General features: G+C 38.2%; 6 protein-coding genes and 1 pseudogene across 7 annotated transcripts; 3 read left to right on the top strand and 4 right to left on the bottom strand.

Annotated features, from left to right (window-relative positions):
• Positions 1-9,762: 9,762 nt before the first annotated feature.
• On the bottom strand, positions 9,763-12,848 carry LOC113337496. Of its 2 annotated transcripts, none has more exons than XM_026583161.1 (6): positions 12,713-12,848; positions 12,491-12,622; positions 12,231-12,390; positions 11,706-12,082; positions 11,229-11,577; positions 9,763-11,016 (listed from the first exon to the last, which is right to left on the bottom strand). In XM_026583161.1, exons 3-6 carry the CDS (start codon positions 12,336-12,338, stop codon positions 9,940-9,942), a joined length of 1,911 nt encoding a protein of 636 aa, XP_026438946.1. In that variant the 5' UTR covers positions 12,339-12,390; positions 12,491-12,622; positions 12,713-12,848; the 3' UTR covers positions 9,763-9,939. The 2 variants fall into 2 exon arrangements, with proteins under 2 accessions (XP_026438946.1, XP_026438945.1); XM_026583160.1 differs by having other exon boundaries at positions 12,231-12,349.
• A 523-nt stretch (positions 12,849-13,371) lies between these two features.
• LOC113337540 lies at positions 13,372-14,150 on the bottom strand. The gene is made up of 2 exons (XM_026583202.1): positions 14,079-14,150; positions 13,372-13,986 (listed from the first exon to the last, which is right to left on the bottom strand). Exons 1-2 carry the CDS (start codon positions 14,148-14,150, stop codon positions 13,372-13,374), a joined length of 687 nt encoding a protein of 228 aa, XP_026438987.1.
• A 24,490-nt stretch (positions 14,151-38,640) lies between these two features.
• On the bottom strand, positions 38,641-39,901 carry LOC113337538 (protein MAINTENANCE OF MERISTEMS-like). Its single transcript, XM_026583201.1, has 2 exons — positions 39,488-39,901; positions 38,641-39,324 (listed from the first exon to the last, which is right to left on the bottom strand). Exons 1-2 carry the CDS (start codon positions 39,899-39,901, stop codon positions 38,641-38,643), a joined length of 1,098 nt encoding a protein of 365 aa, XP_026438986.1.
• A 5,692-nt stretch (positions 39,902-45,593) lies between these two features.
• Positions 45,594-50,398, top strand: LOC113337572 (annotated as a pseudogene).
• An 8,334-nt stretch (positions 50,399-58,732) lies between these two features.
• LOC113337505 lies at positions 58,733-60,885 on the bottom strand. The gene is made up of 2 exons (XM_026583176.1): positions 60,209-60,885; positions 58,733-60,108 (listed from the first exon to the last, which is right to left on the bottom strand). The coding sequence occupies exons 1-2, from the start codon at positions 60,669-60,671 to the stop codon at positions 60,071-60,073; spliced, it is 501 nt and encodes a 166-aa protein (XP_026438961.1). The 5' UTR covers positions 60,672-60,885; the 3' UTR covers positions 58,733-60,070.
• Positions 60,886-63,818: 2,933 nt separating this feature from the next.
• Positions 63,819-64,487, top strand: LOC113337537 (dehydration-responsive element-binding protein 1D-like). Its single transcript, XM_026583200.1, has one exon. It carries the CDS (start codon positions 63,819-63,821, stop codon positions 64,485-64,487), a length of 669 nt encoding a protein of 222 aa, XP_026438985.1.
• A 1,263-nt stretch (positions 64,488-65,750) lies between these two features.
• Positions 65,751-66,425, top strand: LOC113337536. Its single transcript, XM_026583199.1, has one exon. It carries the CDS (start codon positions 65,751-65,753, stop codon positions 66,423-66,425), a length of 675 nt encoding a protein of 224 aa, XP_026438984.1.
• The last annotated feature ends 5,664 nt before the right edge of the window (positions 66,426-72,089 follow it).

The following is a 72,089-nucleotide window of genomic DNA, read 5'->3' as shown; positions in this document are numbered from 1 at the left end:
AATTCTGTGAGGGCGGGTCCCACCCTCCCCACTGACATCACGGTTCTTGGGTGTAGTTTAGGACACGGTTTGTCCAGAATTACTCATGATAAATGTTGAGGGGTGATTTTTATCTTGGTTCTACCCGTCCTAACTACACCAAGTGACCTCAGCTTTCTAGGAATATTAAGAGAGAGAGTTGTCCTTACATTGTACCTTGTCTTTTCTTATATAGACTTTCCAAAAGCCCCTTCCTTTTATGACATCATGCCACATGTCTTAAACCTCCTTAATTACTACTAATGTCATTCTTCCCCTAATATAACCTCCTTCTTATTCAATAATCTCTTCCTTATCCTTTCCACTTCATGGGTATTTTTTCATTTGGACTTGGGCTTAGTCCCCATGTCTCACGTTAGGTTTGCCATCCCTCTCGGGGGCACCCTAAACCCGTTAAGGGATATTATTTTTCATGTATCAACATTAGTCCCCTGACTATTAGGTCAATTGTTAGATGACCCGATAGTCACAGAATTTATCGAACGTCCTCCCTTCTTTGTAGGATGTCGGGGTGAGGGCCCCCCTTCCTCTTTATTGACTCCATGACCATGGGAGACGCTTGATCTATTTTCATCGTGCAAAACTCTCTTTCTTTTTTCAGTTAATGCCGGTTACCATTCCTTCTGTATAACCGCCACGTTCAGGCTTTGAAGCCCTCTATATATAGACCTGTTAGTTTGTTTTCTCTCATATTTCTTCTTCTCCCTCCCTCTCGAATATACACATATACTCTCCATGTCTAATAGTTCTACCAGCAGTTCATCTGAAAATCTACCGAGTCCGTAGGAGCCATGAGTAGGGGTTATGAGGAGACCAATTACTCGGAGCAAGATGAAATTCTCCTACCTTCTCCAGCGGATGGCAGGTCATATATGATCGCGGAGGTCACTAGCGGACCCGATCTGAAGCGCGCGCTAAGGCCGAGGGAGATCCGTGGAGGTAAACGCGTTTTTCTTCTTGACGACATCTTGGACATCCCTCGCCTTTTGAACCCTCCTGTATTTACTTATCCTTCCGCTCCTAGATGGCTTATGCAAACCGAGTCAGAGACTATGAATGCTTTTGCTTTTAAGATGGTGTCACGGATGGCCATTCATTGCGGTGATTACGACCTTCCCGTTATCGATATCCGCTCCAGGTCAAAAACCCATCCGGTATGGCCACACTGGTCATCTTACATACGTTCCAATCCTGGTCACGCGGACACCCTTCGTAAGGCAGGTATTGAAGAAGCCATAAATTCGTCTCTTAAACGGGAGGTAAAGAGATGTAGGCGCGACATACTAAGGCTTTTCTCTCGCTGGGTTGTTCATGTTCACACTATTTTTACGGCGTGGGGGAAAGCAACCATCGTTCTGGAGGATGTGGTCGCCCTTATAGGATTACCAATCCACGACAGTCACTCGTATGACGAGGCGGCTGTTTATGGAGCGTTGGACGATGAAGACAAAACGTTGTGCACCTACCTGTTAAATTCTAAAGACGCTTCCCAGCATGAATTGGTACGGAAGGATCAAAAGCCATCAAAACAGGGCAAGGAAAAGAAGGTTGCTGGTGAGTGCAAAGAGCGGGCATCATCGTCCGTCGCGAAGGGGAAGACCAAATGGGTTGAGAAAAGAAGACTCCTTCAACGCGCCCAATCGGCGAGCGGCTGTTGTCTAGTTCTATTCGTGCATACGAAGCAATTCATGGCTCATCGGCTCCTTCAGCAAAGGCTGGTCCTGAGTGGGTTGCCAAGAACAACCGACGCGCTTCCTTCCCTCTTTGGCTCAAGTATTGGGCTCCGCGGTTAGTAGATGTTAAAGTTCTTTCCCCCGAGTGAAAAGAGAAGAATCCTCGTGGAGAATTGGTCGATTTCATCCTGTTTTGGATTTGTCATGATGTATTCGAGTACAGTCCCCAGGATACCATTAAGAGTGAGATCGTTCCAATGGTGGTGTTGCTGTCTCGCTGTGTTTCTTTCCCACTTGCACCGATGTTCTTAGGTGGTTTGTATCACCATCTATATTTGTTTTGTCGAGACCTTCAGACGCTAGATTCATCTCACAAGATTGAGAGTTACATCCCATCTTCTTTTATGATAACGTGGTCTTGGGAGCACGTCCCCCCATACGCACCTGATCCTAATGAACTAGCGGTTCACCGCGAGGAAGATGTTAGACAAGATGATGACTCGGTTAAGAAGGTTCCAGTTGTTTATGGATACCCACAGATGGCTCTTTGGAATCTCAAGGGGAAAACTCCCAAGGGCGATATTGCCAAGCATTTCGATGTGGCTAAAGATTTCGAACTATTCCCTTATCAAGATGGTCGATCGGGCCCATCTCATTATGACTTCACTGCGTATTTCGACACAGAGCTAGACTCGTCGAAGCTTTTGGCGGAGGCGGATTTTGATTCATCAATGGCCGTGTTGCCTGGCTATCTTCCTGGATTCCATGCTGGCAAGTTTATCGCCATGTCTTACAACCTCGATCGTGCAGCTCGACAAGTTAGGTTTGATCAGGGAGTCCCTAGTAGGTTCTCTCCGCAAGAAAGCTCTGATATTGGGGATATCATCGCCAGTTTAGATCGTTTCGTCTTCAAGGGGCCATTACGACTGTCTGATCGAGGGATCAATTTTTCGTTCAAGCAACCTGTCTTCGCGCGTCCTTTGGAAGTTACTGAAAGAGCTCATGAGTATCATGATTTCTTACGTCCTAGGGCTTTGAATTTTCTTTTGCGTGAAGCGTCTCCTCCTCGTGACCTCTCTGCTCAAGACCTCCGAGTGCTTTATGCGTCCGTCCGGATCAAACTTGATGATGTCATAGCCGTTGCGCACCGTCTCGTTCCAGCTAATAAAGGTCTCCCTTTGGAGCCTGTGGTGACTTCTTGGGCTCCTCTTGAGGGTCTTGAGCCCATACAGTCGAAGAAGGGATCGAAGTCGTTTTCCGATCGTAAGCCTCCGCGGGTAGATGTGTCAAGGCCACCTGCTAATCCTCTGACTACACAGGTACTTGTTGTTCTCTTCGTTCTTCATTCGTCTATTATTTATCGTCGCCACCTTTTCTCTTTGATAAAATGGATAACGAGGGTTGCTTTCTCAGGAAGCTCCTCATTCCAATCGCGTGGGGTGGAAGCCCTTTTCTTATGTAATGGAAGAGTACTTGAACATGCCTGAAAGTGATTAGACTGAGAGGAGCCTCGCAAAGAAGGCCAGGCGAGAAGCAGCTAAGTTGCCTGCTCCACGCCCTTGTTCTTCAGCTAACGTCTCACCCTTACAACCCCAACAGGGTCGTCTGAGGAGCGCGTCACAACCCCCTAGGAGCGTGAGTAACAGTCCTACTTCCTCGTTTGTAGACCAGTTGAGGGACCTTGGGGTCAGTCTTCCCCAAGGGCTCTGGTTGGGTATCTCCGCGCCTTCATCTATCTTCAGTTCATCCTCTTCGGGATGAAACTGTCCGTGTTATGGGAGAACTTTCGGTGTCCCCTAGTGTCTCGCTACGATCAATGAGCCCGTCTGGGTCCAGTCGGTCAGTTTTTGGTGGGTCTTCATCCTAAGTGGCACCGACCGTTGATGATCCTGCAGGTAATCTCCTATTTAATACGTGTCTTCGTTTTCATCATTATTCTTTCCTTTTACTTTCCCACTCCCCTCTCTCCTATTTCTTTTATAAATCTAAGTTGTTTATCGCAATGATGGTCATCTCTCATTTTTCAGGTTCTACTAGTGACTCTGAGTCGTCTTCTAGTTCTTCCGCGTCTAGCCCTACTGGTATCTCGCCCGGTTTGTCGATTCCTGAGGTTAGTACCCTGTCCCTGTCCCTCTCTCTCTTTTTTTTTTTTTTGTTTCCGTTCGTTTGTTTGCTAAAGTTACATCATCGGTGCCAGGTGATAGGTGTCTAAAACACCTAATTTTATATCTAGTATTTATACTTTCTTTGCTATCATTCTTGTGAATTGCATCTCTTATGTTTAGTTTTGAGTTATTAGGTGCGACGGAGTCCTTGGGAGCAAACGAAGGAGAAAACGTCAATTTGAAGCGAAAACGAAAAAAAGGATCAATTCCCATGCGATATTTGGAACAGGCTAATGTTGTGCAAGAAGGAGCGAAGGATGAATTGTGGTAGTGTGAAACTGACAGGCAAATGACAACTGGGTAGCCCTTATCTGGAGAGTGGGTGTCTTGAGTAATTTTAATCATTATTAAGCCCTAAAAACAAGAGAAGTGTTTTTCTCTTCTCAATCATTTCCGTCTACAATTCAGAGACGAGAGAAAGAAAATAAGCAGCTGCTGCTGTTACCACCGAGAGATCAGATCGTGAGAGATTGAGAGAGAAAATCAAGAACAGAGAGAGTTATAATGATCCTGATGCTGCCAAGAACGAGAAAGAAGGAGTTGATGATTAAATTGAGAATTACAGACTAGGGTTTGATTCAGATTCAATTGACAGAGAAGATGTGATGAAATTCAGAGATAAGAAGAAGGAATAAGAGATGGGTTTCGTTCAATTTCGTGTTGGTAAAGCATCTGTTGCTGCAATTGATTCTTAAACAACACAGAGAAAGATTGAAGTTGTTGTTGAATCGAACAATGGGAGAAGTAATTTGTTCTGCTGATTTCCAAGGGGATGTTCAAGGAATTGGACATGAAGAGAATCAGTTGTTGTCACCTAGTTTGGGTTTTATTGTGATTCAGGAGAGAATTGGTGTTGATGAAGGAGATCAAGGCAGTATCAGTTTTCTGAAGTATGAGTTAGGGAGATTAAGGAGATTCAGGTGTTGTTGAGTTGAATTGAGTAGAAATAGAAGATGAACTGATGCCATCAGCTGTGAGCTTGAGATGAGAGGCAGCAGCTAGTTATGGATCGATTGAGTTAATGGGTCTGTGGAATTGGTGTTGGTTTTGCTGCAGTGAAGTAGCCAGAGAACATGGAGTGTAATTGGAGTTTCTGGTGTAGGAACTGGAGCTGAACACGGCAGCTGGTTGTGATGTTGCAAGTGCTAGAAGTGTTGAGCCACAGATGTATGATTACAGGGCAATGGTTGCAGCTGATGGTGGAGCACTGGCTGGTGGTAATGAAGCTGCTTTAGATGAATGTTAGCTTTACAGGTTGGTGGTTGCTGGCATTTGAGCAATGGTGGTGTTAACTGTTGCAGGCAGTGAAGCTAGCACTGATTGTTACAGATGGCTAGAGAGTTAAGGAATGTGCAGGTTTGCTGGGGGTTGAAGTTGGAGGTGCATATGCAGTTGGATTACTTCTACAGAAGTTGACTTAAGCGTGACGGAATTTGCAGCTGAAGTTGGAATGGCTGAACCTGGTGTCTGTGATGAGAAATTGCATTTGTGAAGCTAATGAGGATCTGGTACTGTTGAATTTGGAGTTGAAGTTGTTGACTTGCAGGGGGCAAATGGAAAGTTGAGGTGTTGTTGTTGCTTTGATGGTGCTGGTATTGAACTGCAGATGGAGTTCCGAAGAATATGGAACATGGGTTTTGACTGAAGTGATGGCTGGAAGAATGTTGCAGGGATGATGGTGGCTGTGTAGAGCTGGAGGTTATTGCAGTTGCAAGGCAGAAGCTGTGATGATGTTGGTTCAGGTGGTGGTACTGTTAATTATGGGGTGAATCTGCAGGTGCAGTGGCAGTGGCAGTGTAATGATGCAGGTGGAGTTGAAGCTTAATTATGTGCAGGATTGAATGGAGTTAACTGGGTCTCTAGTGCTGAAATGGAAATGATGTTAGTGAGCTGAACTGAGTTGCAGGTTGAATCTTTGTTGCAGTTGCGCCATACATGGGAGTTCCAGTTTTGTTTGTGCAGCTGAGCTAAGGGGTTGAGTCTGGCAATGCAGTGGAAGTATGGCTCGAATGGTATTTTTGATACAATGAATGGCGGAGTGAGATAATGGTTGCAGGTGTGTGTGCTTGAATACATGAACTGCAGGAACTGGAATTGGTGGTTCGTTGTTAGCTTGGTGTTGAATAGATGAATGCTAGGATCAATGCAGGGAAGGAGAGTGAATTGTGCCGTTTACTGGTGTAGGCAAAAAGGATGAATTAGCTTGTCATTTTAACATAAATGACAAGTTAACTGATATGTTATGGGCTGAGTTAATGGGCTAACATCTGATGGGCTGTACAGGCAAATGGTTTTGGCCGAGCTTATTTGGTCTTGACCTAAACTTGGAACTTGGAGGAACAAACCAGGAGGCACAATCCTATCACTAACATTGCACCATAAATTAACATACCCATCCTCAGCAATGGCCTTATCCCACATCTCATACCAATGTGAATCATTAACCATATATTCTGATTTATCATTACCAATCCAAATCACCTCAACCTTCTTAATTGGTGCTAACTTAAAAGAAGCATGAACTTATCATAAAATGCCTTCAACCCACCAGAATTAACATCCGCATTATCAAAATACTGAACCTTATTTGTCCAAAACCATTCTACCCTAAAATTCCTAGTTGGGTACTTCACATACTTCCTGCACAAAATTGATTGACAATGATTACCATTCAGAAACATATAATCAAACCCTAACACAAATTTTATGAAGAAAATACCAAATCCCAATTTTCAGAAATTTAGGGTTTATCAGTAAAGAATCAAAATTCAGAAAATTAAGGTTTCTGAATCGAGTTGCTAATCTACAAAAGCATTATAACGAGGAAGGGTATTTACCTGGTGATGTTTGTAAACATCTTGATGGCGAATGAACACTGATTATCTTCACAGTTCGATAACTCTTCACAGTTTGATAACTGACGCTTCACAACTCTGTGAACTCGTATTTCGCTTCAGAACTCTAGTAGATCGAGATGAAGAGGAAAAGATATTGAAGAAATATGTGAAGAAACAGATCGATCTGTAACTGCTTCATGGGATCGCCATCATCTTCTCCATTTCTTCAGAGAAGAAGCTATCGAACTGAGGCGACAAGAAATGCGGTGGGAAATGGTAGCACAATCGTATTTGTGCTAGGGTTTTCTTTGGTTTTGATCCAACGTACCACATTTTTAAGAGATTTGTTAACTGATCCCACACGTTCAAATGCCACGGTTTAGGGGTATTTAGGTAACTTAACGGTCCGACAAACGCCTGACACGTGACATAACTCCGCCGTTACATGTCTAGTGATCGTTTTGCTAATACTTTGTAACAGTATGACCGATATGTAAACTGGAATAGCAAAGTGTGACTGTTTTTGTAAATATCTTTTTTTAATCTTGTAGCTGTGCAAGCACCTCTACCACCAACAGATGATTGGGATGTGATATCATCTAATAGTAGATTTAACCATGGTTATGGTTTCCAATTTAACTGTATCTTCCGTATTTTTCTAGATATTTCGTATATTTTATTTGTTCACCTGCCTATGAGCCTATCTATCCTCATTCTCTCCTTATTTTGGGCGCCAAAATCCCATCTATCAAACGGTGATGTAAGACTTTTCTTATAGAACAACGAATTTCATACAACACCCACTACAAGAAAATCTAGAGTCATTTACAGAATGGTCATACTTTTTGTAGTTGGGTCACAAAATGGTCACACTTTTGTTATTCGTTGACAGAAGAGTCATACTTCCATCCGATTTAACACTTTTGAATAAAACAGTGTTATCTTTTTCTAAAATACCCTTCTTCAATATACCCTTTCCATTTAACTAATTAGTTGAAGTGGTGGTGATGAAGCGGTGGCAGTGGTGGTGGAAGCTTAAAAACCATCACTAAACCTCAAAGGGTAAGCGGTGAACCCTTTGGGTGAATGCGGTGTAACAAACCTGAATGCGGTGTAACGAACCTGAATGTGGTATAACGATCCTGAATGCGATGTAACGGTGTGTAAATGGCGTCACCACCACTTACAAATAACACCACCATCAAAACAATTACAATGAAGGCAAAATTTAAAATTGTGTATGGAGGGATAAGTAGGGAGGACACGTAGGTAATTTGGTTAACATATTTAACTGTGAGTCATCACTTAACTCTCATTTTAACAGAAGTGTGACCATTTTGTTAATAGTTTGTAACAGTATGATGGTTTTGTGAATCGGGTCCTAATACTAGGACTGTTTTGTACATTTTCTGAAAATCTACCTATTGCTACGTCATATATTGTCACACCTTCAATATAGGTGTTGCAAAAGCAAATTTCTAGTCACACTACTTTTCTTGTAAAGCTAAAAGCTATAATTTATTGCTGCAAAATGAAAATTTTTCCACACAACTGTAGCGACACTATGAAACGAGTGTGGCAAAAAAATATAATCTCTTGTTGCAGCAATAAAGAGTGGATGCAGCAATATACTTGTTGCTACATAAGTTATCGCAACATTAGTAGGGGTTTATGCCATAACCATTGGGTGCTACAATAGGTTAAGTTTCTTGTAGTGACCATGGTGGGTTTAATATTTTCACTGTCAGTTAGGATGTTCGTGAAACAATATGGAAAGTAAAACGCTATTGTGTTGGTCTACTTAACTGGCATTGTTGAGACTATTAGTCTCACATTATCTGGCAATTTAAGATCCTGTAGTTTATAATCCTTAGAGCCTCTCCACTCATTGCCAATTGATTTTGAATTGGATGCCCGTATTCTTACATGGTATCAAAACAGGTTATTTGTGTCGAGTCATTTGACCGCCCTTTTACTCTGCGTCACCCGATTTATTGTCCACGTGTTAGAGCCAACGAGGCTACACGTGAGGGGATGTGTTGAGATTATTAATCCCATATTGTCTGGGTTATCTAAGATTTTGCGGTCTATAATCCTTTGGGCCTCTCCACTCATTGCCAATTGGTTTTGAGTTGGATGCCCATATTCTAACATGGTATCAGAGCAGGCTATTTTGCGACGAGTCATTGACCGCGCCTTTACTCCGCGTCACCCGAATTATTGTCCACGTGTTAAACCCAACGAGGCTACACGTGAGGGGGCGTGTTGAGACTATTAGTCCCACATTATCTGGGAAATTTAAGATCCTGCAGTTTATAATCCTTAGGGCCTCTCAGCTCATTGCCAATTGGTTTTGAGTTGGATGCCCGTATTCTTACTGGCATCTCTACATTTACATTCCAATCTTTCATTATTCATGAAATATAATTATACCATGAGTAATTTGATTTTCATTTTATTTTTATGTTGTTAAAACTCTTACTCTTATGCATGAATTCTATCAGAAAAACTCTTATGCATGAATTGTTAAAATAATCATAAGTTGACGAACTGAATGTATAAGAGTGAACATATTTGTATTGTTGTTTTTGCTCCTTCGTGCAAAGTTCTAGCTAACATTTCTATATCGGTTGCATATGTTGGAAAGTTTAATCAAGTGAGATGAGATATGTAGAGGAGAAGAATAAAAGCTATGAGATTGGAGAAAACTAAAACATAGAGTACACTGTAATGGTCTGATGTACCCTTTTATCAAATTCCTCGGTCTTCCTACCTTATATAGTTAGATATCAGATTTGTGTGATCATTTTAATTTACCTGGAGAAAAGGTTGCTGGTCTAGATTGTGAAGCACTGAGATATTTAGACTTATTTCTTGACTTGTATCTATTTCCTTAAAGCATTTTAATTTTCCTTTTAAGATTGGAAAAACTAAAACGCACCGGATCATCTTGTAATTTATTCAATCACAGTGATCTCATAATCCACTAAATTTGTTCAATGAAATCAAATTTATCTATCTAGTTAAGTAATTGAAATCTAGCTAACAGAATAAATTTAACCCTCCAGATTAACTCAACCTACAAAGTGGGTACACCTACACTCTTGAGAAATTTACTCCAAATTAGCTTGTCCAAGTACATATTGAACTAGTAGAACAAAATCATAAAGAGCAAAATGGCTCACAGGCTTAGATGCTAAGATACATCAGCAAATGAATATAACCTTAGATGTAGGCCCTCCTCCCTGTCACAAAATGAGTCCCTGAGCAATTGCCTAGTTTGCCAAGGGGTAGGGCTGGTCCTGGCGATCCGACTCGAAGAGTTCTATTATTACCTAGTGAATGCATATCAGTTGGCACTCTAAACAGAGAATCACACCCTAGGGGGACGATCTCCATTGAATTTCCAACGGTAAGTGCGGGAAAAGGAGAAGATCCTGTGTATCCCAGCAATGGGGGTGGACATATAGCTAAGGTTGGTGAAGGTGATCTAATGAGTTCATGCTTCAGTGATAACTTTGCTCTCTGAAGTTCGTCCAAAACAGATCCCAAGTTGGTGGGTGTTCCACACAGTTGCATTGGCTGGTTGTACTTTTGACTGTCTCTGGAAGTTACTTCTCTGAAACTATCCCCACCATCATGGAATGAAGATCTCTGCACTTGACGGCCACTGGAAGACCCACTGGGAGATGTATAAGGTGACATTTCTTGATTCCTCTGTTGGGGCTTTTGAACACTTCTCAAACTTCTTCCTCTGTAAGTATCCCCTTGAGTAAACGATGCAGATCTCTGCACTTGTTGGCCACTGGAAGACCCACGCAGAGGTGAATATGATGACCATTCTTCAACCTTCTGTTGGCGATTATGAACACTTCTAAAAGTTTCTTCTCTGGAAATATTACCTTCATAGTACGAAACACATCTCTGTACTTGACGGCCGCTGGAAGACCCACGCGAAGATGTAAACGATGGACATTCCTCGTATTTCTGGTTACCAATTGCTGTGGATCCAAGATCCATTACTTCATTATTGAACGGATAATCAGGAAAACTGGTGAGTGATTTGTTGAAAGGCATACAGTTGGAACGCAAAATCTCTGGGTAACCTGTGTTAAGACATGGAGTAGCAGGTATAGAGACAGTTTTCAAGTTCTCTTGATTTCTTCTGTAGTAAGCCTCTTCTGCCGCAGACTTTGCTTCTTTACCATAAGAAGAGATTATGTCCAAAGATTCATCCTTTGCTCCGACCTCATTTCTTTCTTCGGTGATATCTGATTGATTCCCACCATGCTCACGAGAATCCTATTAGTTGGCAGTAATAAATCAATAACTATCATTCTCCTAATAAGATAAATATCGAATAAAAGCTGCAAACAACAACAATAAGACAGTAATGTAATAAAGCATGCACTTTGAAAGGTACTTAACATAAAAATCACATGGCATCTTCTTAATACCTTATTGCGTGATAAAAACACAAAAAGAATGTTCAAATTGTTCATCAGGAATCATACCGGAGTACAGCTACCATCTTCTCTGAACTTCTCTTCCCATTCTCTCTGCGCAATCTCCTCTGCTCCATACCAACCTATGAGCTTGGTCTGGTCTCCTAATTCATTCTCCAGGCCTGCATCACTTCTACTTTCATTTACATTGACGCTAGCGGATGTGCCTTCACTTCGATATTCTACCAAATCTGATCCTAAACATTTCACAGAATCTTCTACATTCTCAATTAGTCCTGTTTCTGAATTCTTAGAGCTGTTTTCATAATGACCAGTGCTGCTTCCTGACCCATTATCAAATCCATTTGCTGGAGAATAGAGCCGTGGAGACTCATCGTCTACGTCATCAGCTGGTGATCTATACAGAAAGAAAAGACCAATGTTAACTATGAACTATAGCCGTCTCTGGATGCTAATAGGTAGTATCAACAAAATGAACATGTTACACCACTTCAAAAACACAAGATCAGAAAAACAAATGCTCACCTCAAATCCATACGCTTTATTTGCCGACATGATTTCCCTAAACGTGGCTTTGAAGAAGACCCACTAGTAGATAAAAATCTGCCTTCCCTCCTCCTAGCTTGATTCGCACATCTGTTTTCAGCAGAACTCGAATTACCACTATTGCTTTTCCATGATAAACTTCTACCAATAGGTAATGTGGAACTTTCACTGGATGAATTAGTAGTATCCTGTCCCGATTCTACTTGTATTTGTTCCTCATCCGAACTCGAATCCAGTGCCTCCATGAAATCACTAATTCCATTATTTTCCAAAATTGTTAAAACCTCTTCTGTTTCCTTCTCAGTTTTCTTCCTTTCAAGGCTCACACTTATTAGCCGTTCTTCCAATTCGACCACCTAATTTGTTTCCAATATCAGCAAAACACCACATACAAAACATAAATAGAAGAACATAGAAGTACAATTTCAGTGTGAATCAATTATCAATACAACATGAACCATCATTTCAACAAAAAAATTTCAAGGAATGCAAAGAAGAACCAACTCTTTTTGCCAATTCATCTGCTTTTTGCTTTGCCATTTTAGATGCGGATCTCTCCGAAAGCAAACGAGCTCTAAGAAATTCAATAGTTGTCAAGGTTGAGTCCTCCATTGTCTTTGTTCCTAAACAATGTAGACCAGATAACACTCAATTGCAGCTTCGCCTGCATAGTAATTTTTGAAACCCCTAATTTTCTAAACCAAAACTACTGAATCAACAGAACAAATTTACTTAATCAAACTAACAATTCAAGATCCACTTACCTCAGATCTCCCTTCACTTGATCTTCTCAATTTCCATTAGAGTCAGCATTACTAGAAATCAAACTCAAACAAAACCCACAAAGAAAAATCCATCCCTGTAAGTGTTCTCATCACAGCTCAACACAACATGATCTGTATCAAAAATCACATTACCATTACCATCTAAAGAAACCCAAACAAAAAAAAAAAAATTAAGAAAATTTACAAGAAATTGAAACATACCCTTTACATGATTTCAATGATGTGAGACATCATTAAAATGAAACCCTAGTAATGGGTAAGTGAGGGAGTGAGATCTTGTCTTAGTTACTCACGCTCTGAACAGTGTCTTTGGGTTCTCTACAAAATGTTTTTTTTTTCACGGGGAACAGTGATGGCAAAGAAAGAAGGTATGTTCTTTTGTCTGTATGAGATTTTGTCTTTTTGAAAAGAAAAAAAAAATACTTCTTTAACGGTTTTAATAATGAAATTTAATTTGAAACTTAGATGAGTAATTAGAGCAATTTCTATGGCAATGTTCAAATGAACTTGTTTGTTGAGCCCCGTGGATGGTCGAACAAAATCCTCCACTATGGAAAAGAAGTGAGCGATAGATGATTAAATGCGCGACAGAATATATGGCGCTAACGACCGAACTAAAAGCGCTGGTGCCGTTGGTAATGACGCCAGCGGCAGCATTAGCGACGCTAGCGTTTGTGGCACGGCCGCCAACGACAACTTCATAACAGTCACCGGAATGGCTAGTTTTCGTTTCCACCTCTATAAATACGACTCGAATTTGATCTCACAAATAAACAACAATCTTTCATCCGATCAATCCTTTCTTAATTTCAATTTTTTTTTTCTTTTTTGAAACAAGAAATGATGTATTGATAGAAATGTTAGTTCAATACAAGAGATTTTTCCAGAGCAAGCTGTGCTCTAATTTCTAACGGAGAGTAACTAGACCAGGCTATAGATAGATCATTCTCTCTAGCTAGTTTAGAGAGGATGTCTGCCACTTTATTACTTTCCTTGGGAATGTATGAACATTTCCAAAAACTAAAACTACTAAAAAAAGATTGAATATCTTTCACAAAATTAAGCAATTGCCAGTCGATGGATACATTGTTATTGACTGCTTCCACCACCGTCTTTGCGTCAAGTTCAAAATGCACTTTCTTCATGTTCAGACTTTGCGCTAGCTTGACAGCTTCCCATAGTCCCATGCACTCGGCTTGCGCAGCACTCCCAACGTCCGTTAAGTAGATGCATTCAGCTGCCTGATGCTCGCCTGCAAAATTTCGAACCATTAGTCCAATTCCACCTGTGTTATTAGAATACGAGTAAGAACCATCAATATTAATCTTAACAACATCATCAGGAGGTGATAACCAATGTATATTTCTACGGGAAACTCTAGTCGTGGTATTATGATGCAAGTTAATTTGTGTTGTATGCTCACTAATAAAGCTCCGAGCCTTTAAGATAGTTCTCTCTGGATTAGGATTAATGCCCTGGAAAGTTTTGTCGCATCTGTCAGACCATAAGAACCATGCAATTATAGCTCTTTTGCATAGTTCGCCAGCTATTTAGTCATCTTACATACATCGTCCTTCACTAATTGCCATTGAGTTTGGTAGAACCCAGGGGAAAACCATCTGGTCCCGGTGATGTCCATGGCTCCATGATCATGAGTGCTTGGTGGATCTCTTGTTCTGAAGGAATGGCTTCAAGTTGTTCATTGTCTTCCGAAGAAATACACTGTGGTATGTGTCTGATGAAACGCTGGCTGCTTGATGGATTGGAAGTAGTCATAATATTCTGGAAATGCTGTTTTAGAAGATTAGAAAGTGAAACTATTTCATTACACCATGTACCATTTGGTGCCATAAGAGAGTCAATTCTGTTTCGACATTTTCTTCTATTCATTCTAATATGGAAAAACCTCGAATTCATATCCATGTCATTATAGAAGTGGTCACGAGACTTTTGTCGATTAGAGCTTGCTTGTATTTCATTGAGCTGTCTGATCTCGCTTTCTAAAAGAATGACAGCTTTTGTAATAGAACCATTCACATCAGCAGCTTTCAAAGAGATCAATTCAGACTGAAGTTGCGTGATACGTTTATTGAAATCGCCAAACGTACTCTTACTCCATAGTGACAGCAAATGTCTTGTATTAGACAACTTGTTTGTAAGAACAGAATCATTTGTGACTCAATTACTTTCAATTTTCAACCATGAATTTTGATTTTGATTCTTCTGAGGAGGATATGGAGATGGATGACATGTTGTACGAAGAAGATGAAGAAATGTGTATGGAGTTTTTGCATCAAATGGATGAAGATGCAGATCAAGATAGAAGAAGACGAAATTTTATGTTGCAATTACAAACCGGGATCATACCAAAGCCTTTAGAGCCATATGAAGTTGCGACTAGAAGATGGACGTGGCGGAATCGACATTTTTACCACGAAAAGCTGATGCATGATTATTTTAATCATGATTGTGTGTATTCCGATGAAGATTTTCAGCGTCGACGCAAAGGATTATTGCTGAACTTTGTCAGGTACAACCTTTATTTAATTATCAGTATGATGCACGACATATAAGAGGCTTTAGTCCCGAACAAAAGGTCATTGCGGCCCTCCGTATACTATGTTACGGGGTACCAGAGGATTCCACAGACGATTACATCCGTATTGGGAAAACAACCGCCTTTAGGTATCTCAAACTGTTTTGCGAAACAATAGCCGAGCATTTTGGTTCAACCTTTTTAAGAAATCCTACTCAGGAAGATGTTCAAAGAATAACTGCAGAAAACACCGAGAGGGGTTTTCCAGGAATGTTAGGTAGTCTTGACTGCATGCACTGGACGTGGCATGCGTGTCCGGTAGAATGGGCAGGCCAATATAAGGGTCATTATTCAAAACCAACTGTAATTTTGGAAGCTTCAGCTACTTATGATTGTTGGTTTTGGCATGCCTTTTTTGGACTCCCGGGTTCAAATAACGATCTCAACGTTTTATATAAGTCACCGTTGTTTGAAGATCTTAAGAATGGGGTCGCGCCGCACTGTAATTTCACCATCAACGATCATCACTACACTCAGGGTTATTATCTAGCAGACGGAATCTATCCAGAATGGTCAACTATGGTTCAAGCTTATAAATAGGTAGGCTTTGGTCCGACGACTTCGAAGGATATGCATTACTTTAACACACAACAAATGGCATGCAGAAAGGATGTTGAACGCGCTTTTGGTATATTGAAAAGGAAGTTTGCCATCATAGCTGGGTCGGTGCGCTTTTTTGATATTCAAGAAATGAAAAAAATTATGTTGACTTGTATTATTCCGCATAACATGGTCATTTAAGAAACCAGGCGTGACCCAACCTGGACTAGTTTTCCAGATGAAGATTTAACCAAGGATCTTGTGATAGAACGTGGGCGTCCGATAAGAGAATATAAACTTGCCACTGACAGACTCCACAATCGGGGAATCTATGCACAATTAAGACAAGATTTAACAAAGCACCTTTGGGCTTTAAAATGAGCAGCAGACGGTGCGGGGGGCGAGGGAGAGGGAGAGGAAGAGGAAGAGGGAGATAAATAAAATTGAGGCAATTATATAAAAAGTTGTTGTTTATTTTAATTAATATATTTTTTAATTTAAGGTTATTTGTTAAAATTGAGGCGATTATATTAAAAGTAATTTTAAATAAACTAAACTGAATTAAATTAAAACGATTACACTGGATTAAATTAAACTTAACTACACTGAATTAAACTAAACGTGTTCATTCATTAGCAAGACTGAACTCTTCTTCGTTTTCTTCCGAGACATTATCTTCGTCATCCACATTCACATACTGGCCAGTTTGTTGAGGGGGAACTCCAGTTTGTTGGTGGGGGACTTGTTGGGCCTGGACTTGTTCGGCATGGGCTTGATCGTCCTGGACTTGTTCGTCCTGGACTTGATCCATTTGCTTAGTCCATATACCATATTGTCGTTCATTCATTTTGCCAACGTCCAAGGAGAGTAACTTGTTTAGCTTACAATCCCTGTAGTATTGTTCTCGCGAAAGACGATTTTTCTGTTGATTTTCTAAAGCAATGGCACGGTCCCTGACTTTATCTGCCTCCATTTGCATCTCAATTGCCTTGTGATCAGCATAGTTCATCTCGCTTGAACCTCCTTATGCTGCTCATTGGGATGCGTCTCTCGCTGCTTTTGCAGCTTTCTGACCACCTCATCTTCTTCTCTTGCAGTTGTAGTTAACGTCTAGATTACTATTGTGTTGATCCTGACTACCTGGAGTTCCATTAGGTGAGTAAGAAGGCCCTCCATTCTGAAAATCCTGCGAGATTGGACCATGTGGTGATCTTCCAGGCACTTGATGACCTTCCAGCAAGTATGGATTAAACTTGTTAAGCACCCTCAGAATGGTGAAACAAGTTTCATGTTGGAAGCTTGAACCTTTGTGGGATCTTTGCTACTCTTCCCGACATCTTCGTTCCACATCCGGTTCTTTTTCACCACTTCTTCTGTTGTTCCACATTTGAGTGATAATAGCTACATATTCACTAACGACTCCTGCAATTGTGCAAAAACGATGACACAACCCATCGACATCACGACCATGAATGTTACTGGTTTCTTCACGAAATTTTTGTCAAATCTTACCATAAAAAGTTTTTTTTCTTGACTAATACCATTGATATCATCTAATGTATATAATACATAATTTCTGCAAAGTGACTCGTCTTCATCCATCGTATATTTGGGACCACGAATTTTTGTGTTCCTTTGTTGTGATTGTTGTGTTTCTTGTTGTGTTTGTTGTTGTGATCGTTGTTGTGAGGATGCCATATTTGTTAAAGATGAATTTTTTCTGAGAGATTGATTGATATGAATAGTTTTGTTTGAAAAGAAAAAGAAAAGTTGAGAAGGTATGGAAATTGTGTAATGTTGAGGAATGTGTGAGTTCAAGTTTGTAGACGAAGTGAATTTATAGGGAAAGGAAAGAAAGGAACAATACGGCCGGGATGGGAATAGAAGTTGGCGCTATTAGAAAGAACGCGGCGCGATTAGCAAAAACGCTGGCGTCCTAGTAGTGGACGCGTGTTGGTAGTGAAAACGCGGGCGTTTTTCGTTCTGACGCCAGCGTTAGTAGAGATGACGCGCGTCCTTACCACAGACGCGTGCCGGATATTCTGACTCAATGTTCAAATCAACAGTTTTGTTGATTTGAACATGCATTTTTCATGTTTGTTCATTCCATAGTGGGAGCAAAATGAACAAACTCTGAGTTTGTTCATTCCATAGGAACTGCCCTTACCGATAGAATACTTATGGTTATGGTTAACGGGGAAAATATTGTTAATGTAAAGGATCGAGATGGAAAGTATATCAATGACTCTTTGAGAGCTAGTCGACAAGTGAGACCGTGAGAGACATATATGGCTCAGCCCTGCCACTATAGTGATATTTCGAGTTTTATCCATGGACTTCACTAAATTATAGAGATAAATTTCAAATTCATGTCATAAATATTAACACCCGCACCACATTCGGCTTATTACATAAATTATGTTTTTGCATAAAATTAGTTGTGTCTGGTCTGATACTCAAGTATAATGATAAACATTTAGAATTATGGTGAGCTTTGTTATTTTTCTTCTCAGAATCATTTATTGTCTTAGTAGGAAAAAATTCAAACTGACAAGAGATCATAAGAGCAAGTCTTATGGTGGAAGGATTCCATCTTCCACGCCACCTCAGCATTTGGAATAGTTCATGGAAGGTCAAGTGTAGCGGTAGCATTGTAGAAACGGTAATTAAAATAGTGTTTTACCCTAATAAGAATAGCGTCAGAAAAACGCTGATAAGACTAACGCTTTTTTCCAGCCATTAGATTCATTTTAATCTACGAATAAACAAAAGCGCTGACAAGAATAACGTTTTACGCTATTAAAATTAGTTTTGGGCGCTATTCTGATTTGCGTTTTTCATCCTCTAATGCGCTATTATGAATAGCGTTTTACGCTAATCTGTTTAGCGTTTTCGTGGATTCCACAGAGCATCCCACGAAATCATGGAACATGTTTGGAAAAACTGTGGAAAACAACAACTTGGAAGCTACTTAACATTCCACAATTTTCTACACTTCGAATATGTTGGACTCCACCATAAGATTTGCTCTAACTGGATAGAAAAGAGTCATATTTTATTCACGATATTCTGTTACACCACAAGAATTTTGCCCTTATTTCAATATTATTTTTCTCAACTTTTACTCTCATGTAGCATCACTCCCTCGCAAGTTCGTATATAAGTTAGCTAAAGTGAAAACTACAGGGAGGCCCATTCTTTGGATCTTTCCTACAGTGAAACCCACGCCCAGAAATTTGAAAGCGCGCACCCATTTTCTAGAAAAAAATTATTCTCAAACCTATATTTTATAAAACTCTATTTCGTTCGTTTTTTTTCTTCTTTTTCTTCTTCTTCAATTCCTTTTCTTCGTCCTCTCCACTCTACCGTGAATTCCCGATGAGTTGTGGTCGATTAGGAAGAGTGGGTATTGGTTATCACTCAAGTTGATTCAGATTTTGTGATGAATTGATGGTAAAATCGAAGAAGAAAATTAGGGTCCAGAGAATTAGGTCGAGAGAATTGATTCAAATTTACAGTTCTCAATTATGCCAACACATGGTAAACGAAGCAGAAAAAGAACATGAACACAGTGAAGGTATTTGAAGAAATTCCTTGGAGAAAAACAACAAATGATAATTTAACTCGGAATTTCCTGCCAGAGATCGAGATGGGTATTAAGCAGAGATCAGCAGCTTCACTCGGAACCAACCAAGATAAAGAAATGAGTTACGTTTGTTGAGGTAGTTATTGGCAGAGATTGGGGTTGATTTGAGTTACATCTTGGCCTGAAATTCCAACTGAAATTGGGTTGTGGTTGCCGTATCTGATGGACTGTGTTGATGGGGCTTTAGAGCAGTCAATACATGGAAGGAATGACAAGGTCAGATGTGTGGTTCAGGCGAGATTTTGAGCTAAAATTCAGGTGGAAGTGCAGCTGTTGCTGTCCATTTTGTGTGTGTGTATTTCAAGGGTTTATGAATGATTTCTGAAGACTAATTGAACCAGGGAAGATAATGATGTTGTTGTTGATAATGGGGATTGAATGGAGTGTGTTTATGGGTTGTGAATGAATGGGGAATTGCAGTTACCAGTTTAGGCACACAACAAGTTCCAGAAAAGGCCTTCAAGCTCATCTGATGCTAGTTGAGTTTGTCTACACTGGTTGCTGCTGCAATGGTGCTGGTGATATGTTTTACAGGGTTTCTGGTGGGATGATTTTCGCAGACTGAACTGGTTTGGTTAGGAGGAGATACTGCAAGTTGTTGAGCTAATTTTCAGCTGTAGAACGTGTGTTGTTGTGGGTATGTGTTGGTGATATGATGTTCATGGAAGATATAGGAGATGAGGTCTGAAACTGTGGTGATTTGGTTGAGTTATAACAGTGAAAGATGTATGCTGCTACTGGCTTCCTTCTAAGGGTTAACAGCTTGTTTTAGATGATGTTTCAGCTTCTAACCAGGGACTGGGATTGAGTTATTGCTGCTGGTGTTCGAGTAATTGATGGAAGAGATAAAGTTACAACAATTCCAATGGGGTTAGAAGGCATGGGATTACCTGATTGTGTTAGTGCGATGAAGAGGGAGACAGGAAAGTGATGATGTTGATCATCGAGAAGCCTGCAGCTAGGTACTATGTTTCCGTTAATTTGGAAAATATGTTCGATGGTAAATATGTGTGTAAAGATACTCGAGACAGATGTAGGTTGATGTATAACAGGTTATGTGATTAAATATTTTTCGTGGTTGTAGTAATAAAGGTTCGAACTCTAAGATTTGTGAAGGTGAAGGATTTTTAGATTTATAAAAATTATATACAAATATAGACAAATTGGTAGAGAGGTACTGGGACTAAAGATTCGGCCATTTTTCATTTTCAAGTGGTTCAGAAATTAATTCTAGGCAATTATAATTTAAAACAAAATGAAGATTAACTCTATTCTTTTCCAAAGTAGATTTTATAAAATATTACTTGTATTTCTTAAGCATGGCATATCAAAAATCCCTAGGACTAAGCATAAACCATCAAATGAAATCACAAATAATTAATTAAAATCTTAATTCAATTAAAATTGGTGCAAAAAGTAAATATAGAATTAAATAAAATTACCCCAAGTATGAAGTTTGGCCTCCTCCGTCGTCCCAGTGTTGGGGTTTATCTCATCATAGTAAAAATGCTCTCAAAATATTTCATTGATGCTCAAAAGTGTTTTACAATGAAGAGAAATACAAGAAATTGATGAAAAACAGAACTCTGCGACCCACTGAAGGCGTCCAGAATCAACGACAGAGCTGAGTTGCTGTTGTCGTTGAAGAACTACGACCCACAACGGACAGTCGATGTTGCTGTTGATAAACGACTGCTTCTGCGAGTCCGTTCTTCGTGTTCTTCAGGCGTGTTAATGGCAGCAGCAGCAGCAGGTAACTTCTCTGCAACTCCTCCTACGCCTCTCTGCTCGCCTCCAAACCTCCCCAAACTCTCGACAGCCTCTCTAGTACTCCCAGGGAACATATTTATACACCTACAGCTCGTTGAATCTCCCTCAATTACTCCATATAATCTTCATTACTCGGTGTTTAAAGAAAATATTTTCCGAATATTTTCTTCCCTGAAATGATTCTCCACGCGTAAACAGCCTCTGATACTCCCTTATTTAGCTTCTACACGGTCCAAAAGTGTGCTAGAGTCCTCCATGCATCATCATAACACGTCCGAATCCCTCAAAAAATCCTCTCAAACCCGTGACTGCCATGTTCTCTGATGATGACTTGTTTAGCCGATTCTAGCCAAATTCGATCGATTCTGACACACATACTGTATTCCTTAAGCTATATCACATCTTCCTACCAATTTTTAGACATTGAATCGCACCACAACACCTTCATTTTGTTGATTGAAAATCTGCCAGAGAGAGAATATATTTTCCCGCCAAAAATGAAATTTGAATTATGAGAAGAAAAGTGTCCTCCCCCTAATCCTGTACGGGTGTCCCTTTAGCAATTGGGGTGGAAATAGTAATTTTGGGGTGGAAATAGTAATTTTTCTGGGTTCCTCCGGTACATTTCTGGGACGCTTCCGGTGCATTTCTGGGGTGCCTTTAGTACTTTTCTCCGGGGTGTAAATCATCACTTTTTTGAGCTCATTTCGCCGCAAAGGCTTATTTCTCTAAAAACATCTACAAAAACACAAAATAACACAATAAGTACTTAATCGAGTCTAACAATACAGAATATTGAGAACAAAATAGACACATAAATGCGTCTATCAAATACCCCCAAACTTATTATTTGCTAGTCCTCGAGCAAAATTTATTCTTGAAAAGTGACCGAGTTAATCTCGGGTGGGTTTATCAGAGGTGTACCCACAAAAACCAATACTCCAGACCCTAGCTATCTACGCAGAACCTTGGAAAGCACTAAAGAACCTCCTTGGTTGGCATACAATTATTGACTCTAAGAGGAAGAACCCTGATGCGAAATTCCAATTGGTGTACACGAGTTTGCACTCAAGCATACTAAAATTCATATAAGTGACAGAGCTCTACTAAGATAGTTTCACGATGGACATCATACTCGGAGTCAGACTAATCACATGAAAAGATTAAGAAGATGGAAAAAGAAAAATGTAGATGGTTGAAAAGTGAACGGTGTTTCCCATATCTGTCTGAAGGCCTCTGCCAAGATGAACCTAACCTAAATGACTGAGATACCGGTCTGACTAATATTAACACACTGGCATATACAAGGGAACCAGTGGTCAATAACTTAAATTTAGATCAACAAACTGGCAAATACAAGGGAACCAGCAGTTGACTACACATAACAATAACCATTTTTTTTTTTTTTTAACTTAACGGCATGAATAGATCTTTTGGATCCAAGCGCATGCTTCTTGTCAGCAGATTACACGATAGTTCCCACGGGTCCTGCATTCCACGCTTGCTTAGGCGACGGAAACAGGGAGAACACACGCATATTGCTATCCAAGTGTTAATACTTATTCCGATTGGTCTAACTGGTCCGGTCTAATAATTTTTTTTTTTTTTTTTTTTTTTTTTTTTTGAAAAGGTAACTCAGTCACTCTATTTCACCCTAGCAAAGGTAACAACTTGAATCGTGTGCCCCACCAAATCACTTGAAACAAAAGAAAACTAAAAATAGAAAGTGAAAAGGACTCGACAAGATATGGCGAAACTATCATGTTATTTCTAACACCTGAGCTCTGTGCTTTTATGAATAGACTCTATAGATGTTTCCATCTAGTCAGATTGGTTCCTCAACTCCTAAAACAAAAATGTTTCCATCCACTTAGATTGGTTAGTGCTATCCTTAATAGGCGTAAATTTCTAGGCTCTGGAGTTTATTTATTATGCAACTAAAAAGTTTCTCCCATACCCCCAAACTTAAATCTAACATTGTCCTCAATGTTCTAAAGATGAAACTAGAAGCATGAACAAGGAGAAACTGTTACCACTTGAAGCAAAAGAGATAAGGAAGGATATTACCGTGTCGCAAGAATATTGGGTTACCTCCCAAGAAGTGCTAAGTTTAAAGTCTTCAGCCAGACTTAGGAAAGGATTAGTCAACTCAAACCATAAAGTAACAGTCGAAATAACTGTGGGTCTTCAAAACGAAAAAGAGCTGACCAAAGGAAACTACAATAACCCAAGAAAGTGAACAAGAATAACATGCCCTTATCTAGTTTTTTGATTAAGAAATTTATATCTAATTGTGGTTCAGGTTCAGGTTCTATGAAAGGGTCTAAATAAAATATTTTCCTCGGATGCATTTCCTCATAGGTTGGATCCAAATTATTAGGTCCTAGAGTCTGGAAAAACTCAAATATGATCTTAGAAGCGCACAATAATAACCTAAATAACTGAGGATCCTCTAAGCCAATAAGATTTGACTTACAAATTTGACCACAATGAGAGTAGTGGTCATTCTTAAGCAAATGTGTCGATTCTAATTTCCTAAAGCATTTAGGTCTAGTCTCACAACTTAATATTCGACACATTTGGAATATAAACGTTCCCACAGTTGGAAGAAAACTATTTGGTGGGAAAACAAAGTCAATCTGGGGATCATAGCCTGGGCAAACCACATCAACCAGAGGATGGGTTTCTAACGACTGAACTCCTTCATGGACATCATTAGGCTCGGGAAAACGAGTATGAAGGTAATCTTGTAAAATGGTCAAGGCACAGATATCAAGTCCTAAGTGTAGGGACTTTCTGAGAGTTAAAGGTAAGGCACTAGGGAAGTGATAATCACCCCCAAACTTAGAGTTTTCAGTGTCTCTAGATAGACCTCTAATTATTTCTTGAATTTCCGTATCTTCAGAGTCCTTAAAATATTCAAGAGATTCTTCTAAGTTATTATCAGGTAGTGCATCTTTACTCATCTCTACGGGTCTATCTTCTTCTTCCAAGACTATTGTTTCTAAGTCGCTAGACTCTAAAACAGTATTTTCGAAATGAACCCGTTCCTCTAAACCACTATCGGCTTCGTAAACAGGAAATACTACGTCGTCTAAAACGGTGGTATCCCTAATCAAATCCTCGTCCATTTGAATAGGTGAATAATCATAAAAATTATTTGGATTTGAACTAGAAATAATATAATCATTATACAACTCAATTGGATTACTAGACTCCTGATCACTATGCCTACATATTTCAGATTCTTCATCACTGCTATCCTCATCATCATAGTACGAAAATGATTGAACCTTATCTAAATAAGTAGTGTCTTTTATTCTAACCTCGTCCTCTAAATTAGGCAAATATTCACTATTTATATCAAGGGTAGAATTGGAAACACTATTTTGGAAAATTAGATTATTTCGAGCAGCATTAGATAACTGTTCATTTTCTTCCTCTAAACGTGCTTGAATTTCACTGAGCGTAACACTTATACTTTCACAAGTCTCATTGAATATCTTAGACCGTTGTGTACTCTCTTCTCTTGAACTAACTGCACGTTCATACTCCCTTCGAATTTGTTGGTAGGTTTCTTCTAGAGATTGAACAGGTTTAGAAATGTCATAATCAGGACTAGTTTTTAAGTAATTTTCCAAAAACGCATGACTAGTACTATAATATTCCTGATTTTCTTGCTCGTAAGACCAATTCGTGTGTGGATAGTAATTGGGCTCAATATGGTATGAACCATAACCTTGAAAAGGTTGGCGTTCCCAACTACTATTCCCACCATGGTCATAAAACTGATGATGTCCATATTCAAATTCAGGTCGATACTCATTGTATTGGCTTTTATCATACCAGTTCGACATTCTTAATTGCAAGGGAATTCTACACAATCACAAACAAGGTCGACTCGACTCCACCAAAACAAACCTAAAGATTTCTAGCAAACAAAAAGCATGATGGCTCCACTTAGATTGTTTCTAGACCAGCTTCTATCTTTCGAAAGGGAATTCGTTGTAATTTGAGCAAACCCCTCTGGAATCAATCCGAGTCAAAGTAAGTTGAATTGAGGCGAGGGAAGCTCAGTGGAGCTTTGATACCCAAGGCCTCACCGCTATCGCAAGGCGGCGCAGTCACGCATTCAACTCACAGAAACCATCATGAACCTTGGAGTGTGCTTAAAGAGCAACCAATATTTTTCGAACGAGTTTCCTATTAAGCTCGTTACCCTATCGGTCTCGTTCTATTCCAAATTTTAAAGCTTAGGTTCGCGTTCGGTTTCGTTTTCCTAAGGCAGGCAAGAAGAGAACGGTGATGAAATCCGAACCCTTATCTTGTTTAGGCTAGGCCTTGCCCTTTACTAGGAAAATAAAAACAGTCCGGTTCGTCCTCAAACAATTATCACCTTAAGGCAGACAGTAACCCGCTTGCAGGAGATTCGCGAGTGTTTCGATTGGACTTACCTCCCGTACCAGACGGGCGATGAACCGTTGTCGTCGACTCGGGCCACGACTCCTATGCCGTGTGCGAACCCGAGGGGCCGAGACGATATAGTAATCGTCGTCCTTCCCTGCAAACAGTTTGTATTTAATTTTTTTTTTTTTTTAATTTATAACCCTTCCGTAGGGTTTTAAAAATAATGTCCAAAGTCCAGAATAAAGTCCAAATAAAAAAGAAAGTCCAAAATAAAAAAAATTACAGTTTTCCTCACACACTCTAAAAAAAAAAATTAAAAATTAAATCCTAAAATTGTCCTTTTTTCTTCTCTTTTCGCTTTTCGCTTTAAGCTTTTTCCTCTCCAAGTCCTTAGTGCTCCACTTCGAACCTGTAAATCAAAGACAAAAAGACAAAGTAAAAAGGAACAAATAATTCTAAAAAAAAATAGTAAACCTAAAAAAAAAAAAAATTCTACCTAAGCACAAATCCGCGTCGGCGGCGCCAAAATGATTAAATATTTTTCGTGGTTGTAGTAATAAAGGTTCGAACTCTAAGATTTGTGAAGGTGAAGGATTTTTAGATTTATAAAAATTATATACAAATATAGACAAATTGGTAGAGAGGTACTGGGACTAAAGATTCGGCCATTTTTCATTTTCAAGTGGTTCAGAAATTAATTCTAGGCAATTATAATTTAAAACAAAATGAAGATTAACTCTATTCTTTTCCAAAGTAGATTTTATAAAATATTACTTGTATTTCTTAAGCATGGCATATCAAAAATCCCTAGGACTAAGCATAAACCATCAAATGAAATCACAAATAATTAATTAAAATCTTAATTCAATTAAAATTGGTGCAAAAAGTAAATATAGAATTAAATCAAATTACCCCAAGTATGAAGTTTGGCCTCCTCCGTCGTCCCAGTGTTGGGGTTTATCTCATCATAGTAAAAATGCTCTCAAAATATTTCATTGATGCTCAAAAGTGTTTTACAATGAAGAGAAATACAAGAAATTGATGAAAAACAGAACTCTGCGACCCACAGAAGGCGTCCAGAATCAACGACAGAGCTGAGTTGCTGTTGTCGTTGAAGAACTACGACCCACAACGGACAGTCGATGTTGCTGTTGATAAACGACTGCTTCTGCGAGTCCGTTCTTCGTGTTCTTCAGGCGTGTTAATGGCAGCAGCAGCAGCAGGTAACTTCTCTGCAACTCCTCCTACGCCTCTCTGCTCGCCTCCAAACCTCCCCAAACTCTCGACAGCCTCTCTAGTACTCCCAGGGAACATATTTATACACCTACAGCTCGTTGAATCTCCCTCAATTACTCCATATAATCTTCATTACTCGGTGTTTAAAGAAAATATTTTCCGAATATTTTCTTCCCTGAAATGATTCTCCACGCGTAAACAGCCTCTGATACTCCCTTATTTAGCTTCTACACGGTCCAAAAGTGTGCTAGAGTCCTCCATGCATCATCATAACACGTCCGAATCCCTCAAAAAATCCTCTCAAGCCCGTGACTGCCATGTTCTCTGATGATGACTTGTTTAGCCGATTCTAGCCAAATTCGATCGATTCTGACACACATACTGTATTCCTTAAGCTATATCACATCTTCCTACCAATTTTTAGCCATTGAATCGCACCACAACACCTTCATTTTGTTGATTGAAAATCTGCCAGAGAGAGAATATATTTTCCCGCCAAAAATGAAATTTGAATTATGAGAAGAAAAGTGTCCTCCCCCTAATCCTGTACGGGTGTCCCTTTAGCAATTGGGGTGGAAATAGTAATTTTGGGGTGGAAATAGTAATTTTTCTGGGTTCCTCCGGTACATTTCTGGGACGCTTCCGGTGCATTTCTGGGGTGCCTTTAGTACTTTTCTCCGGGGTGTAAATCATCACTTTTTTGAGCTCATTTCGCCGCAAAGGCTTATTTCTCTAAAAACATCTACAAAAACACAAAATAACACAATAAGTACTTAATCGAGTCTAACAATACAGAATATTGAGAACAAAATAGACACATAAATGCGTCTATCATTATGCATCTATAAAATTTGTTGCATAACTTGTTATGCAGTCCAGAAAACCTGCATAACATGTTATTCAGTCGAGAAACTGTCTGCATAACATGTTATACATTCGTGAAAATGGATGCATAACATGTTATGCATCTACAAAATTTGTTGCATAACTTGTTATGCAGTCCAGAAAACCTGCATAACCTGTTATGCGTACGAAAATATGCTTATATAATGCATTATGCATCGAGAAAATAGATGCATAACCTGATATGCATCCGTAAATATGGATGCATACTGCATTATGCATCAATTTTTTATATGTACGGCTAAAATCAACCAAAACAATGGTTACATAACTTGTTATAGATGCATAACTTTGTTATGCAGATACATAACTTGTTATGCAGTCGAAAAAATGGTTGCATAATTCGTTATGCGTCTGCAGAATGTGTTATGCATCGTTTTTGGCGACGGCATAATGGTTAAGTATCAAGTTTTCAAAAAAGTTCCCTAAAATGAGGATCACCTCCGATTTTTTCGTTAAAAACAAAAATTTGATATTCTTGTTTGTACTCGTTGCGCAGCTCTTTTTAAAAGATTTCCAACGATATAAAATTTGTAAAATTTTAAGGCGCGGATTTTTAGATATGTTATGTCCAAGTTGCGCTGCCAATTATACCCCTGAAAAATATAGTATGCATAACGAGTTATGCCTGAAAAGATAGTATGCATAACCAGTTATGTATTGATACATATAATAATTTCATATAATTATGGGTGTCACGGTATACAAAATTAATTGTGGACCTGAGAACGAGAATATTATTTTTTTTGGGTCTCCCCCTAATTTCCCCTTAGCTAAATGAAGAAACTAGCGAGACAAAGTTGGGAGACTGTTTATGGTACTTTTGTACACGATAACAATTCTATAGTAACATGCCTGATTTTTGAAGTAAAAAAAGAGTGATGGTCCGGTTAAGAAATTAGAGGAAACTAAAACTTACATCAAATAATACTTCTCTAAAAGCTGGGTCGTGATGGTGGAGATAAAAATTGAAAATCAGCTAAGAGTTCTATTATTGACTCTTTTTAGAGTAAACCCTCTTAACCTGGCTATAGCTGGCTTAAGTGCGTAATTAACAAATGAAACAATAGTATCTCGGCGGGGAACATATATAAGGACAATGATGGATTCCGTATACCAGACCTGTTGAGTTTTCTTTATAGTTCTGGTTTCAATTACTGGTTAAATGCACCTTTTGATTTCAAGATTGAAAATAAATGGCTTCGTTTACTTAAGAAACCAAATATGCTCAGATGGAGTTAGTAAAATGTGCTCTTAACGGACTTATATATACTTTAATCTGTTTAAGATGCTAGTACTAGACTCCTAGTGTTGTTTCTTATGATTACTTTTTTTTCTTTGATTAAAAAAGAGGAATATAGTAGAATAGAGAATTTACAAAGGGTCTATCAGAGGTAGAAACGGAAAAAGAAAAAAAACTACCTTACAAAGAAAAAGGATTCCCAAGTTGAAACAGAGTTTGCAAAATTTAGATGAACTCTAGACCCTTTGGTAGCAGCACATGACAAAACTAAAAATTTAGCATCATTGCCCAAGTCATTACTAACTAGTTAATCATATCTGTAAATTCTAAATCATCATTGCACAATCTTTAATCATGAGCTACACATCACCATCTTAGTTGATCTAACTTGGAATACAAGACACGAAGATCATGATTGATTTTAACATAAGCCTTTTACAACTAATTCTGCTCGACTAATTATGAGAACAACAACCCATGCTGCGTTGATGCATTATAACAAAACGAAGCGAAGCACACCTCATGCATGTCACAGCAGTACTGGTTGTGAGAGCATCGCTAGTGGGATGGTTATTTCCGTAGAAACACAAACACAAACACAAAAATGGCAAATTCTTTTTTTGTAGATTGTAAGTCAACAATGCAAGAAATTAGGTTCATAGGTTGATTTCCGTCTCACACTCCATTTACACCTGCAGTGTGAGCCAGGATAAAATCCAACAAGCAAGTGACTTGACCGAACTTCTAAGGAATCGGAAAGGTTTTACATTGAAATTCGGAATCTACAAGCTATGGATTTCATTTAAAATTCTCGTGATTCTATCTTACATTACACATGCAACACATTAAGTTATTTCACAAGTATTTTTGTACACGTATTAAGGGGAACCAAATTGTACATAAATTAACTAAAAGAAAAAATAAAAAGTAACACATGCATATGTTAATAGCGTTTTTCTTCTTCCGGAAATGATAAAATAAAACCTGAGGAGCCGGAAAAGAATACAGAAGGAGTGATCTAATTGCCTAATTTACATGTTAGGGTACTTAATTAGGGAACGCAAGACAAACTGAGAAGTTGGAGAATACTAAATTTTCAAATACGTAATTATGTATCCATCGCGGCCTCAAAATTCAAGTAATTTCTGGTGGTATTGGGAGACTTTCGAAAAAGTGTAAAACCATTGTGACATCAAACGGTTAATTGTTAGCATAAGAGGTGGGTGATAAGTCCAATAGGGAGATTAGAAAGTTTAAAGAAAAAAAACATTCAGGTATCTCGTATGTTAAGGAGGTTCTATGTATCAATAAGTGTTCGTAAATGTTGAGTGAGATATAATTTGTGATAATTGGCATTACAGTTTTTTTTCTCCCACCAGCAAACAATTGGCGCGTTAAGTTGATCCGAGTTAACACCAATTGGACCATTATTTATATTTACTATTTTTTTTTCCTTTGATGATAGGCCTCTATCTATTAATTTGTTTTAGCAGGTGAGAATTGCACAAAGCAGTTCATCCGAGTCGGGCTTGAATTGATATAAGAGCAAACATAGTTTACAAATGTTTTCTTTTCAAAGAAAAAAAATTATATTAAAAAAAATACTCTCTCCGTCCCACTATTAGGTGACCTACTTAGTTTAAAATTTTATCCCATTATTAGTTGATCTATTTCATTAAACAAGAGGATATTTCAAAAATTATCCTTTTGATTGATTATCGGTAGTATAAGAAATATGTATAATTTGATATCCATGTTTATATTCGTTAAGTAGGTGTTTTAAAATGTTTTTCAATGATACAAAGTTTACGAAAATCCATGGGGTAGTTTGAGAGATAAATCAATTCTAAATTTTACAAATTATTATCATAAGGGTATAACTGTAAAAAATACTCCCTTTAATTCCTTGCCTTGAATTGTGCAAACTTGAACTAAGTCATCTAATAGTGGGACGGAGAGAGTACTTTCCAAAGCCATCCACAAATTATCAGAACATGTTACTACAAACTGATAACAAGTTCCTAGTTTTGAAGAGTCACCTAAAATAAACATACAGAACCCAAGGCCCAACGCCCACCTAAAATAAACACAGTCTTTGCAGCAGGGTCATAAACGTAAGACGGAATCCGCAGAAAAATCAAAAATGGAAAACCAACATTCTCTCCGTCTTGAATACAATATTCAGTTGATAGCACAATAATTATGTTCACAATTCTTATTGTTGTACTTTGTTAGCATAAGCCCTTCGCAATTGTTAGGACTAGAGCTGGCAAACGGGCGGGCCGGGGCTCGCCCGTTACGGATTCCACGGGTTTGGGTTTATACGGGTTGAAATTCTTCACGGGTTGTCATTTCTTTAAGCCGTGCCCGTAACGGGTTGAACCCGCGGGTTCACAGGTTAGCCCGCCCGTTAAGACTGATTGTCTTACGAAGAGGGATTCAGAAAGTCTAAAAGGTGAACTAGTTCTAACTAAAACAATGACATCAGATGACATCTATTTCTACTTTATGGTTGCGCCATTATCTCTTAACCTAACACAGTAGACATAAACAAGTAATTAACCATTTTACTAACAGAGGAAAGCTTAAAAAATTCTAACCTTTAATTAGCTTGCGCCACGTATTTACAATTCTTGATTAAGAAAGCAACAAACAGACAAATTTAGGTATCGTTCTTTGCAAAACGAAAAAATTATTAAACAGACGTGGTATTCAAGTACCACTTGGCAGTTTTTCATGAGCAGCTTAAGAATCTTTGATTCTTTGTGAATCTTGCCTATTTTATGTCACTATTTGCTTAACTCACTGGTTTGACTCGACTCCAAAAATACGACAGCAATTGTTAATGTGACCACAGACAACATCATTCTCGCGAATACCAAAATAGTATACCTAACGACTCCAAAAAGATAGCTCAGTAGTAATAATATCATGTTATATCCGTCTTCACGGGTTTACGGGTTGAAACCGCGGGTTCACGGGCTGGGACGGGTTAACCCGTTACTCACAAGCCGACATTTGTCCAACCCGAACCCGGCTTGTTTTGAAACAAGCCGAGCCGAGTTCGGGTTTTCACGGACCGGACACGGATTAATCCGCGGGTTTTAGCTTGTTTTCCAGCTCTAGTTAGGACAACTCCAATGATATGGAGGGAAAACCATCCACAATCTATGGAGTATCCACATATATGTGGACCCTCAGTAATTAGTGGAGTTAAACCCCACCGTGGAGAAATATAAAGAAGTTAGTTCATCCCGTCTCTTACAGACCGGATTTGCAAAAAAGAAATAACTACAAAATATTTGTCCAGCTGTTTCCATGATCGGATGAAAAAGAATGTCTGGTGATTTCAAATGTTCGAAATTGGCAACACTTAAATGTTCTAATTTAGAAATAACCGTTGCCAAAATCTAGGAATAAATATATAACTATATTATTTAAAAAAGCAAAAGTCATATCTGGTTTTTCAGTAGCCGGATGGAAAAAGTAATTTGTTGCATCCAGTCATTAGGTGACCGGATGGTGGAAAAAAAAACAAAAAAAAAATGCATTCGGACACTTAATGTCCGGATGGGGTGTCCGGTCCGCCTATGACCGGATGGACTACTCCATGTCGACCCCCTCAAATATGTGGAGTAGCACGTGAGTTCCACAAACATATGGATGATAAATCATCCATAGTAGCTTTTTTAATCCATAAAATGTGGATAATCACAAAAATGTGGATGATTTTCTTTTCCATGGGAGTTGTCCTTATGTAAGCTGCCTTAGGAACTCAGGTATGAGTAGTGAGTCTGATGACTACCGTGAACAGTACATAGAGTTATTTTGCATGCTATATTTGTCATTGCTGCCTTGTAATCTAGTTACTCTTATTTCTTACTTCTTACCTAACAAATGACTTTCTTTCTTCTTTATTCTAGGTGTAAATAAATGGCAGGTCCAGATGGAGCAAGCTTAAGCCATGTCGCACGGAAAAAGGGGGAGCATAGCATCAAATCATCCTTCATAAGCTTGGCACCAAAAAAAAGAGATATCTAGTAAAGGAGAGATGTCTATCGGACATTAGAGTAATAAATGCACTGACAAAGTAACTGGAGAAGATAAGAGTAATCTAGTCAAAGTTGGGCCAGAGACTAACACCATCAAGCCCGGGTCGGGATGGAAGACGATATCGGAACACATAGTATCAAGACACCAACATCGGGAAGAAGGATATCGGGAGCTACATTCACCAAGATCGGGCTAAAGATCTCGGGAGGAACACCGTTCATCACCCGACAAGAACATCAAGAAAGATACACTTTGATCCACACTGTAATTTGGCTGTATCAACATGTTAGCGTATAAATAAGAGAGCCTTGTAAAGAGAGAGGGCAAGTAATCTGAGAGAAAAAGAAAGAACACTAAGAGCATTGTAGTGGGAAGAGTAACATCCTGAGAGAGAGAATCATATCTTGTAACCTTGAGAAATACAATAAGATCATCCTTTCACCCCGTGGACGTAGGTAATCATGCCAAGCCACGTATATCTTGTGTTCTTATGAGTTTCTTGCTTGTTTACTTTCATGAATGGATGTTAGAGATCTGTTGGATGTAGTAGTAGGATTTTCCACATCTACATTTCTTTTGTGAAAACATATCCTTGCATATGATACTCGGCATTGTTGCACTTTCACCTCCACTTAATTTTGTTACACCATCTAGTGTGAGCGAGACAGCAATTAAGCTTCAGTTTGTAGATTTGTAAGCGGTTGGATTTTAAGGTTTCTGATACTTCTGCCAAATTTACGAACTAAAATGAAAATTATTCAACAACGCCAAGCTTATGCACATCACAAAATTGGTTAAAAAGACTAAAATCAACAATTCCTGGGTGAAAAGGACATTTAGATTTTGATACTGTTTAACTGGACAAAAATGTAAAAATACCCAGGATGTAAACAATTTCATCCTACCCACAGGATGAATCCAGTTTCATCCTTGATATTTTTTTAGTGTCCATTTCACCCGTACTAATTTTTACTCGTCCATTTGAACTATGTTTTAAAAATATTTGGACAAATGACTCGTTTTCCAAATGCACATTAAGTAAGCTTTTAGTCAAAATGCACAATATTAGGACTACGAGAAAATGAATACCGGCGCAATCTACTTGAGGGAGTCACAGGAAGATGTATAGTATCACACAAGGAATCCCGATCCATGTTCTCAGTATGGTTCAATCAAAGGGCTTATAAAATGTGGTAATTTCAATTCGAGGAAAGAAAATTTAAAAGCAGAAGAAGTTTTTCTGAGGTTGCACAAGACAATCTAAGGAAACCCGGAGTTTGAATCGAATCGGCCAGATAATGCTTAGTCTTCTACTAAGTAATCAATCTCTGAACTATTGAGGCTCTAAATTAAATTTTGTATCGTTAGGATCGTAGGTGTATGTTAGGCAGGCTAGCTACGAGGGTCAAAAATTTGTGCGTTGATTGTTTTGGTCCCAAGACAGGCCAAAACCCGTCAATCGGCCAGCCAACTGTCAATTTGAAGAGTTTTGAAATAAATTTGTTCGTTGCAATTTGTCCATGTAGAAGAAATTTGAAATAAAATAAAGCCAAGCAGCTTTTATGCAGTATTAGCACGCCAAGTTTAAGGTAAGATATAAGAAGATGATTAGGAAGGTAATGATAACGATAATAATGATCGATAAGTCATCGATAATACTCAGTTCAGAAAATCACAGTTCACACGATCAGCATCCATCACCAAGGTTCGCGGAAATGGATTGAAGTAATTGTCATGCCTCCACAGTCAGCCTAAACCCAAAAGCATTGCGTTTTCACTAATGTCCGCCGAACTTCAGCATGCTAGACACATGATTGTGTGGTGCAACATTCATTTTCATGATTTTTTATTATAACCCACACAGTTCATTGATGAATTTCAGTTGTTTTTTTATTTTTCTTCGTAATTCTTACCAAAGTTGAATTTCAGTTTCATCACAAGTATTTTAGTTCAGCTCTACGTTAACTATTTAATCGCCTGCTTATAAACATTCTAGTCGAGAAACAATATTGACATCCCAAAAAAAAAAAAATCGATGTATAGAACATTGTTATTTAAACACAAAATTGGTTAAAAAGAACAAAATCAACAATTTCTGGGTGAAAAAGACATGTAAAATTTGATACTGTCTAAATGAGACAAGAATGTAAAAATAGTCAGAATGTAAATAGTTTCATCCTACCCATTTTGAAATACTTTTTCTTATTTTTAATTTACATCAGGATGCATCCAGTTTCATCCTCCCTCTTTTTTAAATTTAAGCCAGGATGAATCCAGTTTCATTCTTGCTTTTTTTTGTCCATTTCACCCATACTAATTTTTACTCATCCATTTGAACCATGTTTTAAAAATATTTGGACAAATAACCCATTTTCCGTTATTTAAAATAAATTAAAAAGAAAAAAAAAGGTAAGAACACCGAAAGAGAAAAACAGTATACCTTATTTGAGAAGTATACCTTATTTGAGAAGTTGGAGAAAACTATAAATTTAATTTACGCAAAGTTTTCTGGCTATTGGTATCAAATCGCAATCCCATTTGAGATGAATAAAAGGATTATTTGCACGAGATTTTGTGTGGTTGACAATTATGTTATAGACATCTTCCAAAGCGTCTTGAATAATTCCTGTGATAATTCAACAAAAATTAAAAATTATCTGTATTAAGATAAGATAAAAGTAAGAGTTAAATAGTCTTTGGGTCGTAGATTTCGGTATCATTTAGTGTTTGGATCCTAAATTTGTCCGTTATAATGTTTGGGTCGTAAACCCGTTAGTCAACCTAGTCAAATGATGAAGCCGTCAGCCAGAGTTAACTTTTGTTAGTAAGGTATTTACGTGGTTTGCCACTCGCATTTATACAGGATCAAGTGATCAAAATCACATCACAAATTTATTTACAGTTGTTGCTAATAGATGTTGTTGATGCTTTTATAAAGTCTTTATTTCTATTTCGGCTTCTCCATCAAAGACCCATCTCTAATTTTATTTCTGCTTCTCCATCAAGACCCATCTTCAAATATAAAAGAATTAATAAAAATAACTTAAAATCACATCACCATTACCATGATTTCTAATTTTAACTCAAATACACACAACTTTTACTAACATTTCCTTTACCATCATTTCAAGTACTAGTACAAAAAGTCACCAATTTTACTTAATAGTAACATTTCTAACTTTATATAATACTCTTTGTGCCCCACCAATATTGAACATATCCGATAACCTAATTTCTAATATAGTGTATAATAACATGGTGAGATTGGGGTAAACTCAAACTAATTGGGGTATATCCAATAAGACAAAATCTGGTTATTATGAAGTAAAACCAAGCCACCCCTTAACCTTGTATTTTCTAAATGGCTAATATGCCCTTGGTTAATTAACACTAAAATTCTGATTAGGTTAATTAATTGAGTTCAGATTAAAAATTTGAAATTATGAATTCAGTAGATTAAACCTTTCATCTGTCTTATGAGCTCGATTTCGATCAAAAATTTGGTTTTTAAAATGCACAAGGCCGGCAAGGTAAGGGTTTGAATAATTGCCGACCGGTCTTCGGCCGACAAGGTCCACGTTGAATAAGTTGCCGACCAGTTTTCGGCCGGCAGTGCCAATTTGAATAAGCTGTCGACCAGTATTCGGCCGGCATGGTCCTCGGATGAAGAACACGCCGACTATCTTGGGAAACAATCTTACGGTCGACATGTAAATATTTCCTACCATGCCGGCTATCGTAAAGTAGGCATGCACATAATTTATAACACTGCCAGCTGACCTTTTAACCGGCATGATAAGGATTTATAACCTTGCCGACCTGTACTTATACCAAACAGAAAACAAAATATGGGTAGATGTAATTCACTTTATTCATGCAATTTTGGTTACTGCATTGATTGAAACATAAAAACGAATGCACTTAACATGTGCATCAAGCCTTTGAACCCCTAGGCGAACCTAGTGGACGAGCTATAGTCTCGTGAGGGCTTACATAGAGGTATACCCACAAAACCTACACTAAAACTTCTAAAACCATCAATCTTCCTCCGACGAAGATGATACCGCATCCAAGTAGTCCGGGTTATCCTCCGGGATTCTTTCGACCAAGAAGTGATAGCTTGCATCGAACGCGAATGCTTCCCCCTTTACCTCCAAGTAGCGCGCTTTCACGACTTCGTGCTACAAAAACAAACTTACATTTGTTAGTGGTGTTTCGTTGGAAGATAAAACAACATGGATCACGTAAAACAAACCACAAAAATACTCACAAATTGTGCAATGGACAAGGTGAAGGGGCGAGTGTTAAAAATCCGAGGTTGGAGAGCTAAAAATTCAAGTATCGCATTTTTAATGACTAGGTGCCTCTCATGCACTTGTTGAACACTTCTTTCATTTGGATTCCCAAAGTATTGGATACATTTGTTGTGTCCCCTAGCCCAAAAGGTTGTGGAATCCACCCTTTCGGAGGATTGCCGTCTAAGTTGTTTTTCCGCATACCATGCTTTTGTGATTGCCAAATATTCATTTGAATCAAATGAAGTCATTGTTGTTTAGCTATTGGGTGAGTTAGATGGATTGTATGATGATATGAGCTTTGGATAGTATATGAAACTATTTGTAGGTTGTTTTGTAGAGAGAAGTAGTGTATTTATAGTATGGTGGCCAAATTTGGCCGTTATAGTGCCCAAGTACAAGTAATTGTACTTGCAAAAAAATTGAATTTTGAATCCACCGGCGAGGTTTGTTTTCTCTAACATGCCGACCTAATAAACAGCCGGATAGGTATGAATTTTGTTACCATGCCGACCTGATAAGATTTTAGGCATCAAGACAAAGGTTTTTCTGCCACACATAGCCGGCAGGCTCGATAACATACTACCCTGCCGGCTAATAAACAGCCGGCAATGTAAGAATTTTGTTACCATGCCGACCTTATATGATTTTAAGCATCAAGAGAAGGTTTTTTTGCCACAAATAGCCGGCATGGTCGGTAACATATTACCTTGCCGGCGAGTAAACAGCCGGCTAGGTTGGAATCGTATTACCTTGCCGACCTTGGTAACTATACAATTTTCGTTGTCAGGGCCGACAGTCTGAAAATTCACAACCTTGCCGGCCCTGGGACAGTCGGCAATGTAACTTAAAAGAAGCATGTCGGCATATGTATTTAAACTTTACATAACTAAACAAACCATTCATTCAACAACTAGAAATCCAACACTTTTTGTCCAAAATACAAAAACATGTCCCATAAACTTTAAAAAAAAATTTGTCCACACCATTAACTTAAACATTTGTCCACCACAACATAAAGAAATAAACCAGGAAAGCATTCATTCACCACGACCACGACCACGAACACGGCTCCGTTTTGGAACACTACCTTCACCACCACGACCACTGCTGCTACCTTCACCACCACGACCATTGTTGCTACCTTCACCACCACGAGCACTACGAGTCCTCTTTTTATCACCTTCATCTTGGCTTGTGCTTCCCTCCTATATTTTTCTTCCGCCTTTACTTGAGCCTCAATTTGCTTGAACAATATATGGGCATCCTCATTGTCAAAATTGCAAGCATAGTCAATGTGCTTGGTTTGCTCTTCAATCGACAAAGGCTCTCCTCTGTCTTTCGCGCAACACAACACCCTCACAAAGGTCTTCAACTGGTCCTTCTATTTTAAATTAAACAACAAACAATTAATCGAATAATTCGGTAATGCAATCAATCTTAAAATAGTAAGAGCAACTCTAAAATACTTACAAAGAATTTAAGCATTGTTGCTGGGTCTTTCGATTCCATCTTCTTATTACGAGCCAGTTCTTCAACAGTCATTTCCCTAATCACAGTAGGACGAGCCCAACCCAAGTACCATGCCATGTATTTCTCAGTGGCTTCATGACCGGTGGTCACCTCGTCCAAAAGACTCACATCGCTTTTACGGACACGTCTGTTGTCCCAGTGTTTTTGAACTGGCGCTGGATCGTAAGAGACGTTAATAGTTTTTTGGGACGTGGTGCATTCAGCCATTTTCTCAGTAAAGAACGACTTTTCTTCATCGAAATGAGGTTCTTCCTGGATGTAACCCAATTGTCGCATTACCCGATGTGGATCGTACATTGAATATCCATCAAACGTAGTCATCAAGGGTCCATAGTATAATGCAACAACTTCATCCCTCCTTTGGATTAAACCTTGATTTCTAGCATCTCGATACGAATCAAATATCACCTCATCCGCAGTCAATTTGTCGATGGCGTTTCGGAGTTTGATAAGTTGTTGCTGCATTTCCTTATCCTTAGTACCCTTAAAACTGTACCTTTGCGCTCTTGGCTTATTAACCGCAACACTCTCATCCACTTTGACGTAGGAGTTGGTTTTGAACAAAGAAGGGAGGTGCTCGTATATCCAAACCTATGCAAAAAATTTTTTTAGTAAGAATCTTATCTTACGAGAATTTTGCAAATATAAATGATTTAGACAATAAAATTACCTGTAAGAGACATGTGTTTCCGTTAACTTGCTTAGTGAGTACCCTAGAACATTTTTTCAACTCATTTTTCAAGAAGGCGACCACCGCAGTACCCCAAGAATACTCACCCATCTTATATAAGGGATTCAATAGTTGCAAGTAACTGGCCTCGACCAAGCTTCCGGAACTGTCGGGGAAGATACATTTGCCCAGGACGTATAGCAAATAAGCTAACGCGGTAGCATTGATTTGCACCGGGTTCACCCTTCCTTCGTTATCAAAGATTTTCTTTATCTCCCACAATTTGTCCCTCAACTTCTTCAGATTAAAATTCTTGCTTAGACGACCATCCTTCATCTCAAGAACAGACTCCGTCTCAACCTGATTCCAACCGAACAATTTCTGGCTCAATTTGTAAATATCCTTGAAAAGAAACTTATTATCGAATTCCTCAGTGACTGCTTTTCCATCAGCTTGGAGGCCTAGAATTTGTTGAGCATCATCGGGAATTATCGCCATCTCACCGAATTGGAATAACATTGTATCAGTCTCTCCGTAGAACCTCTCACAGAATGCAGATATGGTAACTTTATCATGATCAATATTCGAACTCTCCACCGCAGGCCACAACCCGGAGTTCTTGACAATCACTTTCACCTCCTCACATTCCTTGTCAAGATCCCAAGTATTAGTCACTGAACACGAAGCTTGGCGCCTCATGAGACAGACGGCATGCCTGTGATCCTAAATACAAAAAAAAACAAAATGAAAATAAATTCAAACATTTGACGCAAATTTAAGATAGTTACACACTTGAATAAAGAGCAAAGACGGATTGGATTACTTATGATAGTATTATGGATCGTACATGCCCAAGAGTCTTTGTATCCAAAAAAAACTTCTCCACCATCTCTTGGGATCCCCCTTGGAGGCTCACCTGGTTTCAGTGCAACCATCAAGTGACGAGGAGGCATGTGAGAATCAACTGGTTTAGTGATCACCGTCTTCCTCGTTCCGGTTTCGGTTGAAGCTGAAGCTTCGGGTGGCTTGAACAATAGCTAGAGTTTGTTCTCCATCTCCATCTCCTTGTTCTTCTTCTTCTTGTTTCTCTGCCTCTTCAACAATTTCATCCTCCATATCCTTATCTTTATCTCCATTACCATCATCATCATTACCTCCTCCAACATTAGGCATTTCTTCATCACCATCATCATCATCATTTTACCTCCTCCATCAGCCGGAGTGCTTTCATCAACATCATCATCATCACCTCTTATACAAGATGGAATTGATTGGTCTTCATCTGGAGTCTCGTCTGAATCACTGGGTTCCGACGGTGGTTCAGAATCATTCGGTACACGGATCTTGAGCGTTCCCGGCACAACGTATTCCCCTCTATGTGTTGAAGTCAAGAGTTTTTCACCAACACGAGGAGGTCTTGAAGGAGGACTAAGAGCTTTTAAACCTTTCTTCTTTTCTTTTTCCAACCTAAACAAGAACAATTAAGAAAAAAAATTACAGATCGGCAGGGTCGACAGGTTTAACCAATCCGGCGTAACAATGGCTGGAAGGGTCGACTAAAACATACGTGCCGGCTAAAGTATAGCCGACAGAGTATCATCAAAATAGCCTGCCGGTTGATGACAAATATGAACACAGTAGAACATGAATTTTTCATATTACAGGTCGGCAAGGTCCATTACCCATACACTGCCGTCCAACTAACAATCGACATGGTCTTATATAAATACCTTTCCAGTTTTATAAATTCTAGGCATCAGGAACCAAATATTCAAAACAAGGGCCGACAGGGTAAAACTGATAACATGTCGGCTTCATTAAAAACTGCCGCCGGCAAGGTCTACATTTGAATAACCTGCCGACCCTGCTAGTAGCAGTTACAGATACTAAACAGCCGGCAAGTTCTTCAACCTAAGATCTTGCCGACCAAACCCTAACTACGAAAAGCCGGCAAGGTCGATAACATAGTACCTTGCCGGCGTCGCAACTTCAATTCACATTTTCGATTTGTCTGCCCTAATTTAATATGCAAACATCAAATCGAAGTACTAGAGTGAGTTTAAGTAGGCCCTTACTTTCTTAATCGCACCATTTCTTCGTTTTGAGCGGGTTCAATTTCTCCTTCTTCAATCGTTTTTTTCTTCACTTTCTTAGCAACCAAACTTGCAATTCCAGGGTCATACTCATTGGGTTTTTGATTAGCATCTTTCATACGAGTAGCTTTATGTCTTGGCGGATCCATTTTTGCAGATTAATCGTAGTTTTCGAATCGACGATTTCGATGAGTTAATCATCGAGTTTTTTTGATGGTTGTGGTGGTGGGGGTCGGTATGGTGGGGAGGAGATGAAGAAGAGAAGAAGAAGATGAAATGAAGAGAATAAAAACTGATTTAGGGTAATTAAGATTATTAATCGGTAAGGGTAGTTTTGTAACTTACATATTAAGACTCCCCCTAAAACCGTCAAAAAGAGTCCCTTTAAAATTGGGTATACCCCAATTAGTTTGAGTATACCCCAATCTCGCCAGGTATAATAAAACCACAAAACTTATATACTAGTACTTAAGCTAAGCAATTAATATCCAAACAATGATTCTAAACGTACCACGCAGAAAAACAAGGTAAGACCGCCCTCTCACATAAAGACGGGTCCCATGCCCCTGGGGAACTACAGGGGATCCCATTATTGGGACCCACCATATTAAGTTTCTGAGAGGACACGATTTTTGGCTTGTTTTTTGGGGGTACGTTTAGATTTTTTGATATCAAAATTAGTGAACAAGGTACACATACTGAAAAAGAATAACTATAATTTTACCGGATATAAATATCCAACAGATTTTTAACTCCGCATCCACATTCAATCCATTAGTGTACAAACCGGACACCTGCCCGCAAAACAATGGATGTGCCAGTTGTGGTACGCGGATTCAATCCAAATGCTCACTCACCCCTACCCAGGGTCTCATATTTGTATAGATGGTAAGAACGTACTTATTCATGATCATATATTGCATGGACTATTCTAAGAAGTTACACTATAGGTTTCAATCCTAACATCCATAATCAAAGAACTGCCCTCTAATATGATGCCCAACATTCTATCCATACCATCAACTCTGCCGTTTGATATATTGGCATTCACAAATCCGACCAACAATTTTACTATCTCTAGGATCTTTGCATCTTGTTAACATGGTTTATGATAATCAATAACCTAACCACCCAATCATATCTCTTACACCACGTCGATAGTTACGCTTACCCCCTTCCTATTGGCCGGTGAACAAAACCCTCACTCCTGATTGGCTGAAATACAAGTTAGCCCCTTACATTTCGTGGCCGTCAATTTCTAATTAAATTGATTCGATATAATGTTCCAAACTGATCGGTAGCGTACACTCTCTTTTCATGTTGGGGATGGACGAAACCCTTAATTCTGATTGGTTGATATATTACTTTATATTCTTACACTTCGTTTACATAATATTATTAAAATCTTGGCCATCGAATTTGCTCCATGTTTTTTCGGCGAATTTATGCGAACCATATACATTCCGCGATTTTAGGTACTTACCATTCGTGTTTAATCCAACTTGAGAAAATAAATCCTATCTTATGCCAAGTTTAGCATTTTCGGGAAAACTATTTCAATATACGCGAGTTATATATTTTCATTCCATAATCGTGTATTTTTGTGTGTTAAGAAACAAAACTAGAACTCCTATATCAACTTAGGTACTTACCATTCCAGTTAAATCTAATTCGAGAAACAAATTTATCTTTATCCCGAATATAGCGAAAACAATTAAGTATTCACCTTCAAACTATTTCCGGGAGTATTCTCGATGATTATGAGGCACGGTTGCACGGATTTGATAATCGTTATCTCTTTTTATATACGGAAAATCTAATTAAATTCCATAAAAGAGTTGGAGAATATTTTTAGGATAGTCTGATTGAGAAATTTCCTGTTTAGTCTAGTAAACCCGACCCGGGTTACTGGCTAGTCCAGCGACAAAGTATATTTACTCCCTAGTCCAAAAAAGTTTTGAAAAGAGTAAAATTACTCTACTAACCCTAACATATAACATTACGTGTATATTAATACATATGTTACTTCATATTACATATGTAGTAATAACATATGTAGTATACTAGTAGTAACTAGTATAATGGAAGCTTAAATCCGGTTTATTATGGAAACCGGTCGGTTTATTATAGAAACCGGTGGGTTTGTTGTGGAAACATACAAGGCTTATTATGGAAGTCTGGGGTCGGTTTATTATAGAAACCGGTGGGTTTGTTGTGGAAACCCACAAGGCTTATTATGGAAGCCTGGATTTGGTTTATTATGGAAACCGGTAGGTTTATTATGGAAACCCACTTGGCTTATTATGGAAACCCAATTCGGTTTATTATGGAAACCCACTTGGCTTATTATTGAAGCCCAAAAGTCCATGGATAATAAGATCCTATAAAAAGAGGTTAAGATTTCCATGGGATACTTATTATAGATAATTATCCATATTATTTAAGATAATTGCAAAATCCTAACAAGAAAGAGGATAATTATCTTAAGAGGTTATAATAATTATTATTATTCAAGATAATAATTATTTAAGATAAATAAGGATTCTGATAAGTATTAGATAGAATAACAAATTTTATCATGAATCTGGTTGTTATTTGGGATTTATACAGATGGGGAAAGTTATTCGGATAACTATGAAACCCTAAAGCTACATCTACTTTCTGCCTATATATAGAGGCTAAATCTCAACTCAAAAGGTACAGAATTCTATTCTTTTCACCACAACACACTTGCATAGAACATCCTTTGATTTTAGCATCAGAGTGTTTTTGCAGGTACCCCCTCCTCTTCTCAACATTTCTTTGGAGATTTATCGTCAACGGTAGCGATTGGATCATCTCACACGCATCTCGAAGATTGTTGGAGTGATCAATTTTTGCACCAACAGAAACTATATATATGTTATCTACCAATTTTGTATAATAACTTTCAAATATGTATGATACTTGGATCGGACGTCCAACGGATATGCGATGTTCCACCGCGTCCAACCTGTGAGAATGATCGGTTTCGAAAATTCATCTGTGTCCAGTTCGCCAAGAGACGAATTGGATGTACACTCGCAAAAATGAGGATCAGATTGGATAAAATTCACGAATTTGGATGTTTTTGCTCACCCCTAAATTTTAATCAAGCCATGAACGAGAATTTCAAGTGGGCAAAACCGCAAAAGGATATCGAGGGCACGCTCTAGGGCTTGTTTCGCTACAAGCTTGCGGTGTTTAGGCAAGTTATCGATTAGGGAAGCATCAGAGAAATTTTGGAGTTAAACAGTTTTAAGGTCTCTTATCTTGTCTTTCTTGGAATTTCATGGATCCAGAAAGGATAGAGAGGATTAAAACTAAATTAACAGACAACCACAATATTACATTGAAAGTTCGGTTAGATCATAAGTGCATGCAGTTTGCGAACCAACCGAACTTTGTACACCAAAGTTCGGTTAGTTGAGAAGAACATAACGCTGTAACTACTAGAAATTATTAGAGAGTTCGGTAACCTGCGTGTTCGGAACAAGTAATCGAATTACACTTTCAGATGAGTTCGGTTGCTTGTTCATCTCACGGGGAAACCGAACTACAGCTTCAGATGAGTTCGGTTACTTGTTCTTCATATAAAGTAACCGAACTACAGCTTCAGATGAGTTCGGTTACTTGTTCTTCATATAAAGTAACCGAACTGTTCAAAATCCAGTTCAAATCCGGATCATTTTGAAGATTAACAAATATTTTAGGAGAGGATGGAAATGAAGAATCAGATGAGGTTTCATCATTTGAATACTCAAACTTAGTGAATTGGAAAAAAAAATTATTTTCTATGTTTTTCTCCTTCATCTTCTCTAACTCTACTCTCTCAATAATTTTACTCAACTAATAATAAACCCATCTTTTAATTTAATCTCGCTAATTGTTTTTAACTAAATCATTCACTAATCATAACCTAAAATTAATTAAAAGGGTAGATTAGGTATTAAATAAATAACTAGACATGGGGTGACCTAGAATTACTTCTAATGCCTTTACCCAAAATAAAACCATGATAAAAGAAAAAAAACCATGGTCCCAAAAAAATCGTTCTAAATTTTCTCAGTGTTCAATAATGCCAATGGCGAGTTACTAAATCACCTAAATTAGGGTTTCTACAGACTCATTATTCAGAGTAATTGCTTCAATTTCATCAGAGTAAAGATGGAAATTGATCGTTTCAAAAAAAGATGGAAATTGAAGAAGTAGAAGATGTAATACAGAAAGGTATGTTCCCTCCATTTGAAGAAGTAATTGAATTTGGTTCATGTTATTTAGGGTTTTAATTTGGAGGAATGGTAATTTTGTTGTAGGAATTCCTCATCATCTATTGGGAATGTATGCCCTAATGTTGAATTCACGTCCAAGGATTTTCTTGACTCTTGCAATTCAAGTACGATAAGTTTTTTCAGTTCTCTATCTGGTTTATCAATGTTATGTGTGTGCATTTACTTGGATTATTGCTGTATTTTGGGGAAATAATTTCAGATTATAAATGAGATTTTAACAAGGAATCACTTGCCTGTTGTTGTTGGAGTATTACTTTGTAGTCTCTGAATTACTTGAATTCTACTTTGAATCGGAGGGAGTAGATTTTTGGAATTAGTTATTTATATTAATAGCGTTAACTATAAAATTCAGGCTTTGGTGAGTCTGTTCCTTCTTGATGATGCGACGGATTATATGGACGATGTCGTTGATAGTTCCTTGCGTGGTGAGTATGGGTTCTTGATGTATATACTTCACTTAATGTTTAAAAATGAACAGAGGAAGAGTGTTTGATATTGGTTATTTTTAACAGCAGATAGGCAATCAGATTGTAAGTATGAGTTGGGAAATGATGGGTCTACGAATAACTATAATCTTCTTAAAGAGCTCGATTGAGATGCTGCCAACAGGATTCATCCGAATGTTTATAGAAAAGTAAGGTTTCTCAAAGTTTATCTATTTATTTGCTCATTCTGATTAAAACTCTGCTCAACATACACTTACAGATTGCATATTCAGATGTCTTATTAGTTAAGTTAAAAACTCATTACACCAGTACAGTGGTTGTGTTTTGTTATGTAGTTCAGTGGTTGTATCTTGTAGCTTCAGTATTTTCTAAATCTGGTTTCTCTTTTCTCCAGGTAAATCAGTACCTTAGCTTGTATGAACGCTCAGGTGTCATCCCCAGCAAACTTTTCCAAGGAAAAAGTGCAGAGGTTTGTGCTCCTTGCCAATTCAAATTTCTGCAAGATCAAGTTAACCCTTGGAACTTACATCTGCTTTTCTTTCGGAAGTGGAAATCTGTAATGTACAGCGAGGAACCAGAATGCCTACATGTGCACTTACATGTGTTTGACAATCAGATACTTAGATACTCTTCTGTTTCATGTGGCAAGGCAAAACTGGGGTCGAGTTGATAAATCCAAATATGATTGCCGTTTTCAATGCGTGGATGTTTCTCCTCCAGTTTCGGAAAATATGTCGAACAAAGAGTAGGTTTATGATCGATGCTGGTTTACTAAAAGAAGTCTATGATATTTACCATGCAAATGCGATTTATACTCGAGGCATATGCCAAGCTATAGGTGTCAGGGAATTCGAGGATTATTTAGGTTATTATTTCGAACAAAAAGACTTCAGATGAGCGTGTTGGAGATCAGTATCCACTGGAAACAAATTTGGAGGATGAGGTTTTGAAAGAAAACATGAAGGAAATTTTGAATTCTGATGATAGCTAGCACAACATTTTGTTAGTTGAAGCTATTGACCAACTAAATAAAAATACCAAAAGACTTGTTCGGCGTCAGGTACAGATTGACTCTTCCTGGCTTGCTATAACTGTAATTCCAAATCCTTATCACTTGTTCTGCGTTTAATCTTATATATGACATCCTTCATCCCTTTGATAGAAAAGGAGGCATAACAGGTTGCAAACAATTTTTGGATGGGACCTGCATTATGTAGATGCAACTGAAGCTTTTTTGGTGTGTATTATATCCTAAAATATTGAAGATTTTCATTTTCCCTCTTTATGCATTAGGCTGTTTTACCTTGAACTGGAATTCAACACCTCTGCAGGTGACTTCAATGAGGCATGAGAAAAACAGGTGGTTGAACCGTCTGTCAACATTATCAAATCATTCTTGCATGAGGATTCAAGCTGTATTCCTAACTCAGAAAAGCTCGACCCAGTACAAACTAAGACGAAGGATGCGAGGGATTGGTGGACTCCATTTGTTTGCGCATTTGTTTACGAGGTTAGTAACATTTTAAGCCTCCACATATGCTAGGAATTTAATAAGTTTCAATTATCAATTTAATTACAAAAGGATTAGAGTTGCAAATTACCTGGAGACAACCAAAGGAATCATGAACACTATTTGTTTTTACTTCTGCTTTTGTTTTTGAATTCAAATTTCAAAGAGATAGATTGTCCCGACTAGGACTGGCTGAAGCCAGCCCTAGAAAAAAAATTGGGCTTACATAGATGGTAAGTTGAAGCTCAATTTTGGTCCAGCCAAGTCCAAGCCAGTCAAAGCATTTTAAGGGAAATCCTTTATGCGGAAAGGAAAAAAATATTCTTTCCTTCTCTTACTTTGAGCCGGGAGAAAGACTGGCAAATATTGAGCTTACAAATTAGGGGAATTTGAACTTTCATTCCATTATGGGAGCTTACAAATCTAAAAGGAAAATAAGTTCTCCGACCACCACAAAGGAAAATGATAGTTTGACGCAGCTAAGCTCCATAAAGATAGTTTGACGCAGCTAAGCTCCATAAAGATAGTTTGACGCAGCTAAGCAACAATTTATACTTATATTGGAGATCCTTAAGAGATGGTGATATAGTTACAGAGGATCTTTGACCTCACCCCTATTTGATGAAAGCTAGTTTTACTGAGATTATGCCATTATGGAGACTGCAGAACAATGATGATGTAATGTATATTTAGCTACAAAATCAATCAATAAATGTAGGTCATCAAAATAGAACAAAATCAAATCAACAAGTACACACACACACTCTTCATAGTTGGGATCAATTTTTAGTGCTACAAAAAAAGAGACTGGGACATTTGAAAGTTAAAGTCCAAAACCAGAATTTGAAGGTGCTGGTTGGGGAAGTAGTTTATTCAACAGATTTTTAAATGCTGATCGATTTTCACCTTGTTCCGCGCAAGTGCCATTTACCATTATTAGAGCACCTCTCAAGTCTAATATATAGCGACCAAAGAAGAAGAAAAAAGAGAAACAAATTAAAGCTACAAATTGCCTATCCAAATTCTTAGACCAAACTTAACTACACATATTACATCCCTATGCCACGTTAATTCTCAAATCCAGATCGATGGCCATGTTAAGTACCTTAACATTATGTAGCGTGCCTTCCGCAATGGTTTTCGGTACGTTCAGCAGTAGAACTACGAGGACAGCAGAGTTCCTGTCTGTCTATTTCAAGAATGTTTTTCATACTTGGTCAGAATTGAGTTTTCGACCTGGACATATATTCAGTCTTCGCGAGTTAAATCAAGGGTAACGTGTATTGCACATTTGCAACCCCAATAGCCATGACTTAGTTAACTGCTAGAACTCTGAGAATTCAGCTACCACAGTGGTTACTCTTGGTTACATATTATAGACATAACCAAGTAAAAAGAGCACCATAGTGCTTAACCTAATAATGCTTACACATCTATGTTGCCAAACTGATTGGCATATGGATTGAAGGCTGGTTTGAGGCATACATAAAACTTTTGAAGCATATGGATTGAAGGTTGATTGGCTGTATTTTCCGTATCTAGCCGAAGTTTCTGGAGATAGTAAATATCCGTCAAACTCAAAAATCATAAATTGAGGAATATCAGTGAACTTGGAAAGTTATTTGGCCAAGAATTGTGTTTCCACGACCAAAGACGTTACTGAAGCATGCTGCAGAATGTGTTGCACATCTACGTCATCCAATCAACATGGCTTTGCTAACTACTACAAATTAGAGAACTTTACTACCATAGTGGTTGTTCTTGGTTCACTTTATAGAGTCATAGATATAGCCAAGAAAAAAGAGCACCATAGTGCGTACACTGATGCATACATATTGCAAAATTTGCATTTTTTATTAGTACCCTGGACACAAAATGGTAGTACTAGTCTTTCCCCTTGGGCTCAACCAGGCTTCATCTCATGTACTCTTATCACATTAGTGCCTTTAGGGTTTACTTACTCTTTAGCAAGGAAGACCTCATAATTATAATTGAAATATTATGTATCTTGATTAAGCAGTTAATTATAATTCATTTGCTAGTAGTGTTGTATTGATCGAATTGTTTCCCTAGAGGCAGGAATACAACCAGAACTACATTAGGGAGCTGCTGTGCCAGGTCAGGCGGAAGCAAGATTCAATTGCGCGAAAATAGAAGGTAACGTTTTCTCTTTTTTTACATGTGCGCAGAAAAAAAAAGTTAAGCCACCCCTAGTCTCAAATCCTAGTTCCGCCACTGGGCGTGGGATTGATATCCTCTTTCTCAATATAGGCTTGTGGGAATCGGTTCTTCGTGGAGCACACGAGTGGGAACAACATAAACTGGGTCGCGGGAGTAAAAAGCGTTTTCTTCATCTTAAGAAGAATTCTCAGAATTCATTCAACTCCATCAGAAGGTAAATATTTAGTATAGTACCTGATTAAGAAACAATTGCAGATATAGATTTGTAAGGAATAACTTTAGTGTTGAATAAACTTTATTTGTTTATTCTCGGGATCAAATCTAATGATTTTTCTGACAAGATTTCTACTTTTCAATAGGCCAGATTTAGCAAAAATGAATACATATAAGACAAACGTTTTGAAAACAACAGATATTATTAATGTATGGTCCAAATTTGGAAATTTTTGATTCGTTGAATTATTTGTTCATTTTCTGCGGATGTTAAGAAACTAAAGACATCTTCCTTGTGAAGGCGACAACAGGTCCCTCTATGTGATCCCCTTGAAGGTCCGATAGAGACTTGGGGTTGGGCCTTGACAACGGTGTTTAAGAAGTATTAATATGTTATCTCATATCACTTTATCAATAGCTTTGGACAGTTTCATATAGTTGGTCGTCACGGCCTCACCGGTAATTTTGTATAGATACATGTTAGTTTTTCTTCTATTACTTTACTAGATTCGTTCTTATTCTTACTTTACTAGTTTCTATTATCTTTAAAATGGAATATCAACGTCTCTGTCATTTACTTTACCATGCGCCCTCAGTGGGTTTCGGTTTCACTATCTTCTACCCACTTTGTAAATCTGTCTGGACTGTAGTTAATCTGTCTATTTTTGATCGACTGTTAGAGCATCGGTTATGGGTAGTCTCATTTAGAGACCAACTCTTTCATGATGGAGTACTGGTTTATATGGAATGAAGCTACTATACAATAGTCTAATATGCCTATTGCCTACAGTGTGATTTCTGATTTGCACATCTAGCCGAGCAAATTTGGTTTTTTGCCCATCAGTCCACCACCACTGGTGAGCCGGCATTCATGCTAAGTATCCCCTCTTGACTCTCATCTCCTTTCAAACTCATCTCTCTAGAGAAATGCTTTCGGTCTCACCCCATCTCTGCCTCCAAAGTTCCATTGAAATTTCGACTGAACTTGTTCGGTCTCTTACGAACATCCACACTTTCAATACTCCCTCCGTCCCACTATTAAGTGACCTACTTGAAGTTTGCACAAATTTTAAGGCAAGCAAGGAAAAAGAGATTTTTAAGCATTTTTTACAATTATATCCTTATGGATAATAATTAATGAAATTTTGAAATGATTTATCTCTCAAACTACACCACGGATGTTCGCAAACTTTATACCATTGAAAAGCATTTTAAAACACCTACGTAACGAATATAAACATGTCTATCAAATTATGTATATTTCTTATATTTTTTATAATCAATTAAAAGGGTAATTTTAGAAATATCTCCTTGTTTAGTGATATAGGTCACTTAATGATGAGACAAAATTAAAAACCAAATAGATCGCTTAATGGTGGGACGGAGGGAGTACTATTTAATGCATTCACCGAGAATAAAGTTTGGAAACCCTATAAGTATTCCTTTTCTTCTCCGTCATTTACAGACTAAAATTCATCTTCAGACTTGGATGAAACTATCCAGAACCCGGTAGATACCCAACTTACAGAGGAGTTAGAGGGAGGAAAAACGAAATGATAAATGGGTCTGTGAAATGAGGGTAAATCAAGAATTTTGCTAGGCACTAATTCTGCACCTGAAGTTGCAGCTAGACGTTAGTGCTTACGATGTTGATGCTGCAATAGCTATCCGAGGGAATTTGGCTCACTTTGAGGATTCCTTGGTTTTTTTTTCACAAAATTGGTCAAAAAGACCAAAACAAATATTTCCTGGGTGAATCGGACTGCTAGGTTTAGATACTGTTTATATGGACATTAATCAGAAAAATACTGTTCATTTAGCCAAAATGGATATTTGACCCAGGAAAATAAAAACAAAAAAGTATCAATCACCTAAAATACCCCTTTTTAGTCTAACAACAACCAAAACTCCACCAGTTGTGCGTGCTTCTTAACTGCAACACCTAAAATACCACTTTTTAGGCTACGACCAAGCAAAGCAGACACCTCAAAATTAGCCTGAACAGGAAGTTCAGATAATCTGGAAAATAAAAAATCAGAGCAGTCTAAACAAGTGCCGACAACACCTACCTGAGTGAAACGGAAAATGTTATCAAAAAAGAAAATCACATCCTGACCCTCAGCATCTCTAAAGTGTGCATAAACATACAAACCAATAAGTCCAACACCTACGCATACTGTCGAACAATATGCGTAGGTGTTGGAGGATTAGATTTTACCGGGTTCGCACATTGACAAAGCAGTTGGAGGATTAGATTTTTCCGGACTCACCCTACAAAAACAGAGGCTATGATGGTGCATCAATATTGCTGAAGCACACGTGTATTTTCCGGACTCACCCGACAAAAACAGAGGCTATGATGTTGCATCAATATGAGTTTGTTTTGTCGTAAAACAACTTCACAACTCAGAAGAGACAAACTCCAATCAAGGAATTCGACGGCAAGATAAGATGCAGGTCAGCAATATGTAAAAGATATTACGATGTTTGACACCGTCCTGAAAGTCGAAATAACAACTACTCCTTCATATAAGTTCAGATGACACCCCCTGGCCAAATACAAGAGCAACATGAGCACTCCAGATTGCATTTCTTGCATAACGAATGACACATATGTCAGTTGGACGACAAAATTAGTCACATGATCAATCGATCTCAGCATGTACACCAACCATATGATCAGTTACTTTCTATGACTTTGTTTGCTAACAACAAAAGGGAATAAAATTAATGAAGATGGAAGCAAGACATAACACCTAACAAAATCTATAGTATGAGAAATCATGATGCAGATACTGCCATATCTCAAACAACAATCTACCACAGACAAGCAGATCAATACTCATTCAAAACTATGCAGCAAACAAAAAGTTAAATTTTACCGGAGAAGCTCCATAATCTCGACAAACAACTTCAGGATAAGGAAACCAATATAATAAGCAAAGATAATCCAGAATATACAAACTGCCATATATCACATATAGGTAGAGAACCAAAAGTGCTCCACAATGTATAATGAGAAAAGTAAGTTAAAACTCTCAGTGACCGATGCAATTCTCCGTCTTTAAACACCAAGCTGGCTACTATCATCGGCGAAAACTAGAGGCTTAGAGCTAACTATGCTATGGCAAAACAAATCATTCAATTATCAAAACCACTAGAACAATAATGGAGCAAAAAAAACCACGAAAACCATCAATAAAAACTACAAATCATTTACCTCCCAATCAACCACGACATTATTCACATAAACTAATCCTGGGGTTAGTCATAACACGAGTCCTGAAGACAGATTATCCTTTTTACTTTAAAGTAAGTTTTGCATCAATATTGTCTGCCTTGCATCATATTGCACAAGTCAATATCTCATCATATCGAGCTAGTGGAGTAGTCAGGTTGGACTAAAACAAAAACAAACGTATTAGAAACTAAACCAGAAACACACTTCATGATTAAATAATAACGATTATGAAACCGTCTTTTACAACCTTAGTAATATCTTCTCCTCTTCTATTGAAAGTAATACCTTAAAAAAGTTATATTACATTCTACTACTAGATGAAATTGGTTTCATCCTGAGCATTTTCACGAAAGAAAGTTATATCAATGAGTGATCTATATGAAACTGATTTCATCGTGAGTATTTTGACGAAAACACAATTATATCACAGACTATAACTAGATGAAACCAGTTTCATCCTAGTATAACATGGATGAAACCAATTTCAGGTCAATCCAAAATAGGACGATACTGGTTTCATCCTAGTATAACATGGATAAAAACAATTTCAGGTCAATCCAGAACTACAACTAGATGAAATTGGTTTCATCCTGAGTATTTTCACGAAATAAAGTTATATCAATCAGTGATCTATATGAAACTGGTTTCATCGTGAGTATTTTGACGAAAACACAATTATATCACAGATTATAACTAGATGAAACCAGTTTCATCCTAGTATAACATGGATGAAACCAATTTCAGGTCAATCCAAAACAGGACGATACTGGTTTCATCCTAGTATAACATGGATAAAAACAATTTAAAACACAATTATATCACAGACTATAACTAGATGAAACCAGTTTCATCCTAGTATAACATGGATGAAACCAATTTCAGGTCAATCCAAAACAGGATGATACTGGTTTCATCCTAGTATAACATGGATAAAAACAATTTCAGGTCAATCCAGAACAGATGAAACCAATTTTCATGTTACTATCAAACATTGATGAAATCAATTTCAAAACAAACTAATTCGCTAATTTCATCATCACTGTCATTGTGGAAGGAAAATCGAGAGAATTAAGGTAGTTAACGCCTAAACACCAGTTCCATCCGTGTTTACACAAGAAGAAAAAAACAGAATGAAATTTCACGCATAAAAATGATTCATTTCAGAAAATTAAGGTAGTTAACATCAATTCATGTGAAATTGATGAGTTCGGTTAATAAAACATGAAAAAAATATTAGGATCGAGAAACTTACCAGTGAATTAATTTGAGAACTCTAATTTTGGTTGGAAGAGAAAACCCTAATTTTGCTTTGAATGAATTTGAGAACTCTCCATTTAATTAGGGTTGCCGTTGTTTTTGTGGTGGTGGTGATATCAATGTCGACGATGATGTTGATGTTTGCGGTGGTGGAGGAAGGTGGTGGTGTTGGTTGTAGTTGTTGTAGATGTTGATGGTGGTGGTTGTAGTATTGTCGATGGTGGTGCTGATAGATCTGGTTATAGAGATGGATAAACACGATGTTGTCGACGGCGTTGGTGTTTTCTGGTAGTAGAGATGGTGGTGGTGGTGTCGATGTCGGTGGTGGAGAAATTTGATGTCTGTCGATGGTGATATTTGGTGTTTCTGGTAGTGGAGATGGGATTAACGGAGGTGGAAGAAGATGAAGGCGTTGGTGGTTTTGTTGAAGAGAGAAGAGGAACGAGTTAAGGTTTTGGTGGACGTGGCAGGGTAGTTGTGTCCATTTCAATCAAAATATTCTTTTGGTCATTTAACCCAGACGAAATCTCTACCCGTCCATTTGGCCCAGAAAACACCCATTTTGGCTATATAGTCCATTTTCTCTTTTTTTTTATCAGACAGCTGGGATTCCTTAGCGGCTTAGCCTCTTACCTCGTGCTAACTCATCAAGATGTTCATTCCGCCGCAGCGCCACTGCCAAAGACGCCAAAAGAGCTTCCAAAAGTTCATTAGCGACGTTTATGACCATGAGGCCTTGTACTATATGCCAGCCCTGGTTGTAAATCTCAGTTTTTTTTTTTTTTTTTTTTTTTTTTTTTTTTTATTTCGACTATTTTGGACCACTACTGTACGGACTACGCAGAGAAAGATATTACAATTTCCAAATATATATACTAAATTTTGTGATTTGTAGTGGCCTGGATGATACCTAATTAATATGCTCTCTCGGTCGGACCACTTTTTGAGGTACGGAGAGAGTTTTATATAATAAAGATAAATATCTATGCAACCAACTTTTAGGTCGGTAGGCATAGTTGAACTATGATCATCACAGCCACTTGTGTAATGTTTATTATACATCAAAACATAGTTTTGTGTATTCAAAACATTTCACCTTGATTTCGGGCAAAAGTTTACGCAAGAAGATAATAGATAAGTCTGTTCTGAAACTTCACTATTTGGCGGAGACTAATAATGGTGTTCTTCCACTAACAATAATACACTTTTTAGATTTCAGTTCGTACCATATAAATTACATGCATAGATACTAATCGAATTGAATATGACCCTCCTTTTAGAAAATCTGCTTGTGCTGCAACTTAGATGAGAACTTTAGAGTTCCTCCAGAAATTCAGTTCCCAAATCTTCAAACTCAACCAAGTTACTGTGATCTATGGATGATGATGGTAAAGATCTTGATCTAATTACTTCTCTGGCTTTGTTTTTCTTACTGCTCGTTTTCTTCTTCAAAGAGTGACACTTTTTAAGAGCTAAAACAGGTGAAGACCCGTCTTCGAAACCAATATGTTTGATATCTTTCAAAGAATCACGTACACGTTCAGCCGAAAAATTAAGAACGGCCATGGATCCTCTCATTGAAAATGCAGCTTGATCATAAGCTAAAGCAGCTGCTTCGGCACTATCGAATGTTCCAAGCCAAACTCTAACTCCATTTCTGGTAGAATCTCTTATTTCCGCTGCGAATTTCCCCCACGGTCTTCTTCTAACACCTCTATAAGCCTTTTCCTTTGTCTGGACATTCTCTTCTTCTTCTTCTTCTTCTTCTTCTTCTTCTTCTTCTTCTTTAATACAAAGCTTATTTGAAACTATACTACTATCTTCTTCTTCCACTATTTCTTGCTTAATAATATGATTGGCTTCCGCTAAAACATTAAACAATAACATTTCTTCCGAATCGTTTTCATTGAAAGGCAACGCTTTTTGATCGGAAATAAATCTATCGTCGACCCATGAAAATTGTTGTTCCGGGGAACCTGTTGTCATCGAAGATGATAAGGGTGAAAATTCAAAGAACTGTGATTGAACAAATGATGAATCTATATTGCTTTTATTTTATTTTTTCTGGGTTTTCTTTGTTAGTCTGTAGAATTTTCCAGCAGTGTCGACACTCGACATCTAAATTTGGGTTTGGATATTTTGATGAGTCTAAGTCAGACCTTTAAGTTATATATTGCCAAAATAACAGGTGATGAATTAATTTTGATAATAATTGTAGCATCGTACTGTCCATAAATGGAAAGAAAAGTTAAAACTTAGTAAAAGTTTTTACTGTAGGTTTGTGGAAAAAGAGGATTTGACTCATTTGATCTTATCATAAATTCCTGATTATTACCTACAATTAATTCGAATAATTACTACTACTCCGCCAGTAATTTGAATAACTACTAGTTATAATCAGGCATTCAAAGAAAATTGCTGCCTGGTCACGGTCAGGTTAAGTCTGGATCGACTAATTTGAATCATTAGTTATTATCAGACACGTGTTGAAAGAACATGGTGGCCTGGTCATGGTCAGGTTAAGTCAAGATTGACTTCATTACTTTTCTTCCCGGCAAGATCTACCTGCTAATAACATGTATCTGTATGTGTATCGGACGTCAGAGAGAGTTGAACTGTAACCGTGCAAACAACACGTGAGAGTGGTGGATGTGTAGACTGGTTCTAACAGAATTGAGTCGAGAGATAGGGGAGCTATATAAACCCTGTCCTGTGTCTGTATAAACAATCTTTTCTAATCAATCAATTGATAAACCATAAGCAATGTAGACATCAGATTTCTCTGTGTTACTATGGTATCATCGAGGAGGGAAGCTTAACTGCGTCGATCCTTGGACCTGACCTGTAATTTCATCACCACAACCACCATTAAATCGATCTTCTTCTGCTGCTACTTCTATTCTTCATCAATTTTTGCTGCTGCTTCATCCAAAGTCGATTTCTCAGATCTAATTAGGTTCGTAATTGACTAATTATCAAAGATCTATTATATTTTTCCATTATTACAGTTGTTCATGAAGTTTGATTGGAGATTCATGGAGTATTTGGTATGGAGTATGTTCTTGGAGGTTTTTTTGGTCGAAATTAAGGTTTTGTTTTGATACCTGCTACGTCGTCAAGAGGATTAAGCATGTATTTTGAAACTAAAAGTTAGTTTTATGGTCTGAGCTCTTGGTTATTTCAATTTCCTGTTTGGTGTTTGGATTGAAATCTCTTGCCTCATCAACTATCATCTGAGTCTTTGATGGTAATCTCCAACTTTATCTTTAGATTACTTTGGTTTTAACCTCATGTGTTCAGATTCTACATCACTACCTCAACAACAAACAATTATGTCTCCAAAAGCTGTTTTCATCATAACTAGCTTGTGGCAACTAGTTTTTTAATCAAGTCCTACTTGTGCTGATACCTGGTGCTTTTAAATCTGAACATGCCTATCTCTACTACACCTTGTCTAGTTTAGAGAGAAGCTTAATGTTGTTCCATTTGAAAGTGAGGAGAATTTCTTCTTAAATCACAGATGAGTATTAATGAGTGTATAAAGTGAGTGTTTGCTGCACTTTAGGTGCTTAGATTGCTTATTATCAATTCATCTCATTGGTTCTAGTTTTGGCATAGTCCACATCATGTGAGAGATCACGAGTGAGTTGGTTTGCGAGTTTAATGATGAAACTGAAGATGTTGTTCTGGGATTGAAATTGGTGAGATATATAAGTACAAGTTGATGTTCTCCTTGATGAGTCTGCACTCAATTCTGAGTGTAGCCTGGTTTCCTTTATCTTTTATCTTTTTCAGTTACTTTTCCTTTCCTTTAGTGCATAATAATGGGTACTCTCATGAGTACTGCAATAAGGTTCTTCAACAGTTGCAATAAGTTGTTGTTTGATGGATATTAGTTACAGACTTACAGTTCCTGGATAATACATCGTGATTCAGCTAAGTGGTAACATGTTGGAGGAGAATGCTTTGGTGCTTAATTTTTCTTCTACAGTAGGATTTATAGTGGTCTTCAGATCTGTATTTTCATCTTTTGTCTCTATTGGTTGCGTTGGTTCTATGAATGTTGTACTAGTGCTGAGCATGAACTTGTCTTTCGAGTACTGGTGATGGTGTGTACTTCATATTTCTTTATCATTCAGATTCTACGTTGCAGAGACCAATACTGTTGTGAGTGACTGAATATTATAAAAGGCAGTTTCATTCTTATCTTGCAAACGTACAAGCTATTTGTGCACAAAATTCAATGATCTGGATTAATGCTTTTAAAAGCTACTACTGAGAGAATTTTCAATACACTAAACCAATTCTTTATGGTTTGTTGTCTTAATTATCTGCTCCAACTGTTGCTACCTGGAGGCTACGCCAACTACTACTACAACATTAAGTGCACCTCATTTTCACCTGCTATATTACTTCTTAGTTGCAAAATGTACTACTGACTCAACTGATGTTGTTTCTTGCTACCTTCTACGGCTTTCTATGGACTGCAACATCACCTATCTCTCATTATGGCCTTGAACAGCTGACTACTCTGTCCTACAGTGCATAGCTACAAGATTAGGCTTCTCATCTACTTACCATTTTCCCAGTTAAGGACGAGGATATCAGCTGGCCTTAGATCTTTGTCGTCATCTGACAGAAGCCCCAGAGAAACTTCCTTGCGCGCAGGTACACTAGCTTTGTAACAAATGTCAGCAACTATATCACGTACAAAGTCATGTCAAAACTTAACCCTAACATCCTTAGCACAGTGAAGTGCATGATCTCCATAAATATCCATAGGCTTGTTACAGCTAGAGCATGAACCATTCTTAACAAACAAAGGGATACCCAATCGGTAGCAAAGGACAGCCCTGAACTGTCTCGGCCCGAGGCATTGGTTAAGACCACTAATAGGAATTTCCAATAAATAATCTTGAGCATGCTTAACTTGGTTACACTGCCATAAAATGGAATCTCTAGCAGACAAAGAAATTCTGTAGAGCCAACTGATAAGCATGACCTTTCTTTGTTGGGAAAAGGTCACCAAGGATCGCCTTTTGCACTGAAGCCGTCTGACACTGAGAAGCAATGTAACAGTAGGCTTGGGCGTCTGCCATGGTGTATATACCAAAGCCACCATCTTTGATAGGCAAGGTAGGTAATCTCTGTTGTAAAGGCCCAAATCCTGAGCCATCACCAGTGATAAGGAGCCTCAAGTACTTGAGCAAATGATCGTCAAAGATCTCAGTAGCTTGCTGAAGAGCAGCAGGATTGGTAGTGCGCAATGCAAAATATAATCTAGAAACACCCGTACAATTGCGAAGTAATAGCATCTCGCTTTGAGGATCCTTGAGTTTTTTGATGGCGATCATAAGTTGAACAGTCTTGTTCACTCGACTCAGCAGCATATCACTAATAAAGTTCAAATCCAAACTCACAGGACCACCCAAAAGTTTAACACCATTAGACGGTCTACCAACATCAGGCGGGAAAACACCATCATCAATATTTCTGGGATCAATAGAAGGCTAAAAAACTTCCGTTTTCTTAATATTGAGATGTAAACCTCTACCTGGGCCTTCAGTTTCAATAATGTGCAGAGCCTTAGACACCTCAAGCGTATCGCCAATGATTGTACCATCATCAATGTACCAGGCGTGCAAGTCGAGTTTACAGCTAGAAGCAATATTCTTCACTAGAGGGTGAAGAGTCAAAGCAAACAACAAAGGACCAAGAGGGTCACCCTGTTGAACTCCGAGGGCAGACGACAAAATATATTGGTCGTAGTAGAGTTTAGCAGGACGCATATAACAAAATTCTACCCAACGAGAAATACCTGGACAACGAAGACGAACCTCCTTGATGAGCTGAGACCTGCTCACCATGTTGAACGCGTTAGAGAAGTCAATAAGCAGCATTAACATCTTGTCCGAGTGACCTTTCAACTCAAGGAGACTATTTACAGCATGTAAAATACTTTCCCCTCCGGCAGAAACACCAACTCCAAATTGGGAATCTCCTAAGTAAGAAGTCATATCCTTCCCAACAGAAAAAGCATCCACCTTAGAAACCAATCTGCGCCAAACCGTGCCAACTGCAATAGGCCGAAGACCACCTCCAGGCTTGAGTAATGGTGTTAAGGGCGCGCTAGCAATGAACTATCCCAACTCCGCAGGGCATTTTCCAGCCAACCAAAGATTGACAACTCCTGTAATCGAAACGAGTAAGATGTCTGCGACAGCAACAACAACCCCACTCATCGCATCAACTAAATATTACACCCGCAAACTGTCTCGTTCACATGATGTACCCTTGGGAAAACTCTTAACGGCCCCCAAGACTGCTCGACAATCCACAATAATTGGGTCCGCAGTAATATCATTGCAAGGAACAGCTGGAGGAGGCGCTACAGGGTGCTTATCTTGCAATTCCAAGAAGGTCTGTTCATTGCAAGGAGCCACACCACCTGAAGAGAGCACTCTAATAGGAGCGCCAAAATGGCCGCAACTTATTTTTCTTCGGCACGCTGTTAAATTGGCCAAACTTTGCTTCTTCTCATCAGTTTTCCTAGGCCGGACTGGGGTCTGTAGCATCTTGTCCACCAAAACATGACACCCGTTGGGCTCCCTCCAAACAGATAAGGCATTGTTTATAGCTGCCACTTGAAGGCGTTTACGCTTACCTGATTTCGCCTCGGCTGCGTTCTTGGGCCTGTAAAGTGCTAACATGCAAATAGGGAGCAAAATAAGCTGTATCCAGGCATTCACGTTATCTGGATTGGCGATAACCTTGTCGAGGCAGCATTTCAAAGCTCTCGAAAAAGATAGTCGACACTGGTGGGGGATACAAGTTACAGTCTGGAACTGCCGTAGGAGTACAGAGTTGAGCACCTCGGTGGAAAGGGAGCAAGCAGACTCTGCAACAACATTTACGTCGTTCCCCTCAGAAGCCACAGTAACCTCTGAAAATCCCGGCCCAACAGCGCTGCTCTCAGCTGAGAAGTCTAACCCGTGAAAAAGAAAATCAGCACCTTCACCATTGAAAGGTCCAGCAACTATATCTCCATGAATCGAACCTTCCTTCCCTTTGCAAGATATCCTCCAGGCATGTAGACGTAAACATCTGCAACACACCCACATCCGTAAGCTGATAAGCATCTTCTCTCAGGCGTGACGAATGTGCTGTGATTTGGCCATTAAGTCTCTTCATAATTCCTTGCTGTTATCAGAAGAGAAATGTCTATCATGGAGATGTTTAATGATAGACCCCTTAAACATATCTCCTGCCTTTTAATCCGTCCAGACATCCATGGAATCCCTTGAAGGGGCAATGACCTGTTGTCATTACCTGTTGCTTCTTCTGTGGGAGGTGAAGGAGAGGCTGACGACGATATCAGGGGAGGTGAAGAAGTCAACCGGCTACGGGAAGAATCTCTAGTTGATCTTGCCATGAAGGTCGCTGGCGAACACTAAGAAAAAAAGGGTACTGAAGAACCCTAAAATTGAAAATCGAAAGGCAATCCCTAGAAAAAAATAAAAGAAAAACAACAAAGAAATCTATGCAGCCGAGGAAGCAAAACTGGAAAAATGAAAGAACGTGGAAAAGAAATCAAAAAGAAGAAAATTCATGCTGAATCCGTAGAACAAAACTGGCTTTCCAAGACAGAGAAGTCGCCGGAGAGAAGCATGGCCGGTCTTTTCAAAATTTTCAATAATAAAATCCTTTATAATAATTAAAAAATAATACGAAGAAAGGGATAGGTTTTTCGACTTTTGTTAGTTTGTGCCACGTATCAAATCTTTTGATCAATCGTCTAAAATGACATACGGTTTAATTGATGGGCTAGATTTAGATATTTTGATTCCATGATTAAAATCATTTCATTTCTAGAAATGGATGGGTCAGATCCGGAAAAAAGTTAAAAAGTGAGTGAGGGTGTCCCATTCAGCAGTCACAACCCAAAAACAGACCATCCTAGGACGAAAAATAGTGAAATTATTTCAGGGAATAATTGGTTCATCCAATGTACTCGATCTCCGCTGTCTCGGCTGAGAATTCGCCTGGGTTTCCAGTCTCAACGAGAAGATTCATACAATCTCGGCGATCCAAGATTTTAATAGGAATTTTTGCCTAACTCGATCGGTTACAGCCTGACTCCCTCTAACTCGCCGTGATCTTAACTAAAATATTCCTTGACTTTATCCGTCTCCGCCTGACTCGGTACACATATAATTATAGGGAGTGTAAAATTTAAAGTCACTTCCAGATTTGACCGAGTTACCCGGGTGTCTTTGTGGGGACCGAGACGTAACTATGATTCACGACATTGGTCCCAACACAAAATAACAATTGGTGTGGGCGAATGGTTTTGGGTTATCTATTTAATGATATTTGCATGTACGGATGACAATTTTTTATTAGGCACTGAAAAAAATTGCTCAATGGTTAAATGTTCGCTCATCCGAAGTGGCGTTGTTAAGATTACAGATTAGAATGGGCAAAGCAGAAAAAATATCTTAAAAGTAAAGTATGAATAAAAGTACAAATCCATAAAAGTTTATTTAAAAATCCGATACAGGTGTTGGTCCAGATTTGGGACATGACGTGACACGATTTAAAAGGTGAAGAGGAGACCGACACAATCTTCACCTCGCTACATTGAAATTGGTAACGAGATGAAGATGGATATGATCAAAAATTTGGATTGTCTTAGATTTGACTCATGATAATTGTCCGGTTTAAAAATCTACATCAATATAATCTTTTAAGAGCTAGTTGACAGATGGGGCAATCGCCCAACCTACTCTTGCTTGTCTCCACCCCGGCTCATAGATTCCCAGTTTCCAAATATCTTGAAAATCTCGATGTATTTTTATGGTAATTTTTGTATCGAAAATGACTGCCGCCAGATGAATATAAGAAACTTACCAAAAATATAATATCAATGTCTTTGTCGTATAAACTTATTTCCATATACCAGCAGCCGTTCGTGGGGTCTTAGCGGTTTTCCATATCTCCTTCCCCCTCTATAAGTAAACCTCCTAACTCTCTTCGTCTTTCAAACTCATCTCAGTTCCTCTTCTCTGAGTCTAGCTCCTAAGTTCCAATTTCAATCGAAGTGAGCTTGCTCACTATTTTACAAAATCACACACTTTCACTACTACTTAATGGACTCACCGAGAATGAATCTTGGAAACTTGCATGAGTATTCGTCTTCATCGGACATGGAGGAAACTCTCCAGAATTCAGTATCAGCACAGCCATCAGTGTCGCATAAGAAAAAGGCAGGGAGAAAGAAGTTTAAGGAAACTAGACACCCAACTTACAGAGGAGTAAGGGAAAGGAAAAATGATAAATGGGTTTGTGAAATTAGAGAACCCAATAGCAAATCAAGAATTTGGCTTGGTACTCATTCTACCCCTGAAATGGCAGCTAGAGCTCACGACGTTGCTGCATTAGCTCTCCGAGGGGATTTGGCCCCGTTGAACTTTGAAGATTCTTTATGGCTGTTACATCGTGCGAAGTCATCGTCCCGCAAAGATATTCAGTGTGCCGCTGCCGAAGCTGCTCACGCTTTCCCACTCCGTTGTTACCCTAAACCATCTTCAATTCCGAATAAATGGCCTCATGGTGTTACGTCTAGACTATCTAGACTGGTTGAAGAGGCCGAGAAAGCTTCCAATAATTCATCGAGTCCGGCCACGTTTTATGATGATGAGGCATTGTATTACATGCCAGCACTGATTGCCAGCATGGCAGAAGGTATGTTACTTGATCCACCACAAGAGGGTTACTATTTTGGTGACGTGGACTGCAACATGAACTCCGGTTTATGGACTGATACAAGTTGATTAAGTCATTTTGGAGCACTACTATATGGAGAAAAGATATGTCGGTTTTTATATAGTGATTTGTACATCATATTTAGACTTTTGGGTAACATTTTTGTAGTTATTACCACTTCTTTTAGTATTTTTCATTGTTTTTTCTGCATTTGACAGTGAATATATGTTTCCTGAATTATGAACTTTAATGGTATAAGAAGTTTTGAATAGACAAGGTGCTAAAAGAAAAAAAAATCAAAATCAAACCAAACCAAACATTCTTCACACAACGCACCTCTCCAAAATTGTGACACAAGATCATTACTTTCCCCCCCTAAAATCAGTACTGGTAAACGTCGAAGAAGCAAAAGAGAGTACATAAACAACCCATCTCTGGCTAACATAAACTACGAAGAAGTTTTCCCCTTTATCTTCTTTTCTTTCTTGAATTGCTTTATTGTTTTTCTTCTAGGGAGTGTAAGACCAAAAATGGTACTAGATACTTAGACATATAGTCATATACACAGAGTGAAGAAAGACTCTCTAACTTTGGTTGCTGACCATGTTGCACAGACAGATGGACCGACTGCGTTTAAGAACGGGCAACCAACTAGTTTTCTTTTTTTCTTTTTCTTTTTCTTTTTCTTTTCTTTTCTTTTCTTTTCTTTTCTTTTCAACTTGGGGCAGCAAGTAAATTATTACTATGAATCCATTTTCCTCGGTCACTAAATCGGATTGACTCACCATCTCTCTTTTCGAAATTTTCTCATCTGATCTTGTTTTTCTCCCTCTGCATGTTCTAATTACAACCTCTTTAACTATCCGGCTTATTTTAATGGTTAATTTAATGAAACTTTTCTTTTTTTTCAACTAGGTACTAGTCTTGGTGCGGAAGAATTGCCCGAGGATTGGAGTGGTTTTGCCTAGTTTTCTTGCAATCTCTTCGGAATGGCTCATATGGCTCTCCGCTCGATTACAACATGGCACGCGTGTTTTTCTTTATCACCCTTTTGGTTTAAATACTTGCAGATTATATTAATCATCTTTGGTATCATCTACCCGTGGTATTGTTTTAGGGTTTCGATGCAAACCAGCAGTGTTTTAATTAATCAAAACATTATTTTATGGTCATGTAAGAACTCTACTTACAGGTGTAGAACATTCACAGCCCAAACCAGAGGCAAAAGCTTATTAATGTTGGTTTTTCACCTCGTTCTTTCCTCCCTTTTAGTATCTTATTCCCTATGGTTTTTCTTCATGGACAACGAGCTTACTCTAGTCCAAAAGAAAATGGAAGGTACTTCGATAACTGAAAGATTGAGAGCTTTAAGGGAACCACAGATATCAACAGAGGATCTTTTACAGGGAGCTGAGCAATTTAAGTATAGTTTTTTAAGCAAGCTTTATAGCTCAAAGTCATATTCTGTTAGTGAACTTGATAAAGAGTTAAGAAAACTCTGGCCGAAAAGCAAAGACATTTTTATCAAAAGAGAAGAAAATGACTGCTTCCTTGTAAAGTTTCACACAACTGAGGAGTATTATATTGTTATTAAGTTCAAACCCTGGTTTCTAGAAGGTGACTTGTTTGCACTTGAGCCTTGGAACCCAAAGATTCCAAAAAGTCTAGTGGATTTAACTAAAGTTCTGCTGTGGATTCGTTTATACAACTTGCAACCTGGATTTGCTTACCCAAACATAATTAGAAGCATTGTTTCTCCAATGGGTGATGTGAAAGAACTTGATCTACCAGAATGTATTGTTGCAAAAGGTAAAGTTCAAAAAGCTCTGGTGTTGTTGGATGTTAGAGATCCTCTTAGAAGGGGCTTCTGGGTTAAGAATGCTGCAGATGAGGATGTATGGATAAGATTGTTTTATGAAAAACAGCCTTTTAATCTGTGTGGTTTCTGCTACACCATTGATCATAAGGAGACGGAGTGTGAGATCATTGCATCCTATTTGCTTTAGCAGCAACGAGGACATCTATCATCAGTTTCAATACTTGATCCCCCTTCTTGGACAAACCCAGATAACAGATCAAAAAGACATGCAAATGTGGATCCGCACGGTACCTCTTCTGCTTCTATTGATAAGACAGATCTGACTCAATTAGTGGAAAATAAAGGTTTGAGTGGAGATCAGACTATGATGATTACCTCCTCAAGCATGCATGCAGATCCAACAAACATTCTGGCGGTGCAATTTAATATGGAGTTGTCAAAGGATGCAGTTATATATTCTACAGGAACAGGATGCAGACAACAACCTCAGAAATATTCCTTTGTCTTCTTCTCCTTCAGTAACGGTGGTTGGCTGCAACTCTCAAGGTATGTTAGAGGTTTTTACTAATACTGCCAAACAGACAAACCGGTTAGGATGTACACAGGGCAAGAGAATCAGACTTGAGGAAGGTGGTCCAAGTAATTCTAAAAATGATTTTAAACATATGGATCACAATATTGGGAACAATAACTTATTAGGAGGTCTGTCTGAAACTGAAATTGAATTGAATATGACTGCATTTAATACACCTATGGGTAAGATGGATGGATATGGGTCAAATTTGGAGCTATTAAAAGCATATCTGGCCATGGGTGAACTAGACGTCTCCTTGGATGATTACAATTCTAGTAATCTAGACCCAGATGCTTGTTTACAAGAGAAGTTTTTAAAGGAACCTTTGCAACAGTTGATCAAGCACTTTGAAGGAAATCTGCATGCTAGTCACTCAACTAGCCATATTATGGAGGGACCAGGAAATGAATGTGTTAGTCTATATATATTGTCTCCATCACCTGATTCACATCCTTCTTTCGATGGAACTGCTTCAGAGAAAAACCACTCAAAAAGACTCAAGGAAACTTCTACAAGCACCGATGACCAGGTACATATCTCAATTAGTAACTTCTTTTCATTTACTCACTCTAATTGGTTTCAGTATAATTTATATTCATCGTCTAATTTTCAAGTCAGTTTTCAAGTTCACAAAATGAAAATAGTGACATGGAATGTCCAAGGGTTAGGAGGGAAAGAAACTAGAGATCACTTGAAAGACATTGCAAGATTGCATGACCCAGATATCATTTTTCTCATGGAAACTAAATGTGTTGAATCAAAGGAAAAAGTTCTAACTCAATTTCTTCAATACCCAAATTCTCATTTTGTTAGATCAATTGGAATGTCAGGGGTTCTAGCAGTTCTACGGAAAGATGGTTTCCCATGTGATATCATTTGTAGTAAGGATAATATTGTACATATTATTCTAACAACAGATGCTTCCAAACAAGAAGTCCTTCTTTCTTGTGTTTATGGTTCTACCCAGTGGGAGTTGAAAAAACAACAATGTGAATTATTGGAAGATCTCAGTGAAAATGTTTTTCAATCCTGGATAGTTCTAGGGGATCTTAATGTGCATATCTCAAAAGAGGATGCCTCTACCAGCCTCGCTAGTTTAGACAATTGGATCTGTCAAATTATTAACAATGAAGGGCTTATGGATTTTGGTTTCACTGGTTCCAAACATACATGGACAAATAAAACTAATGGGAAGGGACATAAGAGAGATAGAATTGATTTGGCTTTGCACAATTCAAATTGGATAAGAGATTATCCAGATTCTAGGCTGCTTCATCTTCCCTTTCTAGGATCAGATCACTGTCCATTGCTATTACTTACAGAGTCAAAGTCGGTAAAACATAGGAATGTTTGGAAATTTCAGAGATGCTGGCTTATGGATTAAAATGTTATGGGTGTTGTTACTAGTGCGTGGAACCAATCTACTGATCTAAACCTTGATCAAAAACTCAATAAAACTAGAACACAACTGTCTAAATGGAATAGAGAATCTTTTGGTAGGATTGATTTTCATGTCAGACATTTGAAGGATCAACTTGCTACACTCCAATCATAGCCATATAGTGATGATATATCTATGAAGATACATCATACTATCTTACGGTTTAATCATTGGAAAAATGTTGAAGCAGATTTCTGGCATCAAAAATCGGGAGATAAGTGGTTCAAGAATGCGGATAACAATACATCCTATTTTCATACATCAGCCAATAGAAGGAAATCTAGAAACCGTATCACATCTCTTAGGGATGAAAATGGAAATTGGTTTCACTCATACACGGATCTCCAAAACCTCCTTACCAATCATTTCTCTACTATAGCAAAAACCACTAGGCCAACATTTTCAGAAAACACTTTTGACATCATTAAGCCTATCATTACACAACAAGAAAACAATGCTTTAACTGTTTTGTCGTCAGAAGAGGAGATCATTAGTGTTTTACGTAGTATGCCACCTTGGAATGCACCCGGTTCAGACGGCTTCTAAGCAGGGTTTTATTTAACCCATTGGGATATAGTTCGTAATGACGTACTGCATCTCATACAAAATTTCTTCCTAACCAAGGAAATGCCCTCCTCTATAAATAGTACAGTTACCTGACTCATCCCAAAAACAAAAAACCCCTCTACAACGAATGATTACAGACCAATTGATCTCTGTAATATCACTTACAAAATTATATCAAAGTTAATAGTCACTAGGATGAAGCCATTAATGGAAAAGCTAATTTCTCCAACTTAGGCAGCTTTCATTCCAAAAAGATACATAAATGACAATATTGTTATAGCACATGAGTTGATTCACACAATGAAAAAATCGAAAATAAAGCAGGGATTAGTGGCACTTAAGCTAGATATGTCAAAAGCGTTTGATAGGGTGGAGTGGGAGTTTTTAATAAAAAGGATGTTGTCACTGGGTTTCTCTAAGGATTGGTGCAGCATCATATATCAGTGCATCTCAACTACATCTATTTCAATAAGTTTAAATGGCAATATCTCCAGTCCATATTATCCTTCTCGTGGATTGAGGCAAGGGGATACGCTATCCCCGTATCTCTTCATTATCACAATGGAGTATCTTTCGAGATCCCTAGCTTTAGCAGAAAGCAGGAATTTGCTATCAGGGATTCAGGTAGCAAAAAATTCGCTTTCAATTAATATCTTTTATTTTCAAATGACTGCATTCTTTTCTTCCAAGGAGACAAACGTAGTATTGAAAATGTTAAGTTATGCTTGGAAAATTTCATTAAGATCTCAGGTCAACTGATTAATTTTTCAAAATCTTCTGCTTACGTCACGGGTGATCTTTCTCATGAAGATAAGTTGAAACTCACTCATGATCTAGGAGTCAAGCAACTTTGCACTTCAGATAAATACCTTGGTTTACCAATTCTTTTGGGCAAATCAAAGAACCAACCTTTCAGTGCAATTAAAAGTTCTTATGAGAATAGACTTCAAGGCTGGTGCTCGAAAACTCTTAATCAAGCAGCTCGGTCCACTCTAGTTAAGTCAGTGTTAAACTCTCTACCAACACACTATATGAGCCATTTCAGAATTCCCAAAAACATGATGAAAAAAATGGATACGGCTCAAAGCTAGTGTTTTGGTGGGGGCATAAAACTAACAGAGGTTTAAACCTTATTGCTTGGAAGTCTTTATGCGTTGACAAAAAGGAATGAGGTCTCGCATTTAGGAATCTTGAGCAATTTAATCTGGCTCTTCTCATCAAACTAGCGTGGAGATTATGTACAGAGGAAGGAGAACAGTGGGTAAAACTCATGAGGTAAAAATACTCCCCATATGGAAGTTTCTTTCATCTGCAAGATAATCCATCCAACATCTCATGGATTTGGAAAGGTATAAAAGAAGGACTTCAGTATGTCAGAAAATTTCACCGTTGGGATGTCCGCAGAGGAGATAAAATATTAGTTTGGTATGATAAATGGGTATTAGGACTTGATTCACCACCGACTCCAAAGGATACTTTCAGAGAACCAACAAGAATAGTTTATGTATATGACTTGTTCCTAGACAACCCTAGAAGATGGAATGAACAACTAATCAAAAACATGTTCGAGGATGATACTGCTAGATTAATTTTGGAAATGCATGTGTCTCAACAAGGGAATGATAGGCTCATCTGGGAATCGAGTAGGAATGGACAATTTTTGGTAAAATCTACATACATAGCTTTATCAAATTCATACTAACCAGGAAACCACACAGTTACTTTTAATTGGAATGAAGTTTGGAAATCAGCACCTTACAAATTGAAATTATTTATCTGGAAGTGTCTAAAAGGAATACTTCCAACTAAGGAGATCCTCAGTAGGTACAAACCATCAATAAATAAGCTTTGTCCGAGATGCTCTCAAGCAGAGGAAACCTTACAACATCTCTTAATTGACTGTGATTGGTCTAGAAGAATCTGGTTATCTATGAAGATAAATTTTTTTGTCCTTCAACATCAAAGGATTAAGGTGGCTGACTGGATATCAACTTGGTTTCAGTCATCAGTCGATTCTAGCTCCAAGTCAGATAAACAAGCTGTCTTAAAATGCAGGCTAACTGCTTGGTTTATATGGAAGAATAGGTGCTTTAAGTTCTTTCAAAACAGAGACCAAAACATCCTTAGCACATCTCAATCAATAAGTTTCAGTCTCAAGCAATGTCAGATTACAACTCCTCAAAGAAGAAATAATAAGCAAGTATAGTTGCAGGAAATCCTACACTACACCCCTCACAAGATTTCATTAACATTCAACTCATTTTTGGATTAACAATCCTAATTTTATTGATGAATCCTTGAACAATCTTACAAGAAAAGATAAAGGAATCAAGAATAATCACTGCTCTAAATTTTCTCTCTCCTATTTACTTGCTTCTCACCTAAAAAAGATCTCTCTCATTCCTTTACAACTGAACGGCTATTTATAGGGAATTACATAGTGGATGACAGCTAATCTGTCCTTTATTTTCGGATATGACTTGGGACATTATCGCAACCTTATAAATATCAATCTCGAAAAACTTCCTTATTTACGCAGGACCGTCACACTTTTATCATGATTTGGTTGATGTCGTTTACTATGTCGTTTCTGAAGTTGTTCTGCGACACTGTCGTGTTGTGTTGTTAATAATTTCGATGAGGCATTATTGCTGCGAGATTATGATCCTACATCTTGCCTCTTCTCATATCTTCTCTGCGAAGTAGAGAACGATGTGAGAAATTCCGAAGTTATCCATCACTTCATATTCTGCATTTATCACACGTATCCTTTCTCCCATCTGTTTCTTGACACGTCTTATGTAACCGCTGCTTTTCAACCGCTCACGTCTTTTCGCATTAATTGTGTTTATCTTCTTGAAAATCTCCTGTATATATACTCTTCTTACTCTCCCTTTTATTATTTTTTACTCTCTTTTTCATCTTCTCTGCAACTTCATCATTTTCTCCGTAAATTCCTCTGCTGTAATTTTTCTTCTATCTTCCTTCTTCAATCTTCTTAATTCTTCGTCCATTCCCATACTCTATATTCAGATATGCCTCCAAGTGGTCAAAAACATGAGAAAACCTTAAAGGAAGTTCAAAAAGATCTTGCCGAGAAAGGTTTCACACTTTCTACCATTCCTGGTGAAAGTGCCAAATCAATTCTTTTTATCAAACTTTTCTCTGATCAACATTGTGATGATCAATCAATCATATTTTCGATGGGTCAAATTCTCGCAGGTCTCCCCATTCCTCTTTATGAACCAGATATTCCTCAATTCTATGAG

This window comes from Papaver somniferum, unplaced genomic scaffold (genome assembly GCF_003573695.1).
Source record: "Papaver somniferum cultivar HN1 unplaced genomic scaffold, ASM357369v1 unplaced-scaffold_160, whole genome shotgun sequence".
Lineage (NCBI taxonomy): Eukaryota > Viridiplantae > Streptophyta > Magnoliopsida > Ranunculales > Papaveraceae > Papaver > Papaver somniferum.
Note: the sequence above shows the minus strand (reverse complement) of the source record. Positions and strands in the feature narration are given on the sequence as shown.

Excerpts from the sequence above, each read along its gene's own strand:
- LOC113337536 (XM_026583199.1), top strand. The coding sequence starts at position 65,751 with ATGGAAGGTACTTCGATAACTGAAAGATTGAGAGCTTTAAGGGAACCA.
- LOC113337537 (XM_026583200.1), top strand. The coding sequence starts at position 63,819 with ATGAATCTTGGAAACTTGCATGAGTATTCGTCTTCATCGGACATGGAG.
- LOC113337496 (XM_026583161.1), bottom strand. The coding sequence starts at position 12,338 with ATGGAGGACTCAACCTTGACAACTATTGAATTTCTTAGAGCTCGTTTG. Across the intron at positions 11,578-11,705 it reads ATAAAGCGTATGGATTTGAG|ATCACCAGCTGATGACGTAG; the intron begins GTGAGCATTTGT and ends CTTTCTGTATAG. Across the intron at positions 11,017-11,228 it reads AAGATGGTAGCTGTACTCCG|GATTCTCGTGAGCATGGTGG; the intron begins GTATGATTCCTG and ends GCCAACTAATAG.
- LOC113337538 (XM_026583201.1), bottom strand. The coding sequence starts at position 39,901 with ATGGCGATAATTCCCGATGATGCTCAACAAATTCTAGGCCTCCAAGCT. Across the intron at positions 39,325-39,487 it reads AGTATTCTTGGGGTACTGCG|GTTTGGATATACGAGCACCT; the intron begins GTGGTCGCCTTC and ends TTTTTTGCATAG.
- LOC113337540 (XM_026583202.1), bottom strand. The coding sequence starts at position 14,150 with ATGGACATCACCGGGACCAGATGGTTTTCCCCTGGGTTCTACCAAACT. Across the intron at positions 13,987-14,078 it reads GGCAATTAGTGAAGGACGAT|GGCATTAATCCTAATCCAGA; the intron begins GTATGTAAGATG and ends AAAACTTTCCAG.
- LOC113337505 (XM_026583176.1), bottom strand. The coding sequence starts at position 60,671 with ATGACTTCTTACTTAGGAGATTCCCAATTTGGAGTTGGTGTTTCTGCC. Across the intron at positions 60,109-60,208 it reads TATTGAAACTGAAGGCCCAG|ACCGTCTAATGGTGTTAAAC; the intron begins GTAGAGGTTTAC and ends TGATGTTGGTAG.